General features: G+C 34.5%; 2 protein-coding genes and 1 long non-coding RNA gene across 8 annotated transcripts; 1 reads left to right on the top strand and 2 right to left on the bottom strand.

Moving 5' to 3' along the window:
- Positions 1-6560: 6560 nt before the first annotated feature.
- LOC108193457 (transcription factor UNE10) lies at positions 6561-9889 on the bottom strand. Of its 2 annotated transcripts, none has more exons than XM_017360117.2 (6): positions 9483-9889; positions 8281-8920; positions 7888-7989; positions 7657-7722; positions 6878-7258; positions 6561-6788 (listed from the first exon to the last, which is right to left on the bottom strand). In XM_017360117.2, exons 1-6 carry the CDS (start codon positions 9572-9574, stop codon positions 6711-6713), a joined length of 1359 nt encoding a protein of 452 aa, XP_017215606.1. In that variant the 5' UTR covers positions 9575-9889; the 3' UTR covers positions 6561-6710. The 2 variants fall into 2 exon arrangements, with proteins under 2 accessions (XP_017215606.1, XP_017215607.1); XM_017360118.2 differs by having other exon boundaries at positions 7888-7986; positions 9483-9711.
- A 20494-nt stretch (positions 9890-30383) lies between these two features.
- Positions 30384-50915, bottom strand: LOC108195949 (uncharacterized). 5 transcript variants are annotated; one of them, XM_017362976.2, is made up of 51 exons: positions 50674-50915; positions 49477-49774; positions 49103-49331; positions 48593-48932; positions 48378-48491; positions 47955-48083; positions 47686-47877; positions 47401-47595; positions 46257-46394; positions 46010-46129; positions 45666-45916; positions 45061-45164; positions 44759-44853; positions 44448-44681; positions 42709-42915; positions 42479-42548; positions 42301-42368; positions 41881-42026; positions 41648-41756; positions 41420-41566; positions 41271-41318; positions 41070-41198; positions 40732-40971; positions 40510-40638; positions 40343-40428; positions 40148-40253; positions 39950-40045; positions 39649-39801; positions 39269-39451; positions 38972-39186; positions 38750-38864; positions 38516-38641; positions 36891-36935; positions 36646-36723; positions 36457-36573; positions 35463-35589; positions 35280-35380; positions 35060-35185; positions 34874-34960; positions 33793-33939; positions 33559-33660; positions 33433-33480; positions 33202-33348; positions 33052-33113; positions 32681-32834; positions 32394-32585; positions 32213-32317; positions 31892-32023; positions 31068-31298; positions 30877-30978; positions 30384-30784 (listed from the first exon to the last, which is right to left on the bottom strand). In XM_017362976.2, exons 1-51 carry the CDS (start codon positions 50770-50772, stop codon positions 30641-30643), a joined length of 7158 nt encoding a protein of 2385 aa, XP_017218465.1. In that variant the 5' UTR covers positions 50773-50915; the 3' UTR covers positions 30384-30640. The 5 variants fall into 5 exon arrangements, with proteins under 5 accessions (XP_017218465.1, XP_017218467.1, XP_017218466.1 ...); XM_017362978.2 differs by having other exon boundaries at positions 40510-40617; XM_017362977.2 differs by having other exon boundaries at positions 42709-42909.
- An 11956-nt stretch (positions 50916-62871) lies between these two features.
- On the top strand, positions 62872-64545 carry LOC108194149 (uncharacterized). Its single transcript, XR_010285951.1, has 2 exons — positions 62872-63112; positions 64050-64545. It is a non-coding gene; the product is annotated as an uncharacterized LOC108194149 (long non-coding RNA).
- The last annotated feature ends 7544 nt before the right edge of the window (positions 64546-72089 follow it).

Genomic DNA, 72089 nt, shown 5'->3' with positions numbered 1-72089 from the left:
CATATATATACACACGTATATAAATTATATATATATAGGGCATTGCTCAAAACAGAACACCCTTAAAAACAGAACAAATAAGAACATTTTGGAATCGAACTTAGAATCTCATCTAAAACTTGAATTAAATTCTAACTTTAAGCCGAACTTAGAATCTCATCTAAAACTTGAATTAAATTCTAACTTTAAGCTAATTAACCATTTATTATGAATAATAATAGTATCTAGCATGTTTAACAACAATTATAGATTAAAAATAACATGATTCTATGTGATATTAATCATGTAAAGAATATGTACATGATTCTATTCTGGATTCTGTTCCGGATTCTATAATATTTCATATTAATAATTTGGATAGATTTCTGTTTTGGATTCTGTTCCGGATTCTATAATATTTCATATTAATAATTTGGATAGATTTGGATGTTAGGTTTCATATATTAAATTTAGTTAGTGCTTAACTATATAATTATAATCATAACAGATCATTTTTTATGAAAGAAAAAGTGTTATGATAGTGTTCATATATATATATATATATATATATATATATATATATATATATATATATATATATATATATATATATATATATATATATATATATATATATATATATATTTTAAACTTTTACATATTTATAATTTTTTTATTATTTTCACTCCAAGAATATTCGAATTTGATGGGAAGGTCTAATATTTTTGCAAAGAGTAGAATATGAGTTTGAAGTATAAAGTGATATATGTACCATAACATAAAAAGAAAAATAGATTTTTTTGTTTTAAAAATTTATGACCAAATAATTATTTTGTTCAGAATTCTTACTGACATTACACATGTTTGTAATTTTAGTCATTCTGTTAAATTTTATAATGAAAAATAATATTTTTTTGTCATCAAATGTTTATACTTTTAGCAAATTATCACCAATATTACATTTTGTATTTTATTACTCCCTCCGTCCCCCAGATAGTATACCGGGGACGCGGCACGGACTTTAGTGCTCCTATAAAGTATAGTTGTGTAATTTATTTTTAAAATTTCCTTTTTCTGAATTAAAGTTTAGATATTATAATTTTAATCTAGAAAAAATCTTAAAAATAAGTTACAGAAGTATATTTTATAAAAATATTGAAATACGTGTCGAGCAGTTAAAAAACGTATAGAATTAAATGGGACAGGAGTATATATATATATATTATTAAATTTTAGTTGTTGCTGTAATATAAAACACATAACTCATGTATCTTCAAACATTAATGGTAATACTTGTACACTCTAGCTTACCTATTGATTCGACGGAGCCTTGTCAATATTTTTAATCATTGAACATTTTAGTCATTCTATATGAATATGTTGATTCACACTTAAAGAAAATTCACCCTACTAATTATCCTAATAAGTTGAGTATATTTAGTTTATTAATTGATTCAAAAAAGAGAGATATCATAATACCCTCCATTCACCGTTAAATTTTGGCTCCGCACTACAAATTATACTCAACAAATGATGAGGTGCGACATCTTCTTCATTGTAGTCGACAGGCCGTAGTGGAGGAGACCCCCTGAGGATAGGAAAGAATAATAGGTAGGATAGAATCAAGCAACCAATAAACATACGGACCCTAAAGTGGGATTCGGACCATCCCAAGTTCTTCTCCTTTTCGTAAATCATATTCGTTGTAGATAGATACCATATAATTGTGGCAATGTTGTATGGTGTTATTAGTTAGGTATAAATATCATGGTCCTTACTGTCTTCTTCTCATTTTGTCTGGACACTTGGTAATTATATTATCGCACAATGCTATTTTATGTCTTGCACCTTAGTAGGTACTGGGTAGTCTTTCAGTACCGAAAACGTTAACAATTTATGCCGGTGCATTTTAGTAGATAGACCATTCCATCGAAGCTTTTCACATCATAAGCAAAGAGTTAAGATCTTGCACATGCTAGTGTAATAAAGTGAGTCTCTACGAAAAAAGGACAAGTTTGTTAGATCTGGTGTGGTCACTCTGTATTTTATCAAGAAGATAGGAAGTGTTCAGTTAGGTCTCCCTTGCCGGAATCGTATTGTATGCCAACAATGTCTAATTATTTGCATGGATTACTTTGGTGCAAAGGGATTTGAAATGACCGGTTTAGAGCAAGTCCACAAATTATTTAATATTTTGTCTTGTAGAAATTATATGTTTTAAGTTGAATGAAATATAGTGAGCGTTTGGGTGGAGTTTTTAAGCTCCGCTTCTGAAGTTATAAGTTAGAAGCACTTATTCGTACCGTTTGTGTAAAAAGTCGAGAAACACTTATAAAAAAGAATCCTAACTTTTGTTTCATAACTTCTACTTTTTTCCTAAACACTTAAATCACTTATAAGTCTTTACAAACTCCTAACTTCTACTTCACTTTTTTACTTAAAACAGGAACCACTTATTTTAAAATCAGTTTAGCCTCATAATTATATCTGTATTTGATTAATAGAGGCAAAGTCTTTTTTGTATGAAGAGTGTTTTAGTCATAATTATAATAATTATTACTATATTATGATAATTAAAATGTATTATCCAGAATGGAATGTGCTAATACTAGTTTTAAAATGATATATGCCTACTTTTGCGGACTTGAAGCTATTAAAAATACAAAAGTAAAATATAAACACTGTCAACATAAATAATGTTAAGAATTTTAATAAATAATAACAAAATATAAGTTAGTTTTTAAGTATAATCTACCTTTAAGCTTTTTATCTTCAAATCACGTTTCTATGTAGTGCATAAACTCACATTTTGAAATTAAGATAGTAAATAACCTTTAGTTTTAAAAGATATATGAATCCGAACATCTCTGGTGCGTTGCTATACTGCGAATTATGATCTCACCAATTATATAATTCAGCCCAGACCATTTCTTTTCATAGCTACCTCTGATGCGTTAAACTTGTCTGTAAAATCTATGGTACTGATATATTTTTTTCTTAATGGATTATATCATCAAATTTGAAATCGGGCCGACAACTAAAAAGATCTTTGATTAACAATAAATGGATCCAATGAATTAGAAATGCGGCCTGCCATGCAGTTTCGACAGTCTCATAAATAGACATTTATTTTTACATTCGTCACTTTGCATATGAAATTTTATCTGACATTTCGCCAATTTTTTACATCCTACTATTATATATATAATGAAATTTGGCCATATTTTAAGAATGATTTTCAAATTCATCGCCAATTTATCGGATGTTCAGTTTTTTTAATTATAATAAGTAAGTAATTGGTCGTACATTTATCATCCAACAAAACTGTAACTTTTGATGCAATTCAGAACTTTTGACAACAAATTTCAGATAGAGGTAGTCAAAAAAGCATACTTCCGACAGAATTTAGGCCAAAATGATCGTCAGTCATGCCTGAATTTTAGTACTAGTATAAGACTATATAAATCTTTTAAATTTTTTAAGTGAATTATAAGTAGTGACTTATTGGGTCCTCGATGTTCATGAAGTTGCGGGCAGGGAGTGTAACATGCCAAATTAATTACATAAAAAACCTGTATTGGGTTGTTAAAAAGGTAAAATAATTCATTATCATTCATTTCCTATATCTCATTTCTTGTTCTGTATTCCATTCCCTTTTAGTATCGGAAGAAAAAGAACAGCCCCTTGGTTAAGAGGATCAACTGATTAGGAGACTTCAACTGAGAAAGAGAACCAGCATCACCTAGATGAACTGGTTGAAGACGATTCAAATCAGGAGACATAGGCTAACCGGCGACGAGGTCGACTTTGACTATATATAATTGATAATCTTGAAACATAATGAACAATTTGATATGAGAATAAGAATTTTTTCCGAGAACTGCAACATACCTAGATTCTTTGGTTAAACGTTAACGTGGTTTCTTATATTCTTCTTCATTGAAATTTCTCTAATTTAATTACAGTATATTAGGTTCCTCTCTAATTGATGAAATCGGGCACGGGTAGATTGAGAACTTTAAAGATGAATGATCATGTGATTTTAGAAAGGAACGAAACAAAGAGAATTTTAATCGAACTTGATCAAAGCTACTTTTTTTCTCTATCTGTATTTATACGTGTAATGTTTTCGAACTGCAATGAATTTAAACTTGAGAGGACTCTTGATAAAGGATATAGCAATGGTCCTGATTCCTAATGAATAAACGAGAGAGCGCAAGAAAGGCACAACTCACAAGTTTTCTAGCTAAGTTGTTTACTGTAATAATTTGTAACAAATTTTAATAAAAATCCAAATTATTAAAAATTATTATTAATTTTACAATGAAAAAACCTTTAATTTGGTTTCTGGTTGCAAATTGTTTCACTTGATCATTACAAATACATGTAAATTACTAAATACGCAAGCATTTGATATATCCATGCGCATGGGGTACTCTACTGCAAGCTTCTGAAACTGAAAGTCATGAAATTGAATTAATTGAATATAGGCCTACAGAAAAAAAGTATGTGGTGATAACAGTGACCAAGCGTTTATCTCATTCCTCTATCATTTGCCCAACTTATTCCATCTAAAAAGTCTGCCTTTAAGCAAAGTGGCTCACAAAGAATACGACATTTCAGCTTCGGACCACTTTTCTGCACGAGGATGGTTCTTAATCATTTATTCTTTTCCTTTTTTTTGTAAAAGAAAATTACAGAGTGAATATTTCATTTAAAAAATTTATATAAAAAAGTAACCGGAAGCTCTTTAAAAGAAAGCTAGGAGACAATTTCTTTTATTCTAGTTTAAAAACCCATTTCACAGCAGTTGCTCTAAAACTCATGTCACGAGAATGCATAAAAACTGGTCATAGATGTCCTTGATAAGCAACAACTGCTTTAAATACAAGAAATCTAGCCACAGGTCCTTGATTGTACTACATGGCTCGCCGAGCACCGAACGAGTTATAGTTGATTAGAGAGTTGATCTATAATTATTCTATGTATTGTCTGATACATCAGCTCTTAATTCGTTGATTAGTATTCATGTAAGCAGATCAGCTGGATTCAAAGAATAGCAAAAGCGACGTTGATATATACCTCATTTAAGTTTGACAAACGTGTTCATCTTTTGGCATACAGATGCATGTTCAGTTGCAATACCATCATTTTCATGCTGCTCGTAGACAAAGACTTTGTTAAACTTGCTGTCCGATAAAGCCGTTTTTTACGGTTTATGCGTATCACTTCAACGGACATTCATGCATAAACCTGTATAATCGGTTCAGCTTTGACTTATTCTATAATAGAGTAAATAAGTGTATACCTTATTATGAATATGAGTCTTGTTTTGTAAATAAAAATAAGTCACTTATCACTTAAAATTATACGCAGGCATTTATTTTTTCTAAAAACAAGTGACCCGTTTGTCAAATTGGGAATAGTAAACAATGGTTAGATACTCGATTCAGTAGAAAATAGTAAACAATGCTTAAATACTCAATTCCTAAAGATACCATATAACTGTTAAAATGAATTTCCTAAAACAAATCTTCAGGGCCAGTATGATATTTAGTTAATGGTAGATCATTCTTCGGTATATAACACGACTACACGAGAATGCAATTTATCAAATTTGCTTAATGATTAAATCATTTCTCGGTCACATGATGAATGAAGTTTATTTGCTAACTAACTAAATATGTCCCGTGTCATTTGCACGGAATCACGGATTAAGATAATTTTACGCTAATATTTTGAATGTCGATATTGCAAATGTTGTTAAAAGTTAATTCTAGATGAGAAGTTATCGCCGATAACATCTAAATAGACATGAAAAAATTATAAGTATCTATATTTTGCATCCGTTAATTTTGATCATTTTTGTGATTTAGTTTAGAATTTTAAATTATAGCAAGGTACATCATATAGCTTATGAATCTCAATCACATTGCACCCTTTTGACTAATTTCTATCAAAAAATAACAGTCAATATTAAAAGGTAAAGTGTTTTATTTTTGAAATTAGCATTTTGCACCCATCAATTTTTGTCGTTTTTTCAATTTGTTCTCATATTTTTATATGTCGACAAATGCATTCTCCAACTTAAAAATTTATTAATCATTTTACAATTTTTTAACAAATTCCCATCAGATATTAAACTTTAACGTTAAATGATATAGGTAAAACCTTTTATATGTCGCTTATTAATAAAGAATAGGGATTTTGAACCTAATTATATATGTACGCTTCTGTGATATATAAATTTCGCATCAAACAAATTCCGAAAACCGACATACATTTGTAGTCATTGAGAAAGGCAGTCGCATATATCCTTGTTGCGTTGGTCTCGAACGTTTTTCACCAGCATAGCCAACAAACATCTGATCTAAGGACCGACTGCCGACGCCTACATTATAATCGACACCATTTCTCATACTATAAATTAAAGAGCATTAACTACTTCTTCATTACATTTCGTTGGTATGCTATTTTTCATTTGAATAAAACAGCATATATGAATATATCATGTAAAGGGATACCATGACATGGTGAATTTTAACATATATTACAATATGCCTGAATTATGCGATTCTAACTTCTGTTAATGAGCTGATCCTTGTAAATTAAATATATAAACACAGTATATCTATGTTCTTCATTCACAAATCAAAACCAAGAAGCTGGGAATAAAGCTCAGAAAGCAAAAACAAAAGTACATATCTACATATATGTAAGCTTATAAGTTCTTAGCTCCTTGGACCAGGATTTTGGTGCAGCTGCTGATATAACGCGGCCATCCGACTATATGCATCCATTGTCATGGGCTACAAAAAGAATCAAAAGCTTCAGAATTCATTAATTAAACGCGACACTCACATAAAATTACTAGATATTATTCAATCTTTGTATGAACCTGAGATTGACATGCAGCAAGAAATGTAGCCATAGGATCCTGCATAACAGATGCTTGTGTGTGCACCCTGTGATCTGCTCTCCCCCCTTCCCATGCATTTAAGGGGGAGATGAACGTCGACGGATGAAGAACAGCAGGCGCCACTCCAGCCATGTTGGAGCGGCAAGCCATGGCGGTGCTCAGATCCATCACATGTCCCATACCCATTCCCATTCCCATGCCCATGCCCATCATGGGGGCCATCATTTGCATTTGGAGCTGTTGTTGCATGGCAAATGGTAGCATCATAGGAGACATGTTCATTCTGTTCATCATGCTCACTTGTGCTTGAAGTTGCTTCAAGTAGTCAATGACTTCATCAAGCATTGAAGCTTTGTCTGTCTGAAATTTGTTCATGTTCACAGAAACCCTTGGTTAATTAATTTGACATGGATTAAAAGTGAAATGAATAATGTTCAAAATTTACAAACAACTAACAAGTGGGAAGTCAATAAATGTGACAGCACAGAACAAGAACATGTAGCCACAGTCTTATTGGCTTAATGTTTATGTCTGTGGACAAGCTTTTTTGGACATATTCCATAAAGGAACAGATAAATTATTTTTGGACCACACTTTCCTAAGAGATTCATTTTAGTAAGTTAACCTTACCGGCCAGTAGTGTAATCGGATATATTGTCGGCCAAACTAGTAGCGTAAATATACAAAAAGTTTAGGCTTTAGTATTAAAAATAGAATCAGGGAAGTGATGAATAGAAGAATTTTTTTGATTAGGTTACCTTACTAGAATTTGGAACAAGCTTCTGCAGTGTCTTCATTCTTTGGTTAATCCTGTCCCTTCGTTTCTAAGAAGTAACACAATAAGATATTGGATTGTTATCAGTACAGATATTATATTTTATTATTGACTGTAAGAAACATATCGAGGAGGAAGTTAAAGTTTAAATAGTACAACTACAGAAAAAACGGGTACTACTAAAGTAGGAGGATGCACAGAAGAAAACATGTACCCGTTCAGATTGATTGTGGACGGCAGCTGCTCTACTTCTTTTGGCTGAAACTGATGATTTCCCGTTTGCTTTCTTCTTTGTTTGTTCATGCACTGTGGCCTTCTGCAAACAACATTGCTGCTTTAGTCATTTACAATTTCTTATTACCTTCAATCATGTAATTAAACTATTTAACATTAATTAACTGAGGGTAATATGAATCAATATGTATCATGGTCGCAGGGAATCAGAACTAATCGGTTCACCTGCCGATTCAAGATTCAAGATTTATTGAAGATTTTTAGAATACCGAACTATAAACAAGTTAAAATTTTAACAATAATACATAACAAATCATATATGAACAAAAAATACCTAATATTATACTCATAATTATTTGCTAATATAAATCACCTGACGTTTGCTATGACAAACCGAGTCGTGGTCTTCGCCGCCAGTACACTGCTTGCCGGAGCTTGTGTTCCCCGGGGAACCGGTGGAGGTGGAGGTGAACCCTCCCGCCCCAAATTCCTTCTCCGAGGTATCCGCCGTTACCTGCCTACTATCTTTACAAAACGTGGCACTCTCCGATACACTATTATCAGGGCAGCTACTCCACTCATTTGCTACCGGCACCCTTACACGCGGTCCTCTCACCTTCTCAAACGGCACCGTCGCGCCACTGCACGACTCAACATGAGTGCCAAAACCCGAGTCCATGGCGAGCAACGAGGATCCCTCTCGCATGTTTGCGCAAGGAACCAGCGCGTCCACTACGCCAGTGGAGGCAGTGACTTTAGTGGTTGCGGTATTATTGGTACTGGCCAACATCGATTTGTGGTTGTTGAACCATGGTACCAGATCAGTGTTGGAATTTGAGAGCAGTTTGTGGTTGGGTACGAAGGTGGCTTGATCGACGATGGACTCTAGGGTTCCGCCAACGCATGTCTTGTCCCACGTGTATTTGGTCGTAGAAGGCTGTCGTGGTTGCCCTAAACCGTTCATAGATAAGTGACCATTTTCCCATGTCAGCTCGGCCACTTCGTAATCTGACCTGAGAAATTTACACCACACTTCTTAGATCACACTAAAAAAAATATGAACAATCAAGAGAATAAGACCACTGTTTATTAAGATAACAAATCTTGAATTCTAATGTGTCAGTAGAAAACTTTACTCCCTCTGTTTCTTTATTCTTTTCTCGTTTCATATGTCGGGACTGTTCATAACATGAGACAAATTACTAATTTACGTCTAATCTATAAGACTAAATATAGTCGTGAGTGATCTTGTTGGATTCGTATTCACGAGTACTTTAATACAATGAAGTTTTTATATTTAATACCAATACAAAATTAATGATATTAAAGATCAAAAGTGTGTATTGGCAAACGTGCTGAAGAGAAACAGGAAAAGTAATAAGAGACGGAGGGAATAATAAGATCAGATAACATTAGCAGTACATAGAGACATGCAACAGAGAGAGAGAGAGAGAGAGAGGGAGCGAGGGAGGGAGGGAGGGAGAGAGAGAGAGAAAGAGAGAGAGGAGACAGAGGGAGAGAGGGAGAGAGAGAGAGAGAGAGAGACGGAGGGGGAGAGAGAGAGAGAGACTTTACGTTGGAACATGAGGAGCCAAAGAGATAGAATTGGATTGAGAAGTGAGCTTGAGACCACCATCAAGATCCCAGCCAGGTACACACTGACTCATCTTCTTGATCTTACTACTGAATGCCGCAGCTCTTATTTGATTGTTCTTCTTGACTTCACCTTAAAATTAACAATAGGCACGTACTATAAGTTCGAAGGAGAGAGAGTTCGTGGAGCTAGTAGCTAGATTCTAAATAAGATTGCATTTTACATATGTGGCTATGGATGCTAGGTACAGTTGTGCATGAAAGCAGCCTTTCGCTATTTATTAGAAAGTAAGAAGTAGATAAGAAGATACAGAGGGAGGGAACAAATGGACCATGTAATCAGTGATTACAGAAAGAGAAGAGATATGGAAAAGAGGTGGTTGTAGCTGCAGGTATGTAAGTCTCTTTACGAAGTGACTTAATGAGCAAGTGGATGACTAATTGACTGTGTGAATTCTAGGCATAGCTGCGAACAAAGCTAACTAATCATGCATGTTTCTTCTCAATCATGAGATACTGTACCTCCTTTATACGTACCTTTTCCTTTTTCATATATAGCCACGCACATATATATAATACTCACTCTCTAGGATTGCATTGCATGTGAATCACTTCTTTTACCCGATGTCCAAACCGGATGTCCAAAACGAATGAACGTTTTATATATAACATTTACGATTTTTTAGTGAGTCTGTGAACACATACGCTAAGCACATTAGACAAATCCTAACATTTATCATAATCACGCATTCATATACAATTGTTCTTTAACATCCGTTATCTTATTTTTTCTGATTCAAATTGAAGTTAAACATTTATCTCTTAAAAAACATGTTAGTCAAAACAGTTCAAATAAAATGGGACAGAAGGAGTATAATGAGTTATATTCAATGGAGGCTGCCTTTACTTGAGACTTTATAAATTGTATATTTTTTGAGTAGAAAATTGTAAAATAAATTATTATACAAAATATGTCCGGCTTGTTGAACATATATAGTCTTTAATAAAATATTAGTCTTACATTTTCTATCACATATTATATATATATATATATATATATAGAGTTGGGCTCCTTGGAGTCTGGATATTTTAGAGTCCTTGGAAACCCGATCTTAGACCATTAAATCTTAATACTATGAACGACTGATGTGAGAGCATGTCACATCTTTTAAAAAAAACTGCAAGTCGTATACTTGTTCTGCAGACCGTAGTGTACTGTATATCAGTTACAATCTCGCTTTTTGCTCTAATCTAAAAGGCAGTCACTACTCATTTATTGTCCTGCAGCTTCTCACATAAATCAAAACAACAAGTCATCAAGATTATCAACGAAGAACTGGTGTTCGGTAACACCAAGAACATGAATTCGGAAGTGGATATTGGGATCTTATAGGCTCTTGGAGACCATAACTGTCCAGACAGATGTGTAGGATATATTACACGATGTAAAATTTCATGAACAACCACGATATGAAAAACACCATCTGCAGAACAGTTCTGCAGAACAACTATTCTGCACATTCACCATCTGCACAGCAGTTGTATAATCCTAACCTCGAGAGAAAACCACCAAGCAACAACTATGTAAGAAACTAGAAGGAGAAGAACATGAGAACAAATTAAGGATCAACATGATGAAGTACTCTATCCAACGGAAGAACTGTAATCCTCAAATGGCGCTGTGACTTTTTTTTTTTGGTCACAAAATGGCGCTGAGACTTAAGTATACATATACGCTACAAAAAAAGTATACACATTTTTTAAACAATAGTAACAACCGTTGGATTTGTTTTATATGAGCGGACCAGATGGAGGACTCCAATACTCCAACTAATTATGGTCTCCATATAACTTAAGCCTATACATATATATATATCCTTTCTGTACTTTAATTTTTAGTTTCGTGGTTTGTATTTGGATACATACATCATCTAACAAAGGGTCTCATTATTCAAACGGAGTTGACCAAAAATTATATGTTTGTTCTTGTTGCTAAAGTTGTTCAATGGCTAATCTAAAGGGGAAGGTATACGTTTCAACACTTCTTCAAATATGTATTTATTTTAAAATTTTAAATTAAGTTACATTGTTTTTGTAAAATAAATAAAATTTTAGATTCTAAATCTAAATACATATTTTAAAAATTATTTTAATATATATTCAGCGGTACTCAAAGATGTTCTATATGGAACAATGGCATATATACACACACACACACATACATATAGAGTTGGGCTCCTTGGAGTCTGGATATTTTAGAGTCCTTGGAAACCCGATCTTAGACCATTAAATCTTAATACTATGAACGACTGATGTGAGAGCATGTCACATCTTTTAAAAAAAACTGCAAATCGTATACTTGTTCTGCAGACCGTAGTGTACTGTATATCAGTTACAATCTCGCTTTTTGCTCTAATCTAAAAGACAGTCACTACTCATTTATTGTCCTGCAGCTTCTCACATAAATCAAAACAACAAGTCATCAAGATTATCAACGAAGAACTGGTGTTCGGTAACACCAAGAACATGAATTCGGAAGTGGATATTGGGATCTTATAGGCTCTTGGAGACCATAACTGTCCAGACAGATGTGTAGGATATATTACACGATGTAAAATTTCATGAACAACCACGATATGAAAAACACCATCTGCAGAACAACTATTCTGCACATTCACCATCTGCACAGCAGTTGTATAATCCTAACCTCGAGAGAAAACCACCAAGCAACAACTATGTAAGAAACTAGAAGGAGAAGAACATGAGAACAAATTAAGGATCAACATGATGAAGTACTCTATCCAACGGAAGAACTGTAATCCTCAAATGGCGCTGTGACTTTTTTTTTTTGGTCATAAAATGGCGCTGAGACTTAAGTATACATATACGCTACAAAATAAGTATACACATTTTTTAAACAATAGTAACAACCGTTGGATTTGTTTTATATGAGCGGACCAGATGGAGGACTCCAATACTCCAACTAATTATGGTCTCCATATAACTTAAGCCTATACATATATATATATATATCCTTTCTGTACTTTAATTTTTAGTTTCGTGGTTTGTATTTGGATACATACATCATCTAACAAAGGGTCTCATTATTCAAACGGAGTTGACCAAAAATTATATGTTTGTTCTTGTTGCTAAAGTTGTTCAATGGCTAATCTAAAGGGGAAGGCATACGTTTCAACACTTCTTCAAATATGTATTTATTTTAAAATTTTAAATTAAGTTACATTGTTTTTGTAAAATAAATAAAATTTTAGATTCTAAATCTAAATACATATTTTAAAAATTATTTTAATTTTTTTACATCGTTGTGTATGTTCGAAAATAATTTCAAGATATAATACAAACTTTGAGGGTTCACAGTGGATAAAATAGCTGTTAAGAACTAATATGTTAGGTCCTGAATAAGGCGTAAATTAAGCTAGAAGGGGGGGGGTTGAATAGCTTAATGTCCAATTTAAAAATTATAATTGCCTTTTAAAAATATTTTCCAAGTTTTAAATATTTTTACCGTGTTGTTTAGCAATTATATGTGCGGAAGTAAAGAGCAAATATCACACGGTCGATTTTATCCTGGTTCGCGATGGAGCAACCTCTAATAGATTCTCTCACCCCTAGTCCAGTCCCCGAGCTCCTCTCCGGACTCGAGATTTTTCACTATAAGAAAGATGTACTCCTTATAGCCGGCGGAGAAGCCTTTACAATCTAGACTTACAAATATTTATCTTGGTTCGTAACTACCCGTTACAACCTCACAATAAATGTAAAAACTCTACTTGACTTATCTTAGAACGTAACTCCCCGTTACTTCTTCAAAGTCGGTGTAGAGCCTTGGTGTAGTCTTTGTATTCCTAAGCTTTTGCGGGTCTTGGATCTTAGGTCTTAGATCTTGGGTCTTTTCTTTTCTTCACGGTGCGAAGACGACTAACTCCCCGTTAGTGCGTCTAGGACTTGGGTCTTAGAACAAGAATCACCTCACTTCACTTCACCTCACTGCAAAAAGTTAGAACACAATATCTACGAACAACAAACAAGTTATAAAAGATATGTTTTGAACTAGTATGTTACTGTACTAGTTCGGAGATGACAATAATATTCAAGTTAGAAATATTATAGTCAAGTATAGTATACTTTCTTTGGATCTATAATATAAGATCAAGTATACGTTTAATTACTCCAAGTATAGTTGAGTTGGGAGTAATTAATCAAGCCTTTTCTTTTAACCAAGATATGCTTAAGGCTACACAAGTATTCTTTTCTTTTGATTCAAAATGTTGATCAAAGAATACTTGGTTTACAAAACTCCGTTTTGAGATATAATGAGAGATCTCGGAGATTGTAAAATATCCTTTCTTTAACTTCTTGCACAACTTGATAAAGCCAAGATAAATAGAATGTGGGTGGCTAGCCTCTTTGAGTTGTGCTCTTTGAAGTTTAGGATGTAGAAAGCTTCCTCGAACAATAGTTCGGAATATTCGATATTTTCCCGAGATAATAAAGTTAAGTTAGTGCGGGATCGAATATGCTTTCTCTAGCTTCTCAAAGTTTAGCCAAGATAATAACAACAAATAAGTTGCTAAACTTTGCTTTTGAAGCTATAGTGATTAAAAGCTCTTTTGTCGTAAATCTTTCTTCCACACAACACTAAGGTGATAGATGGAAGGACGACGATGCTTTTATCACAAATCTCTTGTAGAGATTAAGTACTCTTGAAACTATGTTCAAATCTTTGTCTCTTTGAAGAGATCGAGTACTTCCTCGGATGTTCTTTCTTTGTTCTCTTTAAAAGAGAGAGATATATATATCTTTTATATCTTGAACAAATCCGGATCTTTTGGTCTCTTTTAGAGAACCTTGTTGAAGAACTTGTAAGATGAAGAGAGTTTAAGTACAAAGTCCTGAAACAAAATGGTCGGTTAAGACACAAATAAGAAGCTAAGAAGAAACCACTTACGGGAGATGACCGGAAAAGTTCGCCGGAAAAATTCGCCGGAGGTTCGGCCGGATTTTGGGCACTTGGACGAACTTGGGCAGCCCCTACGGAGGCTTGGAAGTGGTTGTGGGTGAGCTAACTTGGTGGGTTAGAGCTTGAGAATCAAAACCTTGTATATATGAATATATATTTAGGAAAGAGAAGGTTTTGGAGATGAAGTATTAAAGAGAGAGAGTATAAACTTGAAAATCTTGAACACTCCAAAAAATCTCAGCACTTTCTTGGCTCTTAGCTTAAGAGAATTTGGTGTGTGGGAGGTGGGTATTTATAGAGGGAAGTGGGTGGAGTGAATGGTTGAGATGAAAGGAAAATAAAGGGTGGAGATTGAAAAGGTGTGGATTGTGGTTTTGTTGTGTTTGTTTGCCACTTGCATAATAAGACAAACAACTTTATGGGAGAAATCTCAGCTGAGTTGTGTCACTAAAAGACAAGCACGCTTCCCGAGAATTTGATTAATAACGTAACTTTGTATCGTTATTAAATGCGACGATTTTTCGAAACCTCCAATAAATTACACCAAAAATATGATAAATCATAGAATATTGGAAAATGGTGATCTGGAAATTTTGGTCAATTTTGGTCAATGTTGACTTGGTCAAACGTCCAGTCAAAGATCCCAGTCAGCCCCTAAAAATAGCGTCCGGACCAAACTTCTCAGAAAATTACGAAAATTTTACTATGCACCAAAAACATTATTCAAATGATCCATCTCAAGTTTCAAGTCATTCTAGCAAGTAGAAGTATTTTATTTGGATTTAAAACGATAAAAACCAGTCTCCGGGTTTGAATAAAATACGATTAGCCATTTGCGAGTTTGAACAGAACTTTGGCTAATATTTTGACTTGAGTAAACACTTTGAAATATATTTCCTTGAAGATAAAATATTTTGAATTTTGAAGGAAATATTTTGAGAGTTTAAAATAATTTATTCCGTAAAATAATAAATTGAATAATTGGGAATAAATTACTTTAGAATAAAAAGACTTGAGTAATTAATTTTTGTCTTTTTAAATAAATGTCAAAAGAGTGTTCTAAAGAATATAATGAATGTATATTCCTTGTTCAAGCTTCTTTTGCATTTCGCTTTTGCAATTGTAAAACAAGAAGATACCATTAATCGATATTTCTCGTCCGATAAATTGCGATGTAAAAACTTTGAATACTCCTTAGAAAAAATATTGAAAATTTTTTTATAAACAAGGAGTATTATTTATATTTATATAATATAAATATAATTTTGGAAATTCTTTTTGAGCTAGTTTGACCATTTGACTTTTGACGGAATCAATTAAATAAAGATGTCCTATTGGAGAGGATTCTAAGTGAATTTAAATTTTATGTAAGTTATGCAAATATCAAAATAATCTTTTTATCGAAGATGTCCTTTCAATCTTCCCCTTTTTGGTATTTGCCAAACAAACATAAAATTTAAATTTTTAAGTGTGTACTTCCCCTACGTGTATGCATGGGTTTTTGAAAAAATATTTTTGCACATAAAATTAAGAGCACACTAGCTATATCCTCTTGATTGATTCCTGCACAAGGCAATTTTAATTTGTCAGTATGGGCTCAAAAGAATATAATTAATGAAGAAATTTAAAATTTATAAAATTGGAGTCCAATTTCTTCTTCCCCTTTTGTTTGGAAAAATGCCAAAAAGTCGTAAATAACTCATAGCATGGATATACGGCACAAAAATATTATGACAATATTTCTTTGTAAGACATGGCATTATAATATTATAGCTCATTTCATATGTCTCGAACAAAATATTTCTTGTTAATATTTTGAAACCAGATGAGTCCAAGAAATCATGGCATATGGGCAAAGTTATTTAGTCATGGTAACAAATAATGCCGAGAGATAATTCCAAGGTAAATATGAAATAATGATAGTCGAACTATTTTCTTGAAATGAATTATAGGCCATTTTGTCAACGTAGAGAAAATACTTTTAAGCATATTGACAAAGATGCCTACACTGAGTACATAACTATGTAGATGATCAATCATCATAAACAGATCATGGCAATTAGGCATGACAAAAAAAATAGTGCCAACATGAATACTCCTGTAAATACTGCCAACTAATCAGTTTACTAAACAAGCAGTATTTTATAACTTTGTCTCCACGAGCCCTGCAAGTACATGAGTCGAGTTTGGAGAAGTCTGCAATATATATCATAGATATTGAAGAAATACTAAGACATAAAGGATGACAATATCTATGAATAGGCTCTTAAGTGATCAACAGAGTTACTGACTTTTAATATTATATCAGACTATTCAAAAGAATGCAGTTAGTACAACGCATCTTTAATCAGTGAGCATAATCTGGTCAGCTCTGTGCACAGATGACGTCAAGGATCAGGCGTACATAGACTATAGCATGTTATTGGAACAAGAAAATTCAAGCTAATCAATGGTCTTATGTAACAGTTATGAAGACTCTAACTACTAAAATAACACGATAGAAATCATCATTGTATTCCTGCAAGTCACACAAGATTTTACCAAAAAAAATTATTATACTATAGATACTTTAATTTAATAGGCATTTAGCTATCATATATCGCAAAAGGGTAAGCATATTGAAGGTCCCCTGTAGGTTCTAACAAAGACAGAGGTGATCACATTTAATCCAAAACTCAAGCAATGTACAGAATGCTATGCTCAGTTAATTCACAAGAATTGATCAAGCATACTTAGATTTCAGCATCTCATTTAGGTACATCTAGTTGATAGAACTGTTAAAGCAAGTATTACCACAAGTTTTTCAGTTAAACAAATTATAGAATATTACAAAGTGTAAGCATTTGGACAGTAATAATCATACTAGTATAATTAATCTATAATTACAAGCAGCTACAGGCTAGAAAACTATAACAAAATTAGTCCAACAGATTCACAGGACAGTTCAGACTTTAAGTGAGGTACTGACTTACACAAAAATTAAGGAGTTTAAATAGAATACACCTGAGTAATTTTGAGGTCCAAGGAGCTGCAAGAGTTCTACAGATCAATCTCTGCCCAGAATAGCAGCATCCAGAGGAGTGTTCTTTATCCTGCAATCTCAAACAGCAGGCTATATTTCTAGAGCACAGATGCACATATACATTTAAAAGAGGCAGGGAAAATATATTACACACCAAAAGAGTTCATAATAATCAGTGATGAGCACTGATTATGTTGAACTAAGTCTTATCCCTGTTTAGGTTACAGACAAAAGTGTTCAAGCACTTCAAAATGCAAAGACAGATAAAGTTAAACATTACACAGATTCAAACAAACATACATCACTTGAGTTAAACACTCAAGGATCAAAAGCATCAGTCCAAGCACACGTCACACAAGCAGTACATCAAGTCATAGCATCCTCCAAAGCTGCAGTGAAGCTACCAAATTGTGTACCAAATTCAATTAGATCATCCGATCCCTGTCCTCCGATTCCTACCCCAACCGCCTCAATGGAATGAAACATGTCAATATCTTGTATAGCATTACCCTCATTAAGCATTGGAACTTGATACATAGGGTCTATTTCCATGCCCCTTTGGCTAGACTCTCCTAAAGTACCCGCAGCAACACTCTCCAAGTAGCTCAACCTACCCAAGATGCTCACATTTTCTTCCTTAAACCTCCTAATCTCAGATTTAAGTTCACTCACCAACAACCTAACCGAACCATTGTTAGCCAAGGTGATGTCTTCTTCATCTAGTTTGGGTGATAACCTACCATTTTTAACCTCTTGAGGCTCACATTCATCTAAAGGCACTTGAGTACGAATGTTTGAACTAGAAATTTGAGAAGTGGCTTTAGTTTCAAGTGAGGAAGGCATGGAAAGGTGATAAATATTAAAAACGGAGGTCAACAAGAAACCATAAGGCATGTAATCAACTAAGTTGGCATTGATCATGTTAAGCAAAATGATGTAAGATATGCTAAAATCAATTTTGTTAGTCACAAGCATAAACATCATTTTCAAATCAAAGAAATCAAAGAACTTGTCTTGATTTGGTTTAGGGAGAATGTTTGACCTTACAATCAAAGCAACAAGTTGAAAAGTAGGAGTGAAATGCTTGTAGTGAATGCCATAGTTTGAAACACACAATCCGGGAGGCACATCCGAATCACAAAAGAAACCAACATACAATTCAAACTCATTTTTGTTAAACACATAGGTGGAGTAAATATCAATGCAAGGCAAGTTAGTGAGTGGATGTGGCAAGTGTAGTGCCTTGTTAAGAGTTTTGACATCTACTAGCATGGGTTTACCTCCAACTATAGTGGTGAAGTGCAAGATACCCTCCAAACCCCTAATGGCCTTAAGATTGCAATAAAACTCCCCCATTAAATGAGTAAAGTACCTTGATCCTACCCCATAAACCAAATTTTGGAGTTGAGCATTGACTACAATTTCCTCCACTTCCCCTTTAACCTCAACATTTGTTCCCGGTTGGATGTTCTTGTACATCTCTAGTAATTTCTTAGAATCCGAAGGGTTTATGAGTTTAGGGATGGGAGGGGTGATTGTGATATGGTTAGGGTGGATTTGGTTAACATAGTTCCTCCTATGATAGGTGATTGGTTTTTGTATCTTGTATCTAGGGCTTTGGTAGAATGGAATGCCATAGCTTGCATTACCATATCTTGGCTTCCTAGTGAGGTTGGATCTTGGTTTGTGAGTGTATTGGTGGAAGGATGAAGCATGAGAGTGTTTGAATTGGTTTCTTTCCATGTTGGTGAGAAGAAAAGGAAATTCAGATGGATTTCTAGTGTAATTGGCTTTGAGAGGCTTGTATTCCATATATAGAGAGGCTGTGTTGTGTAAGGAGTGCTGGTGCAATGCATGCATATATACAGATTTGAACAATTGTTAAAAATCTGCATATATCTCCCCCCTTTTTTTTTAAAATATACAATGTGTACACTGCTCAAGACACTATGTGATTTCTGCAGAAAATGCAGAGAGTGTAGGTGTAATAGGTGTTTTAGGCATACATATAATATTTATACACAGAATTTTCAAACAGGAATAGGGCTGCATGAGATATCAGAAATCAGTTTATTCATGCTTACAGGAGTGTGTGCACAGGAAATATAGCTGAGTATAGGTGCAAAAATAATAAGCATGAAAACTGAATGCACATGTTGCAGAAAAGTACAAGAAGGGCCACCTAGTTTCTCTAACGTCTGCTAATGAACAGAGTGGATAGTGTAAATGATTTTTATATGAATGTCTGTGCACATATAGAACTCAGATAATTAAATATATTAATTATAGGTGCTGAGTAGTTTAGTTGTGGTGATTGTGTAAAACAGAAGGGTGTGTATGTGAATAGTACAGAGAGGTGTGCAGGATGCAGCTAGAAAGGACATTATGTGTCCCAAGAGTCCAATCTGAACAGTACCTATAGTACAGGTAAGGACAAGATCAAGCAGTCTTTTAATCTGACATTTTCTTATCAAGGCAGTGCAATTGATATAGTTAGTACATTGAGATTTTACCACATTTATGACTATCAGCAAGTACAGGAATAAAAGAATGTATTTATATCTATGCTTCATGCTTTCTACAGGTCTGATTTGATGGAGAATTATATATATATATATATAACTCCAATGTTCAGCTGGCATCCAAACTGGATCAAACAACACTGTAAAGCCTCATAATGGAGTAATACATACACAAACATGCTGATTATTGCAGCAAAATGCAGTTTATTTTTCTTGTAAGAAATAACCACATAATCAAATGAGATTTGTATGTTAGAAGTTACTGACTTATACAAATAAGAAGGCAAAGGTTGTGAAATTGTGCCAAAATAATATTCTTAAGTATGTACTAGTACAAGCAGTTCTCAAAGATGCATTTTATATCCTGGCCAGTTTATATAGTGAACTGCAGCCAAATCAAAGTATCACAAGCATGCTTCAAAAAGTCTACAATACAAGTACATCAGGTACATATTTAGTTTCACCAGACTAGCTGAACTAAGTTGACAGATCTGTGCAAGGCAAGTCAGTGGCTATTTATTAAGGTACATTTGCTTACTAACCACAAAGCACAACAGGATATTTTTATCCTTCTTTGCAACATGATTTTAGCAGATATGAGTTTACACACAAACAGAACTTAGCTGGCATTAATTTAAATATACACAAGGGCAGATGGCAAGAAGAAGAATGCAGTGCATACAGCAAGAGTTGAAAAAAATGCAGATAGACTTCTGAAGGACAGTAGACATCAACGTATCAAGTACAATTAGTACATTGTTTGGTGCACTACTTGGCTAAGTCGAGTATGACGGAACAGATCATATCAAAATAGTTGGCACAACAGAGTTTATAATCATTTTAAGTTACAGAGTTCACAGAATATAAAAGAATATAACTATGAGTATGTAACTAGCTTTAGCAGGTGTATCATTACCAGGAAATCACACACTGCATTATTAATACTGTAGACATTTGTATTATATAGCAAAGCCATTCATTTTTATCAATCTTATTCAATAAAACCGGTTCATATGCAGTAAGCTCAAGTATTTCATGTAGCATAGACTAAATATGCATTTTAAGCAGAGTAAGTATCAAGTAATATTAATATAACAGATCAAAGTACAATCTCCTCTTATGAGAACACCTAGTTCAAATTCTCAGAGACAATTTATCAGGCATCTCAAGCACGATAAATACCCAGATCATCAGACCATGTTAATTGCACATTAATCATACATTCAACTTGATTAGAATCTTTTAATCAGGATTTTGAATACTTACCTTGTCCTGTGGTGTCAATCCACACAGAACCTACCATTTTAGCTGTTATGGGTAAGTCGGCTATTCAGCTTTTACAGTGCCAGCACGTCTCTGTCATCTTCTATAGCTCTGGAATAGCTGAGAAACGCTTTCTCTCCATGTCCAATCCCGTGAGACCTGCAGATTTCTTGAGTATGCAGTTAGGGATTGTACTGTGGTCAGAAAACAAATCAAATAATGCAGATATATCTGTGAACAAGAAGCCTGTGTGAATCATATAAGCGCACAAAAAGAGTGTGCGATTGTTGATTTCGAATTGAACCCCTAAATCCATTGATAGAGATTTAGGGTAAGTGATTGTTCGAAATCTGTTGATGTAACCAACCCAGCATAGATTCCACCGATTGACTGAAAAATCGATGAAAGGTAGTGAGCAATCTCCGTCGACAACTCTTGAAAATTATACATTTAGAGATAGACCTGTGAAGATCTCAAGGAAGTCGAGAAATGGAGAAGAAAGAATACAGCTAACTCACCCAAATTTTTTTTAATTAATTGAGATAAATCAGTATATATATTTTTAGAAATATAAGGCTCGGATTGAATCATCCAATTGATCCAACGGTGAAAAAAATGGGTCGAATAGTTGCTCAGCTGGGTTTGGTAACACACGCAAAATATACATATATTACCAAATTATATATTAATTAATATATGTAAATTAAAATCTTTATGGAAATAATTAACTGAATAATTATTAATAAAGATGTAATCAATAAATATATATAAGATATATATGGAGAAGTATAAAATAACCTCAAATTACCGAGTAGTTTAGTAAAACCCGATTGATAAAATTTCGTTTATCAACAAATCCGAGTTTTAGAATTTCCTCGAAAATTTGTGAATATGTAAATATATATATATATATCAGAGATAATAAGCATTGAGAAATATTTAACCAATATTGGGAAAATAAAGTGCATAATTTTAGTATCTTAGAGATATTGAATGATACCCGCTCGAGCAAACAATTTGATCGATTACTTCGAATTTCTCGAATACCTCATAAAATCCGATTGACAAATTTCTTCATCAATGAATCTGAATTTTTGAGATATTGAAACGTTCGATCGAAAAGTTTATTTGCTCGTAAGATAACTAAATATTATGTAAATTATCTTAACCCAAAATGAATATATATATATAAATATACGCAAACCTGCACACTAAATTATTTAGTGTATTCCAGCATTCCGAGATCCAAGCGCAATTTGGCATATCTTTCCGAGTGTAGTGGCTTGGTGAAAATGTCAGCAACATTGTTCTCCGTATCAATGTGAGTCATTTTTATGTCTCCCTTGTTCACATGATCACGTAGAAAATGATGTCTCACGTCGATGTGTTTTGATCTTGAGTGTAACACGGGATTTTTGCTCAAATCAATAGCACTTGTGTTATCACACAATATGGAGACCACATCGAATTTCTCATTATAGTCAGCCAATGTTTGCTTCATCCACAGAATTTGAGCACAACATTTTGCGGCTGCTATATACTCAGCTTCCGTAGTGGATATCGATACGGAATTCTGTTTCTTTGAAAACCACGAAACAAGACATCCACCGAGAAACTGACACGTACCACTAGTGCTTTTTCTGTCGACTAGATGCCCAGCATAGTCAGAATCAGAAAAACACACTAAGTCGAATGATAGCCCTTTAGGATACCATAGACCAAGATCAGTGGTTCCTTTCAAATATCTCAGTATCCTTTTGACAGCGGATAAATGAGATTCCTTTGGTGCTACTTGAAATCGTGCGCACTTACAAACACTGTATTGGATGTTGGGCCTACTTGCAGTGATGTAGAGCAAGCTTCCAATCATTCCCCGATATTTCTTTATGTCTACAGGAATCCCCTTTGGATCTTCCGTTAATTTGTTGGATGTAGACATAGGAGTAGAGATGGGTCTGGCATCATCCATTTCAAATTTCTTTAACATCTCTTTACAGTACTTCGATTGAGAGATGTGGATGCCTTCGTCAGATTGCCTTATTTGCAATCCCAAGAAAAAGTTCAATTCTCCCATCATACTCATCTCGAATTCTTTGCTCATGCTATCCGAGAATTCTTTACACAATGTACCATTTGTAGAGCCAAATATGATGTCGTCTACATATATTTGCACAAGCAGAATATCATCTTTTTCTTGTCGTGTAAACAAGGTTTTATCAGCAGTTCCCATTTTGAAGTTGTTGTCGAACAGGAACTTGCTTAACCTTTCATACCAAGCTCTTGGAGCTTGTTTTAATCCGTATAGAGCTTTGTGCAACTTATACACATGCTCCGGATGTGTTGCATCTTCAAAACCGGGAGGTTGTTTGACATAAACTTCTTCCTCGAGTATCCCGTTTAAGAATGCAGATTTCACATCCATTTGGTACACTTTGAAGTCTTTATGACACGCGTAAGCTAATAGCATTCGAATAGATTCAATTCGAGCTACGGGTGCATAAGTTTCATCAAAGTCAATACCCTCCATTTGAGTGTATCCTTGAGCAACTAACCTTGCTTTGTTTCGAACAACCGTTCCGTTTTCATCAAGTTTGTTGCGAAACACCCACTTTGTTCCAATGATAGAAGTATCCTCAGGTTTTGGAACAAGTTCCCAAACTTTACTTCGAGTGAATTGGAGCAATTCATCTTGCATTGCAGAGATCCAATCCTCGTCTAGTAATGCATCTTTAGCAGTTTTGGGCTCAATTTGAGATAGAAAACTGAGATGATTAACAACGTTCTGAACTTGTGAGCGCGTTTGAACTCCTTTGTTTAAGTCACCCAAAACGTTGTCCAGGGGATGACTTCGAACAATAGGAATTTCCTTCGGGAGATCATCTTCAACATTAGCTAATTCCAATGGATTATTTGGTGTAGATGTACCAAAATCCATATTCTCAAATTGACGAATAACTTCTTCCACATTATCTTGTCCATCATCATCTTTATCGACAAGATCAATGTATTTAGAAGATGGCTTCGACTCATCAAATGCCACATTCATCGACTCTTCCACCACAAGAGTTTTGAGATTGAATACTCGATAAGATTTGCTGTTTTTCGAATAACCAAGAAAGATGCCTTCACTTGACTTTGGATCGAACTTTGTGAGATAATCCTTGGTATTCAAAATATAGCATTTGCTTCCGAATACTTTGAAGTAGCTCAGCTTCGGAGTTTTGCCAAAATAAAGCTCGTAAGGAGTTTGCAGCTTTATTGGTCGGAGTAACACCCGATTTAGAATATGGCAAGCAGTTGACATAGCTTCGGCCCAAAAGTACTTAGGCCGACGATACTCATTTAGCATTGTATTCGCCATTTCTTGTAGCGTCCGATTCTTCCTTTCGACAACTCCATTTGATTGAGGAGTATAGGGAGCCGAAAAGTTATGAGTGATTCCATTTTCATCACAGAAAGTTTTGAAGCTAGAATTCTCAAATTCCTTACCATGGTCCGTCCGTATATAGACGATGGTATTCTTTTGTTGATTTTGAATCTTTTTGCATAGAGCGGAGAAAGATTCAAAAGCATCACTTTTAGCTTTGAGAAATTCCGTCCACGTATATCTTGAATAATCATCAACTATCACCAGCGTATAAGAATTCCCTCCGAGACTTTGAACCGGAACGGGTCCAACTAAGTCCATGTGTAGAAGCTCGAGAGGCCTTGAAGTAGATATCATAGATTTTACTTTGTGAGTCGCCCGAATTTGCTTTCCAATCTCACAAGCATCACAGATGTGATCTTTTTGATAGTTTAGCTTTGGTATCCCTCGAACATGATCTTTTGCGGAAAGATTCTTAATCAGCTTCATGTTTGCATGCCCCAATCTTCGATGCCATAGCCATGGATCATCATTTGTAGTGATTAGGCACACATTCTTGATTTTGCCCATGTCACAAGTGTAGACATTTTTGTTGCGAGGGCAAGTAAGAACCAACTTTCCATCCTTGTTCAAAATAGAACAGTGAGTAGGATAGAAGATTACTTTGTATTCATTGTCACAAAGTTGACTGATTGAAAGAAGATTGTATTTCAGCCCGGTGACTAGTTGAACATTTGATATTTTGACTCGATCATTTCCAATGTCCCCAATTCCAATGATGCGACCTTTGCTACTATCTCCAAATGTGACATCTCCAGCAGCAACCTTTTTAATGTTGTTTAAGAGTGACTTGTTTCCAGTCATATGCCTTGAACAACCACTATCAAGGTACCACATGTCTGTTTTAGCAGCAAGGCACACCTCTTGGTTCGCAGTGGAATCTTCCGTAGAAGTAGATGCATCATCCGAAGCCATTAAGCATAGATTGACCATTTCTTCACTAGCTTCGGAGGCTTCTTCATCCTCACTTAGATCCCAACCGTTTTCTGCTACGAGAATACGTCCTTTGGCTAGCTTAGGACATTCCCTTTTGTAGTGACCCGGTTGTTTGCATTCAAAACAAACATCTTGTGTCTCCTCTTTAACAGGCTCTTTCGGCTTTGGAGGAGTATAGTTGTTGTTGTTGTTGATGTTGTTGTTGTTTGCATTGTTGTAGGAATTCGAATTTGAATTTTGAATTCCTTTGCCTTTGTTGTAGCCCGAAGCAGGAAAATTACTCTTGTAGTTAGGAGCGTAATTTTGAGAGTAATTAGGCCTTCCGTTAGAGTTGAAAACTCTTTGTTGATTGTTTGATTTGAGGAAGCCTTTTCCGTATCTTTGAGCTTTGCTTTGGAGCACACGACGAAGTTGTCTTGTTAATAAAGCGATTTCGCCTTCATCGAGATTTTTGAGTTCCTCGTTTAGCTCTTCGTCGTTATCATCATCATCGATTAATATGGCCTTGAGTGCCATATTTTTCTTCTTTTCTTCTACTTTAGGAACGACGATATCCGGAACATTGTCTTCCTCGTAAGCACGAAGATTTCCGAAGAGATTGTCAATGTGATAATCATTGAGATTGTGCATCTCTTTGATTGTTGTAACTTTGACTTTCCAACTCGGAGGAAGAGATTTAAGAACTCGCCGATTCTTTTCATTTTGCGTGTAGTTCTTCCCGAGTTGAGCTAGTTCATCGACTATACGAGTGAATCTCGTTTCCATGTCGATGATATTCTCTCCTTCTTGGAGTTTGAAGTTCTCGTACTCCATGATTAGAGTATCCATTCGAGAATCTTTGATATCGGTGGTTCCTTCGTAGGTGACCACAAGTTTATTCCACATTTCTTGTGCCGACTTGCAATTGTTCACACGCTTGTATTCTTTTTCAGCAAGTGCACTTGTGAGAACCATTTCAGCTTTGGCAGCGATGTTCATCCTATCCTCCTCTTCATGAGTATATTCACTCACTTTCTTCTCGTAGATGACATCATCAATAATTTTGGTTGGAATGATAATGCCATCTTCTATAGCCATCCAAACTTTGACGCCTTGAGATCTAGCATAGATGCGAAATCTCGTTTTCCATGTTGCAAAGTTGGTGCCATCGAATAGAGGTGGTCGAGAGCTAGATAGACCTTCACCGCAGCCAATGGTATTCAAATACGCCATTTAGGATCACTGCTTGTTGTGCCTGTAGATCTGAAAATCACTTGACAAACACGTTAAGCAGCCTGGCTCTGATACCAATTGTTAGGTCCTGAATAAGGCGTAAATTAAGCTAGAAGGGGGGGGTTGAATAGCTTAATGTCCAATTTAAAAATTATAATTGCCTTTTAAAAATATTTTCCAAGTTTTAAATATTTTTACCGTGTTGTTTAGCAATTATATGTGCGGAAGTAAAGAGCAAATATCACACGGTCGATTTTATCCTGGTTCGCGATGGAGCAACCTCTAATAGATTCTCTCACCCCTAGTCCAGTCCCCGAGCTCCTCTCCGGACTCGAGATTTTTCACTATAAGAAAGATGTACTCCTTATAGCCGGCGGAGAAGCCTTTACAATCTAGACTTACAAATATTTATCTTGGTTCGTAACTACCCGTTACAACCTCACAATAAATGTAAAAACTCTACTTGACTTATCTTAGAACGTAACTCCCCGTTACTTCTTCAAAGTCGGTGTAGAGCCTTGGTGTAGTCTTTGTATTCCTAAGCTTTTGCGGGTCTTGGATCTTAGGTCTTAGATCTTGGGTCTTTTCTTTTCTTCACGGTGCGAAGACGACTAACTCCCCGTTAGTGCGTCTAGGACTTGGGTCTTAGAACAAGAATCACCTCACTTCACTTCACCTCACTGCAAAAAGTTAGAACACAATATCTACGAACAACAAACAAGTTATAAAAGATATGTTTTGAACTAGTATGTTACTGTACTAGTTCGGAGATGACAATAATATTCAAGTTAGAAATATTATAGTCAAGTATAGTATACTTTCTTTGGATCTATAATATAAGATCAAGTATACGTTTAATTACTCCAAGTATAGTTGAGTTGGGAGTAATTAATCAAGCCTTTTCTTTTAACCAAGATATGCTTAAGGCTACACAAGTATTCTTTTCTTTTGATTCAAAATGTTGATCAAAGAATACTTGGTTTACAAAACTCCGTTTTGAGATATAATGAGAGATCTCGGAGATTGTAAAATATCCTTTCTTTAACTTCTTGCACAACTTGATAAAGCCAAGATAAATAGAATGTGGGTGGCTAGCCTCTTTGAGTTGTGCTCTTTGAAGTTTAGGATGTAGAAAGCTTCCTCGAACAATAGTTCGGAATATTCGATATTTTCCCGAGATAATAAAGTTAAGTTAGTGCGGGATCGAATATGCTTTCTCTAGCTTCTCAAAGTTTAGCCAAGATAATAACAACAAATAAGTTGCTAAACTTTGCTTTTGAAGCTATAGTGATTAAAAGCTCTTTTGTCGTAAATCTTTCTTCCACACAACACTAAGGTGATAGATGGAAGGACGACGATGCTTTTATCACAAATCTCTTGTAGAGATTAAGTACTCTTGAAACTATGTTCAAATCTTTGTCTCTTTGAAGAGATCGAGTACTTCCTCGGATGTTCTTTCTTTGTTCTCTTTAAAAGAGAGAGATATATATATCTTTTATATCTTGAACAAATCCGGATCTTTTGGTCTCTTTTAGAGAACCTTGTTGAAGAACTTGTAAGATGAAGAGAGTTTAAGTACAAAGTCCTGAAACAAAATGGTCGGTTAAGACACAAATAAGAAGCTAAGAAGAAACCACTTACGGGAGATGACCGGAAAAGTTCGCCGGAAAAATTCGCCGGAGGTTCGGCCGGATTTTGGGCACTTGGACGAACTTGGGCAGCCCCTACGGAGGCTTGGAAGTGGTTGTGGGTGAGCTAACTTGGTGGGTTAGAGCTTGAGAATCAAAACCTTGTATATATGAATATATATTTAGGAAAGAGAAGGTTTTGGAGATGAAGTATTAAAGAGAGAGAGTATAAACTTGAAAATCTTGAACACTCCAAAAAATCTCAGCACTTTCTTGGCTCTTAGCTTAAGAGAATTTGGTGTGTGGGAGGTGGGTATTTATAGAGGGAAGTGGGTGGAGTGAATGGTTGAGATGAAAGGAAAATAAAGGGTGGAGATTGAAAAGGTGTGGATTGTGGTTTTGTTGTGTTTGTTTGCCACTTGCATAATAAGACAAACAACTTTATGGGAGAAATCTCAGCTGAGTTGTGTCACTAAAAGACAAGCACGCTTCCCGAGAATTTGATTAATAACGTAACTTTGTATCGTTATTAAATGCGACGATTTTTCGAAACCTCCAATAAATTACACCAAAAATATGATAAATCATAGAATATTGGAAAATGGTGATCTGGAAATTTTGGTCAATTTTGGTCAATGTTGACTTGGTCAAACGTCCAGTCAAAGATCCCAGTCAGCCCCTAAAAATAGCGTCCGGACCAAACTTCTCAGAAAATTACGAAAATTTTACTATGCACCAAAAACATTATTCAAATGATCCATCTCAAGTTTCAAGTCATTCTAGCAAGTAGAAGTATTTTATTTGGATTTAAAACGATAAAAACCAGTCTCCGGGTTTGAATAAAATACGATTAGCCATTTGCGAGTTTGAACAGAACTTTGGCTAATATTTTGACTTGAGTAAACACTTTGAAATATATTTCCTTGAAGATAAAATATTTTGAATTTTGAAGGAAATATTTTGAGAGTTTAAAATAATTTATTCCGTAAAATAATAAATTGAATAATTGGGAATAAATTACTTTAGAATAAAAAGACTTGAGTAATTAATTTTTGTCTTTTTAAATAAATGTCAAAAGAGTGTTCTAAAGAATATAATGAATGTATATTCCTTGTTCAAGCTTCTTTTGCATTTCGCTTTTGCAATTGTAAAACAAGAAGATACCATTAATCGATATTTCTCGTCCGATAAATTGCGATGTAAAAACTTTGAATACTCCTTAGAAAAAATATTGAAAATTTTTTTATAAACAAGGAGTATTATTTATATTTATATAATATAAATATAATTTTGGAAATTCTTTTTGAGCTAGTTTGACCATTTGACTTTTGACGGAATCAATTAAATAAAGATGTCCTATTGGAGAGGATTCTAAGTGAATTTAAATTTTATGTAAGTTATGCAAATATCAAAATAATCTTTTTATCGAAGATGTCCTTTCATAATATACACATTATCACCTCTCAAACAGTTAAATTTAACCTAGTTTTTAACGGTGTGTGAGCCAGGGTTACAAACTAAAAGCTAATTGAAACTTAGGGTTACAAACTATCACGTTAATTGAAACTTAGGGTTACAAACTATCACGTTTCAAAATGTAGAGTCTGATTTGCTAATGAGCCAAAGTCTAGAGTTACAAAGTGCAATATACTCAAAATAAAACTAAGCAATCTGCATTGCATAGTTTAAGGGAGTTTGATAAGATTGATTTGTTGGTTTTAGAATTTTTTGTTAATAAAGCTTACCTATTCAGGTAATGCAGTTATCTATTGACTTCTATCAGTAAAGTAGTAGTTTGCAGAAACATTCGTCCATTTAACACAACAAATATATATAACAAAAACCCTAAAATGTTTATTTTGAATAATCCAGTTAATTTTTCATGCAATGCATTTAAGCAAAAAAAATTATTTACTATGAAATACTTGAAATAGCCAAAATCACTTGCAAATCGAAAAATACTCTGCTAAGTTAACAGATTGCACCATCCTAGTTCTAATATCTGCTAAATCACTATTATCTTGTATTTACAAGGCCTGTCATAATAAAGCACTTAATGATTGTATGTTTGCAAGAATGAGGGACGCCAATACTGTCATCATCTAATTGTCTTGACATAGCACAACAGTGACAGATGAACAGAGAATATCTAGAGCATGTCAGACAACCCACCGGAAACCACACCTTCCACAGGTTTTGAACGCCCACACAAACTCGAGACCGAATCAAAAAGCTTTTCAATCTCAGGCGCACACCTGGTAAAAGACCGTTTCCAGAAGTTGTACCTCGGATTCTGCTTCATTAAAAGGATAGAATCAATTCATATCCTGAACCCATAAACATATGAAAACTTGCAGTTGGAGCCCGTCAGAATAAATTATATACCTTAATAAGCTCAATGAATGTGATTAACAGCCCCCAAGGATGTGGTCTACTAACAATAAGGCGCTCCACTAACACTCTAGTAATCTGCTCCTGGATAACTTCCTGCTACGTGAACTTGGGTTATATTTTTTAGAAAAACATATACTAAAAGTCATGTACAGCACTTTTTCATGCAAATGCTGAATGCGTACCTGGTTTGATTCTGCAAACAAGTAAAGTAGGATGAACGAGAAGTAATGTGTGTGATTATTTGGATAACGTAGTTGGTTAGCAACTGCATTCAAAAAGAGATACCGGCCTTCTGTGTCTAGCTCTGTGATTAATAACTGAAAGACATCTAAAGCAGGACCGACATGAAATGCAGCCAATGAACCACTTCCAAGTGCATGAGAGGGGGTTCTCGCCTGCAGCTGTTGTATGGCCTAAATACACCACACATCATGTTTGAGATTAAAAAGATAAATACCAGTAACAATGTGTTTATTATAACAATACAAGGGATGCGGGATACAAGACGCAAGAAACTTCGCACCTTACCAATGGTTTGTGGTATTTACTTTGCAATGAGCTAGTAACAGCTCAACAAGCAGAGTAAAACTAAACAGGGTAGATGAAACAGAACAGCAAGATGAAACTTAAAACGATGTATTTTTGTAGAATAGCTAGATGTATAAACAATGTATTTTTCTAGAATAGCTAGATAAAACAACAATGTATTTTTCTTATACGTATCCAATAGTTTCTTTACTGAGAAAGCAAGACATTCAAGTTCTAGTGGTTGGAAGTCATTCCTCGACCACCCAATAAGTGTACTTAACCAACTCCCCCCCATATCAATCTTTAAATTGATTTCTCCATGGTTTCAATTTTACTTTATTTACTTACGTTCTCTGACGTCTGCAATAATAGTTCAAGTGGTATGATGATATCTTTAGTTTCCGCAAAAGATCTCACTGACCTTGAGAAACCATAAATGACTACAATGCATGTAAACTAAAAATGGAATGTGTTATACCTGCACGCCAACATAAAGTACAAGGGAGTTCATTAGAGGTACATTGTACCGAGTCCCAGCTTGAGCAGCATCAACTGGAGGAAGGAGCAGTTTTTTCTTTAGCTCAGAAAGGAAAGACCCATGTTGCTTTGTCTACAAAAATACAAAGCATAGCACAATAATATGAGGTTTTCACAGAGCAAGCTAATAGTCGTATCAAAACAGTACTATTTCAAATATTTTCATCCAAGACAGTTTCTGCATGCTAATCAGTTTGGAATTTATGTTTTTTCCTATGTGAAAAACTAAAATTATTGACTACTTAGTTAATAATTCGTATACCTTCAGATATTCATCAACATCACTCTTCATCTGCTTCGCTCTAAGAGCTGTGTCAACCTCCGAGAGTATACACGGAGCCTGAGTAATCTCCACCAACAGATCAATCTATACATGAAAAGTATATTTTAGTTGTAATCCTGCAAACCAGATTGCATGTAATCATATATGACAATTTAGACACCTTTAAATTAGGAGTTGAAGGATCTGGTAGCCTCATGTTCCGAGGAAATGCGCTGAGAATAATATTTCGCATTTGTATGCAACTTGAGGGAATGACATCACAGAAGCTAAAATGATAGTCACAGAGGAATTCTGGGAAATCGTGAAGGAGCACCAGCAACACCCTAAGTGAACCTTTATATAGAAAATGAACCTGAAGAACAAAAGATGAAGAGTGCAAGGCATTATTTAACCTCCATATGCAACAGAATCATATATTAAGTGCAGCAGTATATATAAGAGGCCAACCGGCTCCCCCAGTTTAGTGTTCCTCAAGAATGGCTCCAAGAACTGAAACAAGTCAACTAGTAAGCGCTGGAAACAGGGCCAACCCTTCTGAGGGTTCCCACTAAGCAACTTTGGCATGAAATTTCTGTGGCTCACCAACTCCAGCCAGGCATAGCTAAGAAACAAGTAACACAATCAGAGATACTTAAATTGTTTAACAAAATAAAATTCTCAGGCACTAGAAAAGGAAAGGAGTTAATATAGATCTGTCAGTATTGGAGCATAACACAACCAATCACTAATTGTAACATCTAAGATAACTTTGACATCATACTAGGAAGGAAGGGGATCATGAGAAAATACAATAGGCATGTCTCATTGACCATACTAACCTGAATGCGGGTATTTTAAGTGGCTGCAGTGCATGAAATGCATTTGCCAGTGCTATCAAAACCTAAGCACAACAAACTTATTCAGTATTTAGGGCCAGAGTAACAATATTGAAGAGACAAGGAAGGCACAAAAAATGCTATACATCTCACCTGTAAATTTGCACCTTCAGACACCGGTTCCAAGGTAGCCAGGTCAAACAGCCAGTTAATGAACAGCCTGAAATATGGCCTTGAATTGAAAGATGCTTTTTTCCCTTCTGCGTCTTTATATATAATTCTCACAGCAACCGCCAAAACCTAAAGGTAAAACAGAGTTCAGTGTACAAAAAACGTCTCAAACAGGGAAAAACATGTTAACAAACTAATGGTTCTGAATCAAACCTTGGACAACAGAGATAGTTTACTTGACCCATGGTCCACGGGACAAAACTACAAACATAAGAAGAAAGTTGAGACGCATGTAACTGAAATTTTCATAGCAAGACCACCAAACATATCACTTATTACCTTAAGTATTGAAAAGACCAGTGCAGCATATATGTCTATAGCAAGGAAAGATAACGGCTGTGTTTGTTGATGTGATTGTAGACAGTGAGACACAGAGAGTTCCTGAGATAGAAATACAGTTTAGTTCCAAACTCTAGGTATGCTCTGCAGATTCTCGAGAGAAAGAGAAGAGACCTGATGGAAAACCCGCATAAAAAAAAATTATGAGTCAGATGAAAAGGGAAGAGGAAGAACCATGAGAAGGCGGAAAAATCTGTCTGACATATCATCCCCATTCAGCAGTCCACTTTGCATCAATTGTACGACATAGCGAGCAGAAGCTGAATCCTTTGGCCCAGGAAGTTCACATATCCTATACCATTCTGCAAACAGCATCGAGACCTACATAGTACAAAATCAACCAAAAACAGATGCTCATCTTAATTGAAATATATATTACAAACACTTATCAGTTAAGCAGTGCCAACTACTCACAACTTTTCCAACAGGAACATCACAAAGTATATAATCCACTGCCACATATTCCAGTTTATCTAATTTCTTAACAGTAACCACCTTAAAGAATTCCATGTTTTCTCTTTGTAAAGGAGAGATTTTATAAACTAGCAATCAAGAATTGGTACAATTACTTGATATGGTTAAGTTATACAGGAACAAATATATTATGGTTCACTTTTAATTAATCAACACTAGTATGTGTATGAATACACACACACACACACACACACACACACACACACAGAGGCTAGTGTTCAAATACAAAGCACTAAATACAAACCAAGATAAACAAGTCCTACATGACATCACCAACGCCTGGATGTCATCACCCACCCCCTACATGACATCACCCACCCAGGACCCACCCCCCAACCCCACTCAATCTGACGCCACTCAATCCACCTCAGGCGCAGTAGAGCCTCACTAATGCTCCGGACAGGTCCCAAAAGGGACCCAAACAAGCTCAATAGCCAATACTTGACCCCACCCCCGTCCCACTAGGCCCCCACCTAGACCTTGCCAACGCCCAGCTCAGGGTCCATCCTCGATGCCCACAAACCTCCCCATTCTCTTAAAAGCATTAATTTGTATTTTAGTTTCTATTTAGTAGTTTGTATTAGAGTAAGACTCTCTCTCTATATATATATATAATAAACCAATCAGACAACCGAGTATCTTAACAGGACCATGTCTTAACCCTACTGTAACATTATTTCACATTTTAAAAATTATAATAGGTAGCAGAAGCATTATACAACTTTATAGTCTTATATGAATTTTGTTTAATGCACAACCTTCATGCTCAGACGGTGCATACCTGATCACGAAATCCAACTGGATCTGGTTCTACAGAACCCAGAAGATTGAACTCTTCCCGGCTTGCTGCAGAGTGACCACTTGCTTGCTGCAGAAACAAGAAAATTTAAACCTCCTTGGCAAAGAACCTATAATATTAATCATTACTTGGTACCCAAGCAATGGTAGAAATGGCAATTCTAGGCACCTTTCTGTCCCTAGAATGTCTCACGTTATCCTCTTTCCCAACAGTAAGATCAGATAAAGCAGAAGGATTCCTAGCAATCTCAACCAGATGTTGCAAAGACTCTGGAGATCCAGGCCTTGCTGCAAGCTGTGTATCAGGATTCAGGTACTAACAGTCATTAGAATCCAGATGATTGCAACATCAATTCAGATTCTTAAAGAACATAATAAATTCAAAGAACCTTAGCTAGAGCATCAACAAGATGATGTAATTCGGATATGACTTTTGGATTGTTCCTCGCTAATGTTTTAATGAGAGAAATTGAGAAGTCTGTGGCAGGCTCTGCAATCATATGCATCCAGCCATTGTTGTCAATCACTATCAACAACAGATAACAAAGACATGCCTGTGACAAAACACTTACTATTCCTTCCTGCATCAAGAAGTTTTGCCATATGGACATTATAATCTGCAACATTAAGCAAGTCGCTTTGAATAAGACCGACAGTAATATCTGTGTTGAATTTCCGGTCCGCTTCAGAGTAGATTACCTATTTAGAGAAGATTTGTGTTCAGTAATCAGTACATGACGAATGCCAAATACATGAATTTGTCGCTTTTCGTCATAAAGTAAAGGGAAGTTACAGATAGGACCAACTCTTAAAGCTAGTAACTTAATAAAATCAACTAGAACAAATTTTTGACCAAAAGTACAAGACAATTTTTATCAAGGCCGAAGTCATTTGATAAGTAGGAATAAAAGGCCTTAAAGCTATGATATACTATATATATATTATACGCAAGGAAAAAATACGTAGATTAACCTGATCCACTTTGACAGAATATCCAAATACAAAACCATACTTCCCTTAGCAGATGCAGACCTTTGATCAGTTTGTGTAAATAAGTTCAAGAATATATTTTTTATAATCTCACTTACACTTAACGAAGTGTTTCTCCAGTTAAGTTAGGATAAATAACTAACAAAACAAGTCATACAGTTCTTAGACAACATATACTGATAGATATTCAAAATAGTCACTCGTTTTGATCTATTTCAGCACACTCCTCTGGTCACATTCTAGGCCCGGTATCGAATTTCTTGACAGTAATAAAATATACTTCAACAAAAATGTGCTACTTGATCAGGCTCGAATTCTGTTTCTTGCTGGATCACACAGTTGAGCACTTACAAGTAATTTAAAATCCAGTATAGATAATGAAATATAGATGTATAATATCCTGGCCATGGAACACACAAGTTACATAGTATTTTCATGCAACTGGCCATTATATCTAAACTTAAAAAAAAGGAAACCAGTTTACTTTGTAGAGAAGTACAGCCAGCTGGATGAAAAACTATCAAAAGGCACCACAGATTTAATCAGTAAAATATCAAAGCAATAATGATATCATACCCAACTAGTAAGCTCCTTCACAAGAAACTTGCTAACATCACGAATGGCAGCCAAAATTGCAAGATGAGCACCTACATGTGCTATGTTTGAATCGTTCTCATATAGCCCTTTAAAAACCTGTAATGTTGCACATTGATAATATGGTAATGTATAATTTCAGAAATATCTGACTTTTGAATGCAGCCAAACCTTTTGAGCTACTGCTAATGCTGCCTCATCTCGACTTATGCACCCAAGGATAATTTCAGGTACCTCAGCAACAAGTGCCTGTACATGTATATAACAAATGATTATGTTGCACGGCATACCTCCCAAGACTAGGACATACAACAATACATTAGATAACTCGTTTTTGACTGATCTGACCAATACAGGACCCAAATAGAGGTTTAGACTAATAATGTTGAGATACACTTCAGAGAAAAAAGCTCCACCTGAATATCCGCTTCTGTACAGTCAGCCGTCATCAGATTCTCAAGCTGCACAACCAGAAACAACTTTATCAGGTTGTTTAAACCAATAATGAAGCAAATATCAAATTTGGATTTTTGCTCATGCATAATAGCACTTCTTGCAGAGGAAAGTTCACTTAAAAGACACATACAGCATAAAGACACACTCAGTGTAGATGTCGAACAAACAAGTTTTACCAAATAAATATACAAGAAAATAAAACCAGGCGGCTATAAACTTCAGAGTTTGTCTACTTCCACTTGTGAGCACAAAGTATTACACGAATAATAGGCCATATTAGAAAAGGATGCATGAGCACTATTCCAAGCACAGGTTTCAAAAATAATCCTTTGGCTTGTTCAGGATCTACAAAATCCTAAAACCCTTATGTAAAGGGCTACATATTAACCATATGCACAATCTAAGGCAAAGAATAAATCACAATTTGCAGTTCTATTTGTTGTAGATGATTAAATGGTAGAAATGGCTGATATACAGAGGCTTACTGGGTCAGAAGCCATATTGTAAATTCACCTAAAACTGAATCTTTTTCACGAGTTATCTCAGTCTGAAAATCTAGAAAGTCTACCAAAATAAGATTAACTTCCAACTAAGGAGCTTGATCATATATATTAAGATAAGAACAGGGAGGCCACCAAGATAAGAGCAGAGAGAAAAACGTGCTTTGAAAGAAATGTGATCTACATATAAGGATATTAATGTAAATAGGGAAATGATATATAAAATCAACCATTTACTAATTATGCTCTAACACACTACATCATGTGCATGATGTAGTACATTTTGAGATACATTGTACAACATTATATGCATGATGTACTATCACCAGATGAACAAATGGAGTTTTTAAAATTGGAGCTTATTATCAAATTTCCTACATATAAACATATAGTAACACAATTCAATAGAAGTAACAGTATCTAGGACAAAAAAGTTCAAGTTTTAATTTGTAATCAACAACTCGTAACTTGTAATTATGATAATAAACAAAGATCAGCTCATAATGACATCAAATTCTGTTTATCTTAAAGAAGTATTAGTTGATATATTCTAATCTAGGTCAATTCAAATTGTCTTTAACAACGAAGAAAGAATAAAATACCTATGTGTAGCCCCTACTCATACATCTCCTTTATAATAAGATGTGAATTAAGGTACACAATCTAGCCAATTTAGAGTCAACGAACACTTGGTTATTACTTCTACGAGTTTAAAAGCATGAAGGGCAAAATCTTCTCTTCCCTGTATCCCCAGCTACCCAGCTGAAATGAAACTAGCCAAGTTTTTAATAAAGAAAAAAAGAATTTCGAGCCACACTGCAATTACATACTCAATGAACAGATTTCAATGTTCGTGTATTAATAAGTAGCAGGAAGTACGATTCTTGAACTCGATCACTCCAAGCTTGGCTTGTTTATTAATCCATAGTTTAGAATAAAACAAGCATGACTTGAAATAAAGAAGCATAACTACTTTAAGCAGATAGCTAAGCTCATGTTGGGGCAACACTATCAAAGTGAAGAGTGATGAACTTCAAGCATCTCGTGAAAACAGAATAAACACAAAGAGCGGACAGGCTAATAACCTTCTCTGAAACAAGCTGGTACTTGTCTAGCGCATCGCCTGTAGTTAATGACTGTTCTAAGATGCTGCTTCCAAATTTCTCAGTTGTGGACGTAGAAGATAACAACTGTGCATGCTCTCCTGATTCCTGCAATTTATAATTAACATGAAAATATCTTTAATTGTAAAGCCTCCACATGTGTGTGCTTTCTGATTCTCTGTATGTGTGTGCTTTCTGAGTGTGTGTTCTACTAACTTTTACAGCATTCGTATGTACAGCAGGCACTTCACACGTCGAAATAGGGATAACACCACTTCCAAAGTTGTGTTGATCTACACATTCAGCCAACCCAGAATGCACAGTGGAAGAACTGGTATATAAAGCATGAAAAATAAGATTAAAAAAAATGGAACAATACTAGATTAGTAACGCAAGTAAAACATTCAAAAGAGCAAGGGTAACAAATTGAAACAGCACTTGAGTTGTTTTGCTGAACCAGCATCCAGATCTTCAGGGCCCAAACCACTAGAATCTGCCACAGCACCCATTCCTGTGGTCCCAATAGTTGGGTAGAGACTAGATGCTGAACTATATCCCTCTGAGAAGCCAACACTTGCAGTACTTGAAGGACCAACTAAAGAAGGATTTGAGGTTTGTCCAGACTGATTTTGCCAAGGTAAGCGGACAAAATCCTGCAAGATATAATGGCATACCATTTTATCATCCGGCTCAAGGTCACACCTCTTTAAGGCTGGAAAAAGCAAGGGGTTATACCTCATAAACTCGCTGTTGTGAGTGTGAGAGACGCCCAGGTTTAGGTCGGAGAGCCTCCGGTAAAACACCCATGTGACCTTGATTATACAGGCTCGTATCGAAATATGCAGGTCTAACAGCCTCCCTCTGCTTCCGTCTTACTGAGAGTTGCTGAGTTATTTCCCCATCAATAGTCTGTACAGCCTGCAAATAAGCATACGAAGTCTGGTGAAATGACAGCAAAAATACTAAGACGAAATAATTTTACGATCGTTGAGAAGAAATTTTTCAGTAATAGAGAATATGCACAATAAAATGACGTTTGTATTGTTAAACCCGTATTATTGTATTTGGATAAGTGATTTGCTTTTGAAGCACAAACCAGAAGACTTTTGCCTAACCTTCTCTGTCGCAGCTTGTTCAATCAGAGCACATCCAAGATCAAGGTTATCATTAGTGGCAAGCTGAACAGCTTGTTCAAGGAGCTCATTTGCAAGCGTCAAACCCTGAACTGAAGTCCTCAAGTTACTTATGATTGAAGCGCGAAGAGGTTCCTAACAGAAATATACTACATTTGTAAGTACTACTTCAGTTGAAGTAAGCTAAGTAGCAAAATCAACTGTTTCTGAAATTATAGAACTTCTGGATCTTGACTACTGTTTGAAATAAAGGTACAGTATTGACTTGATATCCATATAAAACCTTGCATGTCACATGGGCCAGGCTCCCAGACAAACTTGCCACCATTAAGTGTGCTGCATTACGTATTCGAGTCTCATCTGACTCCATAGCATAGTCCTATGTATTTGTATAGTTGTACAAAAAAAGGTATCATCAATACATGATTTAGTGGCAAGGCAGACCCATAGTCCAGTAATAAGAGGAATTGAAAAAGCTAACCTTCAAAACTAGTTCCTTTGTTGTTTGAGTTGCAATAGAAACGCTGCGCTGGACAATACCAGACACAATCTCTTTCATGGACCGATCCATGATTGGAGGAAGTACACTGAAACAGAAAGAGTAAAGAAATAATGCTTCCATGACAGAAATATATTAACTTCCAACAGCGAAAAGGTTGGAATGATCACAGCAAACCTCTGGAAATGCCGTTGTAGTCCTAGACTATGCAGCTTGGGATTGACAACCACTTGTTGTTCAATACTAGATGCTGGTGCAGGCAGCTAAAGTAGAAGAAGTTTGTCAGAACAGATGGTTACTATTAACCACTATAAAGTAACTTTTAGTAGGGTGTGCCACTAGACCTGGCTAACAGGGAAAGAAGATTGCACTTGAAGAAGAGCCTGATCAGAAGGAAGCTGATCAGATATGACGAAAGGTGCCACTTTCTCATCCTCCGACTTTGACATAGACTGAGGGACAGGAGCAGCATACTAATACAGTAGATTTGTGAAGACTGTAAATACCAGTATTTACGACCAAGCAAGCGTTCTCAGTTCTTGGGTAATAATAGAAGCAGAGCGAACCTGAGATAATACATGAGAAGGGACCGTAGGATGGGAAGGAATAGCAACATCATGTGGTAGCTCCACTTGATTAAGATTTGACACTATGCCTGGTTTCACGTCACCTACAATTGATGCCTGGGATGGTGCAACATCTTTGTTGGAAAAATCAGGATTTCCTTCTATTTCTTTTGCTCTGTCCTTGAGAAGAGAACTAGGACTGACATCTTTCATATCCACAGATAGGTTCTTGAATAAAACCTGGGATGCAGAAAAACATGATAAAGATATAGTGGTGTGTGTATTGTAATAAATGTTCTGTAACTTCAAAAAATGAAATTATTCAAGTAAATATGTACCTCGATGTCAAACTTAAGATTCATTTTCAAATTTGGCATTGCGTAAATTTCAGTTAGTATTGCAAGAATACCCATAGTCCAAGGATTAGGTGGTTGATATGCAAGACTGTTTTGACAACTTTCCAGTATCTGCAAACAAAAAAAATACAGTGACTGCCAGAAAGCACATCCTGCAATATGCACAAACAATCAAAAACATACCCTCGATGTAAATGGAACGACTCCGATCATCAAACCTTTCTCGTAAGCCTGGAAGACACAGGTGGGAAAAAATTATAACACAATTTTTTCAGTAAACCTATTTATACAGAAAAATAACAGCTTAAAAGAACTTCTTGGTCAAATATAACCTCAATAATCAATGACTTAGGATCAATCTCTCTAGCCCGCAAGACATGGTTCCTACCAATCGTAATCTTCCCAAGCCAGCTGCCCAAATTCTTCAAGAGAGACCGCTCCTCAGAATGTGTTTTTATAAGATCAGATCCTAGCAAAACCTGTGATAAATATGATTAAACAGGAACTAGAATACGTCGCAGGATGCTTATAAACACGCAAAGACACTCAAAACCACAAACCTTGCAGTTTTCATAACTAGCTTGCACGATCTCTTTGTTCAATGGTTTTGAATTCACTTTGTCCAAGAACTTCAAGTACAAATCATGAAAATTTGGCTCAATGCTAGCTCTGCAAAGATAACAGATTGAATATAAGACAGCAGATCCATAAAAAAGTGCTCAGCAGCAACATCAAAAGTAATCAGTTAATTAGTATAAGTAAATGTTAATAATGGAGCTTTTGAACAATAAACCTTCTCATCACCAAATATTGAGCAAACCAAGGATAATATTGCTCTTTAAGGAACTCCGAAAATTCTTTTGCTTTAGCTTCCACATTAGCTGGTGACAAGTTATTAATGATGAATGATATCTTATCCTGGATCTCAGATGCTGGGGCCTGTAAACAGAAGGTAAAGATATAAGATGCATTACAGCACAAGCTTCAAATATAAAGCTCTTAGGTAACATTTTAGGTAAAAATAAGATTTCATGTCATCCACAAATTGTTTCCAAATTTCACAATAAAATAAAACATACTAATATGAATAATGAGCTAATATAGTGATGAACTCCATCTCAAGAAGCATGACAAAGAGAACTATCCTACTGTGGAACCTTATGATTATAGATATATTAGACCCCCGCCAACCCTTAACATGAGTTCAGTATACCTGTATTAGATTTTCCCTTCGTTCTGCGGCAGCAAGAAGTGTTTCGATACTAAGAGCAGAGCCAAACCCTGTTCTCACAAACATAAAAAAATACAAAAGAACATAACATTTCCCCAGGAAAACTACTGAGTGATGCCCATCTAGTATTAACAATATATGCAAATCTGACTTGACTTACGTGTTGCAGGAGCTGCACGTGAAGGACGGACAAGATTATTGGATGAAGACAATGCAGCTGAAACTGTACTCTGTAACCAATAGTGCATCGAAGGACAAAGACAATAAATACAGTAACCAATAGAACATCAAAAGGACAAAGACAACACTAAAAACCCAGACCGCAAGCAAATGATACCCAAGCAATCTACATTCAAACTATATGCAACTGAATACGAATCCTCAACATGCCTTCAGGGTACTTGACGCATCACTAGTAGAAACTGAAGGATTCATTGCAGGTGGTGAAGTCAGCTTCATGTAGCTGGATGCTGGTAGAGAAGCTTTACGTTCCTCCTCTAACAAACTCTGCTGCCTCTGTTGAAGCTGGACAGAAGAAGCTTGGGCTGCTATTCGCATGGTAGTAGATCCAATAATAGGAAACGCCGACACCTGTGTCTGATTGAAGAAAGAGACTGACTATATATAACTGGTAATTAGAAAATGTTAATACACTAGTTCAAGAGAACTATCCTTATCCAATTCTGTCAGGGTCTAGGGTTTAGAAATGCGGAAATGAAGGTAGTTTTGGGGTTTTTAGGTTTTATATGCCAATATAAGGCAGAAAGCACAGAGAAACGGAGATTCAGAGAGAGATATACACCACAGAGATAGAGAACTCGGAGAGAAATGAAAACAAAAGGCACCAAAATCAGTTAAAATGAGAGAAAGTAAAACAAAAATCTAGAGAGCGAGTATTGGTAGAAATGAATTCCAGTTTCTGACAATTCTTTCAACATAAAAGAATTACAAACTACGTTTGGTAATTATACTGCTAACTAGTCTTGTCAAAAGACTGCACTACCTTAATGAGACTAGCTACTGCTATGCTTATTACTATTCTTATATATCCTGCCATAATGATGTCATGACGAATTCCAAACCCATACTTTAGCCTACCCACAATAATGTACAATCAGATAAGTAACTACAGCAATCAGAAGCCACGTCTTATATGCACAAGATAGTTATAAAACACTAATTTCATTTAAAACGTAATTAGCCAAGTAGGAAGGGTTGTCTATATTTCCACATCATCAGTGGCGGATCCGGAAATAACTTGGGGGGTTAAAAAAAACAAATTGAACCTTATCTGTTACTCAGGAGTAACCAAAAAAAATCTAATTAATATTGTTTTTGATTTAAAATCGAGCTCAGGCCAATAATTTAAAAATCATGTTTCAAGAACCAGAACCTCATTGGTTTACGCTACAAAGCACATATGTATAATAAATGTCTAAACCACAGTAGTGGGCAAAGCCCACATCACCTCAGCCTCTGGATCCGCCAGTAGAACTTTATGTACTACAGCACAGAGCTTGCAAACGGGTGTGAATATCAGCACATGTAGAGTCTAAGGAGGAACTAATCCAGCAGATCAGAGTAAACCACAGATATGTTGTATTATTGTACATGGCAACTGCACTTCGAGCAGGAAATGAGTCTACTATTAGAAAACCAAACAATATCATCTCTATGTTCAGCCCAGTCACACTAAGAGCAACTGTGCAATCTTATATCATATATGTTATATGACATTTATCCGTAAGAGTGGTAATGGATTTAGTTATGGAGGACAACTAGTTAAATTCTCTCCATTCATGTCTTATGTTCTGTTACTGATTACAGCAAACGAAATATCGGTTTCAGTCCGTCAATAATTTTGAAGAGCTAGCAATTGAATTTAGTAGGCAGATCAATCAGGACGAAATTGATAACGAGAAATGATGATCTTTCAAATATATGTACTTCAAGCAGTGATTCACTTGTCCCCTTGTCCATAGGGACCGGCAGGTAATGTTATTTGCTGATATTTTATTCAGACATATATTAACTAGAATATATGATCCCATCATGACTCCAGTCAATATCATTAAGTGCAAATTCTTATATAATATTTTAAGAACTAAGTAATATAATTGAAGTTTCACCTCCATGTTTGCTGCAGGGATAGATTTTTGGTGTTGGTCAACAGCAGGAACAGGGCCTACGTCTAGCTCTGAACGACTTGGTGAAATTTTGACAAGTGCACGCTCTATACATGCAACAAGTTCTGAATGAGTACCCCGTAAATGAGATATTTGCAAAATATGATTGCAGTACTGTGGCCACTCAATTACGCGTTCAACAAACTGTTCCAGAGCTTTGGTACCAAATATAAACATCTGCAACGAAAAGGAGAGTCTAATAATGTTACAGAGAACACCTGGAAAGAATAACAGTTCCAAAAGGTAAGACCTACTTTAGAATCCACAGGTTTGCGTAGTGCATCCAATACCGCACGCAAAGCAATGCCAAGTGTAAGATGAGTGACAAGTTGATGTTGGATAAGTGATCCTGTAAACAGAAGTTCAGGTATGCTACACAATATTACACCATATTTACCAATTGCGCTTAGCGACAGTAAGAACATAGGAACAAAAATAAGCAGAAAATGAGCTACTTAAATCCACAAATAATTAAAAAAAACTTCAGTGTGTTAACTACACACATATTGAAAGATAACAACCAATGGAGAAAAATAAAAGAATATAATTTACTCACCAAACAGATAAGCGGCAATATTGAGCTGCCTGTCAGGGTACTTGGAGAAAAATTTGTATTCTTCAAACAGATTTGCAATCATGCACTCAAATATAGATTGTTCCCTGTACATCCAAATAGAGTTCGCAAATTAAAAGGACAAGAACGAAATATCAAAACATATTTTTGATCTTCTTCATTACTATCAATAGCAATCCAATATTATACCATACACTTGGATCTATGTCTTTAGAGAGAACAAAAGTAGCCAAAAACATAAAACATGAGATAGTTCAGAGTTCAGGTTTTTCCTGTGATTATCTCTCAAGATAATACATTAAATTAAATTCTCCACTTCCACAGGTTTAAAGGGATTAATTTTGTTCCATTCCTACCAAATCATCTCACTTCTAACTCCCGATAGAAAACAACCAAAGAAATTTTGGTTTATATTCTTCAAATTAATATAATGAAACCAAGATCAAAGATGGGAACAACTCAGACCCCAATTCTTTTCAAATTACAACTCAATAGCAAAGTTGATACAAAATATCTTTCAAATTTTACCAATAAAGGAAAATCCATACATTAAGAAAAATTTGAAAGGACAAAAATAGAGGGCATACCTCTTTTCAGATGACTCTTTGTATTGATCCAGCATTTGAATCATTGCATCAACTGCCAATTGGCCAGAAAACAATTGATGAAATAATGAGTTGATTTCTGTCTCAACATCATTGGCATATCCATCAGCAGTCGACTCAGTACCACTAGGATTCTTCACTCTCACATTTGATTGCATAACTGTCATATTCTGCTTCTCTATTTCCTCCAAAAGATCGCTAGAAGAAATTAAGCTGGCGTTAGCCTGGAGGACCTACACAGAAGGAAAAAATGAAACAAATCCTAAATAAGATCGAGGAACAGAGAGGTAGGCACAGTAAAAAAAAAAAGACATGCAAACCCAAACCTTCAAGAATGTAGATATTGTCTCCGAGTAGATATTCCGAAGAGAACTACATTGGTTAAAACAAGCAGATGACTGCTCTTGAGTGCTATTTTGAATCTCCTTTATGAACTTGAGGCACTCCTGGAAGTTTTAATTGTTTTATCAGTATAAATCTTAAAGCATTCATTGATATAGAAACTAGCAGTATGCAAATTTGACAAGCCAAAATACCAGAACAAAAAAAGCTAGGAAGATCCAGACATAGTACCTCACAGAGAGTATCTTTATATATAACTAAGTTAATACTCAGCCACGTTTCCAGGTCTATGAGTTCTTTCTGAGAACCAAGGGCAGCCATCCTAAGACCGAACGAAAATGGAACCATATCCAATACCTTTGATAAAATCTACAAGTAGAGATGCAAAAATTAGAGAAAGTGAACCAAAATTATATAACGGAGGAGAAAAAACATGATAATTATATAACGGAGGAGAAAAAACATGATTTTTTATCCAATCTCACTCTCAAGGTAAACCATTATAACATGTGTGTCATATTTCATATCAAATATCCTCATATAGCCATATATAGACATGTATATATATACACACATATATTTATATATATGTATATATATACACATATATCTATGTATATATAAACACACACATATATATACACACACATAAATATGTATATATACACACATATAGATGTATATATATGGAACAATGGCCTATATATGTAGATGTGTGTGTGTATATGTTAGTCATAATAAACTGCTACAAATGATACCAAAAACCTTGAACATATTAAGAGCCTGTTTGGGCTTAATTTTAGTATGTTTTTACATTGAAGTACATAATAAGCTGATATATGTGTGTCTGGCTTTGGGCTAATCGACTTCTAAGCACAATTAAAGTAAAAAAGCACGAGCAAAGCGAAAGTAGCCCTGAACTACTCTTTTTTTTTATTAATCCAACTGTGTCCTGCAAGCATGCATATCATTGGAAATTTCATAAGTAAAGTTTTCCAAACTAAATACTCTATAAGTGAAAATTTGCTATTACTTGAAATAAATTATAAAAAAAAATTTTAAGTAACTTTATTTAAGATCAGAGAAACACGCTCTCAAATATCCAGCGCAACAAAATCAGCAGGAGAAAAGTGTTGACGGCCGATACATGTAGATCAAATCTCTTTGAAATCAGCAGAACTTATCGAAAGTATATTTAAAATATGTTAACTGACAGAGCATATCAGATCCAGCTCTGTTCGGCCTTTAAAACAAAAGATAAACAATGCAGATGACCAAATTAAAAATACTCATTAGTCTTTATCAGGTTGGGGCATATCTTCCAGTAGTTCTAATATAATAAATGTCAAAAAAAACTCATCATGTATACGCATACCTTTAACTCATGGCACAAGTCCAAAACTTTAATTATGTTTTCCGGGTCTATGCTGAATGCATCTAGGAAGCCACGCAACAGAAGGCTATTGTTGACATGCCAAAGATGAAGAAAAACACTAGTCCCAGTAGTATTTTTCAGCAACCCAGGGAAGACGGAAGAATAAATCTCGTATTGCAGAAGATTATATGTTGTCTAAAAAATACAAACAAAAAAATTTAAGCAACTGTAGATACAAGACGGCCACAAAACATTCTGAAAACTCATTAGTTCGAAGAGTAGTACTGTGATGCTTGCCACCCCTAGCAACAAGATTTCTGGGCAGTGCTTGCGAGGAAACTCGAGTACTGGTCGAATAGAACCTGCATGACCTCTCTCAGCTAGCTGGCACAATACTTCCAGAAGGTCAAGACATAGCCATGCATGATTTGAATGTCCCAGATGAAACTTGTCACCTTCCACAGCATCTGTGTACGCCTGCAAAAGGTTTGTACATTAGTTACTATGTACAACATCCAACTATAATAAAATAAATATTGGATGGAGCTTCATACCAGTTGCCTCGCAGAATTTGCAAAGCTAAATACTTCAGGTGATACTGAGACAGCATGCTTAATAAAAGATATCTGACCCTCAGCATTCTTCCATACTGAGCCGCAAACAGCATGAAGCGGAAATGGTTCCTAAAGCAGCATGTAAACTATTCATGTATCTAATTATCAACGTAGTCGATTTAATCACTCATATCAATTATTCCTGCTGCTTCACAAATGAAATTATTTGAAAGTGTGAAACTATTTTGACCAGTTAGTCAATTGTACTATATCATGACACAGTTTTAAAGTTTGATACCACATTTCACAGTCATGCTACTATTTTTACTACGCATCTATTAGGAGGTCAGCTGAAAGATAGACAATTGTATTAGGTAGACATTTAGAAAATGTTTTGTGGTTTAGAGACATGTTAATACATACCTGACATGTACGTCTGTAAATTGACATCAATAAAGTGAAAGAAGCCTCGTTCGGAATGTAAAAACCCTCATAATCCAAGTTCTCAAAGACGTTTATCCAGTTAATTCCTGGAGCCTGTGATCAACCTAATGTTAGTACTGAAAATACTTACAGTTTTCATAATAACTATATATTCTAATATGATGCGAAATAATTGAACACAACGTAAAACATACAAGTTGTGTGATGGATTCGATGAGCACATCAACACTCCAAGAATCTAAGTGTGGCAGATCTGATAAGCTGCTGCCACTGATAGCTGAACAAAATGTCGAGTAGGTATTCTGGTATCTATCAAGTTCAGAATTCGTGTGGACAACAGAACCAAATATTCTAGCAACAGTAACTTCAGTCAACGGTAAGAATAGAGCTAACATATCCTTGCATTGTGTGACATTCACAGTACAACCGTAACCAAATTCTTTCATCAGATCAGCCATACATAACTCTTTTTCCATTTCAGCCAAGATAATATCGAACTCATTTTCAGAGTTCTCATTGAACATATCCAAATTGCTGCAACATAAAACATATATATATAATGTCATAAATTAACAATCTTTGTTGCATCAAATAAGCATGAAGAGTGCCATGTCCACAGCACACAAATCTTGTTTCCACAGACAGGTGAGCCAATCACTGAATAAACAGCGATGAGAACTTTGGAATGTGTATCACAAAATTACCTGAAAAAGTTGACTTCACGCAATTCATTTGTAAGCAACGGAGCCAAGATAAACTCAGAATTTCCTTTCAAATGAACCAGCGATAGTATTTCAATAAATGAATCCACATGGTTGCAAAGCCCTTTCGATTGAGTAAGAAAAATAAGAATGTTCTGAATTTGCTCAGCAGAACCCAATGATTCATGACTGGAACAAAGTTGTGCAATCTGAGATATGCAAAAACTCTTACCTGAATAGCGAGCCCATAAAAATTATTTATTTATTAAACAAGCAAAAAACATTGAAGCTGAAAAGAATGCTGGAAGAGTTAAAAACAGTATCAGCATTGTACAACATATCACGCTTTTTATATATAGATATCAAATGCGACATACCACACATTCTGACATCAGCATTTTCGGATTCAGACAAAGCAAGACCTAATACAATTCTTTCAGATGCTGCAAGTTGCATTGCCTTGCAGAGACTGTCCAAGAGATCTTCATTAACAGACAGACTTTTTATTGACTGACACAATAGTGTACTGAAATTTGGCCGGTTTAAGATGTTTCTAAAAATTGATACGAATATAGGTTCCAACTGGATATTCTTATAGTCTTTCCACTGAAAATTTAATTGATCAAAGCAGGTCTGAAGCACCAATATGCTTTCTTCAGTTCCATATCCAATGAACTGCAAAACAGAACAAAATATCAGCAAAAATCAGAAGCAGTTGAGATGAGGAAAATTATACACCATATCGAAAAGACTTCATCAACACTTCTAAACATCTGAAAGTTAATCCATTACAAGTTTGTAAAGTTCTCAAACGAGGTTCCTAGGAGCCTGTGTACCCATTCAAGACCCTTAACATGATTTTGATTGAAAGAAGGTAACATTTCAAATGACAAACACATAAACTCACTGATTTGTAGTATATCCCAGCTAGTGCAAAGTATCGACAGTATATCTTACATAAAGAAACTGAATATGAATTTTATATCTATACAAATGCGAATTGAACTTCAGTTCCAGTTCCACTTACATATGCCTCCCTGCAGCCTTACAATAATCATTTAGAATTATATGAACAATAAATTCTATGCGTAACAGATATTCTAAAATTTCGTGAGGCAGTACATAAGGTATTAGATAATAAATAACAAGTTCACAAGCTACATAACAGGTGTCTAGTCTCGCAAGTCGTAACTTAAATAAGTGAGAACATACACAACAAGCTTCTACATTAACATGTTCTTAGCAACAATTATTATCGACACAAACCTCACCATGGTGTTTTTCCCTCGCACAGTTACTAATTTATCGACCTGGCTTTCGTAAACCCTCTGGAGAAATCTATATCACAACCTAACACTATAACTCCATAATCATACACTCGTTCTGATCAAAAAGTTAATATCAATACCGGTTAATTCGATAAACGAAACGGACATCTAAAATCACGGCACGCATAAAATATCCAAGAACTTTAGGGCTTCTACACATTAATAGTTATTATATGTATCGTAAAAACGCAAAATACATGACATTATAAGATTATATATGTGTGAATATAAAATGTGGTATAGTACCTCGGAGAGCTGTTGATAAACGGAGTCGAAGTTAGCGGCGGTGACGTTGTTGAGGAGATGCCGGATTTGTGAAGCAGCGGTGACGGAAAAAGGAAGCATGACGGAGGAGTGGGGGTAATTAGGGTTTTGGAGTTTGGAGTGATAGTTGCGTAAATTAACCAAAGATTATTTGGGGGGATTTGAGAGAGACAGGGAGACTGTGTGCGGGGAGTGAGAGAGAATCAAGTGGGGTAAGGCTCCGTTTGTGTTTGAGAGGGAGATATATATAGGACCATTTATTTTATACGGGGGGCAGTTTGGCTTCCGCTTAGAGCATTCCCATCCCATTCCCCAAACCCAACCCCAACCCTATAATTTAAAGAAATCTACTAACTTTTGCAAAAATGTACTCTACATCCGGAACCCCAAAATAGGGTTTGGTTTTGGGGATTAGATATAAATCCCCATATTTAGGGTTACACTATTCATCCTCCCTACACTATTCATCTTCCATTTCATTAACATTTCATTATTATTTTATTAATTTCATGTGCTATCTTATACTTTTATGGGGAATAAGGATTGAATATGGGGAATGGGATGGAAGAAATTTTTAAAAGTTTGTAAAAAAATTTGAGGAATTACTATTTTTAGTAAGTTTTTGGGGTTGGGGATTGGGGACCGGCTGTGAATGCTCTTACACAATCTACTTCTGTACTGTTAAAATCGAAATATTAAAAGTTTGGTCGGTCGGTAGTTAGGTTAAAATACGGGCCTATCTATATAATCAATTATTCTGGAGCTATTTCTATGAACAATTATTTTTTAATTTGGGCAAAAATACGGGCCTATCTATATAACCAATTAATAATCATTTTAAAGCCGCAACATTAACTAATCTCTCTGCCTATTACGTTAAGCTCCTCCCTCCTCTCTTCCTCCTCCATTAGGGTTTATCCTCTTTCAAGTAAATCGAGGGGCTTCCACTGGTTTTCTCCGGTGGAAAGCCCCAACCCCTTCATTATCTATCTTTTACTCTCGTTAATTTCTTTTCAATAAAACTCAATCTTTTGGGTGTTTGTGTGTCTCTCCTCTTGGAGTATGTGGTTTGTCTCTTCTTTTGGAGTGTTTGTTATGTTTTTGTTTAATCATGATTGGGTTTATTTCGTGTTGGATCTGTTGAAAACGAGTTTATTGATATTTTTGGTGATCTACAAAAACTGTATCGAATCTGGGACGGTGGTGATTATTGCAAGAGCTCACCTTTCACAATCAAAGATTGTTCATCATTCATGGATTTACACTTTCGGCATGTCTATAGCTGGTATCCGGCATGTAGATAGCTGGGGTGCCGTCGGCAGGTCTATAGTTGGTATTCGGCATGTAGATAGCTGTGGTGCCACTTCTCCAATCTCGATTTATGCGATTGGTGTTTCTGAACATTGAGCTAACAATAGTTTTTATGTGATATGGTCAATTGCGATGTTACTGTTTCTAGAGATTTTGACGCAATTTGGATCGCTTGGGATGTCTTTGATTTCGTTTTTTGCTTCAAGATTTTTTGAATTCTATGTGTTAAACGATCGGGAAACAAATCATCTAATTGTTTTTAGCATGTTATTTGTTTTACCACCTAGTTGTATCGACAGTTGGGGGTTTGTCCCGACTGTATTATATTCAAGTTAATGAAATCTTCTTGCATTTGTCAAAAAAAAAAGCCGCAACATTAAAAGTTTGGTAAGACAGTACCTGGACCAAAATACGGGCCTATCTATATAACTAATTATTCTTGGCCTATAATTCGTTTAGTTTTATTTAATCCCCCTATTCTCCCGTTCTCCCCAAACTCCCCAAAAGTACCACGCCAATTTCTTCAATTCTAACAAAATTTTCAAAAGAGCTTCACTAGAGACTTCATCTCACTCTCCTCTCCATCCAAGACTTGCTCCCATCTCTTTCAAGGTAATATGCGAGTTTTTTTTTTGGGTATTTCTTTGTACTATTTTTGGGGCAGGCCTTAAGACAAACGTTATTTTGTCTTGAGAATTTTGGCAATACTTGTTATTGCAACTCTGTTTTTCAGGTATCTCTTCGTTTTTTGGTTTGTTACTTTCATTTTCTGATTTATTTGAGTGGAATTGTGAAAAGGTGTTTGGAATTAATCTTGTTTGTTTGTGGGTATTTGTTTGTCTGTTTAATCCTTGTGTTTTGTTTGGTTTTTGGTGTTTTTGGCGATTTTTCGTGTTACAAATGAGACGCTTCGTTGTTCGCTTTGCATACGACGAGGCAACTTGACCGATAGCATAGCGGTGGTGGCCGATGGTCGCGGTGACGGCGGTCTCTGGACGGGATCCGGTTTCAGAAAGAAAAGCGCTAATTGTGCCTTAATTGAGGGCGTAAATTGTGCCTCTTGGGCGTAAATTGTGCCTCTTTATTGAGGGCGTTAATTGTGCCTTATTTGAGGGCCTTAATTGTGTCTTAATTAAGGACATTAATATTTTATTATTATGCCTTAATTAAGAGCTTAATTGTCTCAATCATGAGTTATCATGATTGTGGGAATATTTTGATATAATTTGTTAAATATATCGATTTATTCTTGTTTCTCTTGTTTTATTTTCAGGATTCTTGGAAGAAGACCGGTTTTTCTTTTCGGACATTAAAGTTTTACTGTCTAAATTTCCCCGGTCATCTTGCATGTTCGACGGTTAGATAATAAGCTTTCTTGAATGAAAGAATTATCACGGTGAATTGCCGATTCTCGTTGAGATTTATTCTCATTTTAAAAAAAAAAAATTTGGGCCTATCTATATAAACAATTATTCTTTTTAATTTGGTTCAAAGTACGGGCCTATCTATATAACCAGTTAATCCTTTTAATTGAAATATATTACCTTTTTTTATATTTCTGACAAAAAAACTCAATCTTCTAAAATAACATTGTGAAACATGGTAATTACTTTTTTAACTAAAATATATTATCTTTTTTTAAGTTTTCCAACTAAAAAATTAATCTTGTACAATTAATACAGACATGGGTGACATATTTATACGTAAAGATGTGTGCCAAAAGTTCGTAAAGATGTGCGCCAAAAGTCTAAACGTCAAATAATAAAAAATAGAGGAAGTATTATTATATTGGTCGGGCGGTCGGTACCTGGGCCGAAGTACGGGCCTATCTATATATATAACTAATTATTCTTTTTAACTAAAATAAATTATCTTTTATATATTTTTTAGCTAAAAAACTCAATATTCTAAAATAAAATCGAGCAATATAATAATTGCCTTTTTAATCAAAACGCATTATCTTTTTTAGATTTTCAAACTAAAAAAACCGAGTTTTTACAGTTAACACGGGCGCCATATATATAAAAATATAATATCATTAAATATAATTATTAATAAATAACATGTGATATTATTCAACCAAAATACACTAATAACATTATTTTTAAATACCGGAATGATCTTACATTAAAAGAAATATTACAAATATATCATATACATAATATATTATTACACTATTTAAACCGAAAATAAAAAGTTCAATTGGTTGATCAGTTAGTTGAGTTTGGTGAATCGGTTTCTATTCGACCCACGGAGTTCTTGAATTTATAACATGTTATAGTATATTTTTTTATTATCTATTAAACCAAAACATTAAATTTAGGTTAGCATGATAGGTCGGTATTTGGTTTCATGCGTCGCTTTAAATTTTAATATGTTTTATACCATATTATTAATTAATAATAACGAAATATCAAAAGGTTGATTGGTTAGTTTATATCTGAGTTTATAGGCCTCCTTAAATTATAACATGTAAAAGAAAATATTTTAACATTCTCATTAAAATATATATATATATATTCGACCTAATTTTTAATTAGCCATATGACGGAATTAACTATGAAGAATTTATCCAAACATTTATTAAACCACATTATTTTAGGGAATTGATAAATAAGCTCCATATTTTACTATTTAAGCTCCAATTTTAAAATTTATACCATAATTACCATACTTTCTCCACATGTTTCAATCATATTGTAGGTGATAATGCATGAAAAAAGTAGAATTGGAGCTTAAATAGTAAAATTTGGAGCTTATTTATCAATTCCCTTATTTTATCATAATTTTATTTTTATAATAAAATTAGGTAAATTTAAAATATATACAATAAAATAACAAATATGTTAACCGCCCGTGCATTGCACGGGCTATAAGCTAGTAAATATATATTGTGTAAAAAGATTATGTGTGTGTGTTTCGGAATACAGCTTCTGGGCTAAGAAGCTCAGAAGCTTGTTTTCTCTTTTTTGTGGTCCGTTTGGCAAAAGTCTTGAAGTGCTTATTCCAACCAAAAAAAACCCAGCCAAAAAAGTTTGATTTCCTAGCTTTTCTTCCTACCCAGCCTTTAACGTGTTTCGGAATACAGCTTCTGGGCTTAAAAGCTCAAAAGCCTGTTTTCTCTTTTTTGTGGTCCGTTTGGCAAAAGTCTTGAAGTGCTTATTCCAGCCAAAAAAGCTTGATTTCTTAGCTTTTCTTCCTAACCAGCTTCTAACTTCTTTCTGGACCAAGTCAATAGATCTCTCTCGCTGCAAACAAGAAGCTAGTAATTGGTTGCATTATATTCTGTTTCATGCTAGATTGCTGTCGTTTTTTACCAGTAATTTTCTTATTTTTTGTTCTTGCTAAACTATTTCATGTATTAATAATAAAAGGTATCTTTTTACTTGTATTAAATAAATATAAGTATTAAATAAATGATGTATCTTTTTATTTGTATTACCTGCCGCGCGTTATTACTTTTTTCTTTTAATGCAAAGTTTAATATTTTGCACTTGTAAAATATTTCATGTATTAATAATAAAAGGTCTTATATTATAATAATTTATTTTTTAAAAGAAACAAATTATTATATTATAAAATTACGAAATTATACCAACTTATAAGTTAAGTTATCCAAACACTTGAAAAACTTATAAGACACGTTATCCAAACACTTTTAATAGCTTATAAGTCCATACCAACTTCTCACTTCTAATCCACTTCTTTACTTTAAGCAATAAGTCACTTTTTTTAAGTCCAGCCAAACGGCCTCTATAAGTTAATTTCTTACTTAGGTCTAAAAAGTTGAAAATATTTATTTTGTTAATCACTTGTTTTTATTTTTAAAATTGTACTTTATAAAAAAGTGAAAAATCCAGCTGTAACTATATTATAAATTTACATTCTTTCGTCAGTACCATTTTTTTTTAAGACTTTACACTCATAAATCCACTCGATGAACTCTGATGAAAGACCATTACATAACATTATGCCATGCTCATGTATAGTATTTCACTACTAGTAATAACTCTTATTTCATAGTTATCCTTATTTATTGTATATATCTACAATCAAACGTTACAAAAGGTATCTGTCAAAAAAAAAACGTTACAAAAGATATATAAAATACGGGGCATGTAAAATGGGACCTTCCAAGGATAGTCATTAATACATGTGCAACAATCTTAAATGTCTAATAAATCAAAATAGAGTGAGTACATTCTTTTACAAGGAAACTTCAACTTTTTTCCAGAAATGTATTTCATTTGTAATAAATCTTTTGACCTCCTTCACATATTTATCATTCTAGTTGGCAGCGTTGCTCATTATTTTTCCTTCAATATCCATTAAGCACAAATCCAAAATGCATATCTCATATACATTGGAGTAAGTGACAAAAAAAATCAAGAAACATTTATGATACATGGAGCACACAAAAATGTTGGAGTATTGGAGTACAAAATTGGATAAAAATATAATCTAGTCATCGAAATTTTATTTTATTTATTTAACAATATTGTAGACATCCGACAACCTGCGAATTATGTTCTTACAACATAAACATTGTGATCAAAAGGTAAAACAATTATTTTTATAAATAGTAGAACACTATGTTCTACAATATAACTCATAAACTAAACAATAATCTTAATACTTGTTAAAGTTAAAGGATATTGATGATTAATTGATAATTATGTTTAATATTACTAAGAAATGATAAATTATATATATTTGGATAATCATTAATAATAATCAAAGATATCATTTAAATTCACTAATTTTGTTTGACCGTCTTTGTAATATTTGAATATTTTATTTATTCATTTTTAATTGCTACATTTGAATTCATTAATTTTATTTGACCGTAATAAATTGATATTATGGTGAGATATTACATAAAGTAGTGATAGAATCCTTTAAATTGAATTGATTGATGTCATAAATTTTTTAAATGATTTAAATGTTAATTGTGCCTCGATTAAGGCGAATTGTACCATTCATGGGTGGCCATAATTGATGGCGTATATTTTGGCTTGTGAGAAGCAATCAAATATTTTTTTAATTATTTTAGTGTCTAACCAAAGATCCTTCTTTGGTTAGACTTTATTTTATTTTTCAACTTCAGAAATATAGACATGTACTTCTAAAAGTACTTTATTATTGGATATATTATCCTTTATAATTTTTTTTATTTATATAATTTTGTATATGAACATATGTTCTTCTTTTTTCGTGTGTGTTTTGCAGGATCCTTGGAAAGTGTTAAAGGGGTATTTTCCTATCAGACATTAAAGTATTATTATTTAAACGTCCGGAGATATCTTTGCATGTCTTTCGGTTAGATGATAATCTTTTTTGAATGAATGAAATCCCTTGTAGCGGCTTATTGTATCTTGAGATACAACTTATCTGCGAGTATGTAGACTCTGACAAAAAAAAGTAATAAAATTATGACATGTACTCCAATGCTCCAATGTTTGTGTGTACTCCATAGAAATTGACCCGAAGAGGTCCTAAATTTTTACAGAGTCACAAGAAGCCCAGTGGAATACTAATTTCTACCTCTTTCTAAATATAAAGTAAAGAACTTGTTTGAAAAACCCATTGAAGATGCTCTAACAACCCCGTACTAACGCAATATTTCCACAAAATTAATAATATATGTATGATTAACTAACACCAACTTCCTAATAAGTAATTATATATTTTTGATAAACAAACACAAAAGCCTTATGGAATTAATAACAAATTTTCAATAAAAAAAACACAAAAGCTTCACAGATTTAATAATATATTTATGACGAGCTAACAAAAAATCCCCACAAATTAAAAATACAATTCACTGAAAAATATAACAAGAATCATAAATTTGAGTATAATTACCTTAAGAAAATAGAGTTTAAATCGTCAATGGGTTAATACTCTATTTCATCACAATTTTCGATCACAACTTTCAAATGGCCTACCAAATGAAAAAAACTTAAATAATTAAGTATCTAATTAAAAACTTACAATTACGAGATTAAGTTTATAAAAACTTCTAGTACTGTTAAGTAATGTTTAACTTTAACAGTAAATGTTGACTATTAGATTGTGTTTGCCACGTTGCCCCCATGTCCGATTGATTTTCAACTCGTCCTAGTATTAACCCAACCCATTCACATATTACCCGTTCCCAACATACCCTAATTACTAATTTATAACCCGCAATTACAACAAATTTTCTATGCTCGGACAAAATCAAGCAAGTGTTTTCCCATCGAGTTCTTATGCAGGTCAAGGACTTCATCTTGTCTTTGCAATGTACTGTTGAAAACACTAAGAGCTAGTTTAGCAAGAGAAGGGTCTGATTCTTCTCCAAGAAATATTGATAGATCAAACAAGCATTGGAGTATGAAAATTAATTCTCCAGTCAAATAAGATCCAGTATAAAGAACGAGTGCACCCAAAACATTGAAATCAACGAATCATTAGGCTCGAATGGATATAAATCTCCAATCTTCAGTCGGTAGGAAAACTATGCTCGAGTACAGTTATGAAATTGAACACCCAATTTTCAATTAGTGGCTTAACATACGGATGTACTAAATATGAGTTTAAGAGGAAGAACCCAAAAATATAAAATCAATAAAAGCCCAAAGTAAAATATAAATAAATGCATAATAAAGAAGCACAAAGCCAATACGATTGAGCGATAACATGAATAGCTTAATGATTGATCACAATCATTTACAAATCATCCAAATATAAACATATCTATTAATTCTTACTCGCATTATGGTCAATTTCAGATACATAAATGGTGCAACGAATACTTTCGTCTCTTTGAGGCTTAAAAAGTTTTTTCACTTATCCGCTTACTTCCCCGGTTGAAGTTAGTTCTTCTCTGTTGAAATATTCCAAAACTAAGATATAAATCATATTGACATTGTAAAAATAAAGCTTATGGATGTATAATTTGTTATTCACTGTAGTTTTTTTGGACATCAGAAACGGGGGCATTGACCAAAAAGAGAAAGCACAAACTCACAAAATTACAGCATATGACAACCTCACATAGAATTTCTATTCATATACCTGTTAAAGATTACAACCATCTGCCAAATGTAGTGTAACGGCCTAGATAATTAGGTATTTGTGTCATGTTTACCACTAATTCACACAATTAGCTTGTGACTTTATGTAAAACATGAAGTTTGTCCGGAACAAAAAACACAACAAGAAAATTAAGGCAAAAAAATAACACCAAAAAAAATACCTCATCCAGAAGTTGCAGATGATATCTATTTATATGAAGGTCAAATAACAATATAAAGTAACCATCTAATCCTAGATACTTTGTTATTGCAGCGTCACTCTCCCATGATTCACTCTCGAAACCAAACATGGAGTTAAACCAACCCGAAGGAATCTTTCGAGGAACAGAGCATTTCTGGTTCATAAACTCCGACATCTACAATAAACAAATTTGCACAACAGAATCATAAGCCTCTACCACTCTTACAAAAGTCAAATGGCCTAATAAAAAGAGAAGGATTTACCTGATTAAAATCAAGAATATGTGACTGATATCGAGTTCGATCTCCTTTGCCACATTTGATGTCAGTTGAGACATCATCAAACTGTCTGAAACCTGGTACTGACAAATGCCTGGTCTGGTCTTGATTCAGACAGACTAAACTAGCTTTACCTTTGCATTATTTGAGTCGAAAGTCTGAGGTTAAATCAAAACCTTTGCCAAGTCTTTAGATGCATGAAACGAATACAAAGAAACTATCAACAATTGTGTTTACTAATGTATGATCAAAGATCCTAAGTCGAATTATAGACCAAGCTAAAAGGCAGATATCACAAAAATAAGACAAACTTTACCAATAACAATAATATTAAACTGGATAACTCTACTAAAACGATTCTTACCAATAACAATAATACTAAGTGTCTAAATCACTTGCATTATAAGTTTTACATAGAAATGAATTTAAAATAATTTTAATATAGATCTAGTTAGTAGTCAATGGATTGTGTAAGATAAGCTGAAAGGCTACGGCAATGCAATTGGCTTCTAACAATAACGGTATACAGAGTGTAAACAACACTCTTATACATAATCATAAAAAAGAAGTTATAAGAAGATTTCATATCATTTACACTATATTCAATTGATATATTCTATTTATTATAATCTAAAATATTAATGACCTACTATTTTTAAAATATAACCAACATATAATTAATAAAAGTCGAATATCTTGTTTAGAGGAGATCAATCTTATAGCAACTTATCTAATATATAGCTTCCTTAATGGTTCAGAAAATATAATAGTTTGAAATATAGGATAGATCCATGTAGTTCCTGAACATAGATATTGCATCACTGAACATGCATACATATATAAGACGATTGGTGCAGTTATTAAGAACACCGAGATGAATCTACAGTGTAGATAATGTCATAGAGCAGTAAAATATATAGCAGCTACGGATTGGATAATAACATTACAGTTAGACAATAGCAGCAGTGTCTTTTGTACTTTCGTTTCTAATGTGAAATTTTTATTAGAAATGGGTCCATATCTTTGTAGAATAAGTGGAGCCTGTCTTTTAATTTAAGTGCCTTGTGGAAAGTTAATGTGGTAGGTCAATATTGGAAATTCCCCTGCATTTTTCTTGTCATAACTGCCTTCTGCATTCTAAATATGATGATTATACATGTCAAATCCAAGACATAGGAACAGAGTATTTAATCAACAAAACCTTTTATGTATTTGCAAATAAGCAGGGGAAGAGTTTGTTGCTAAGGCCTTATTTAGGATTAGTAGCTTTTAACAACATAACAAGACTGTCATTTGCTATGAAAAAAGGCTTACCCGTCTCATCTGCCTTCAACTCATGCTTCTTTTGTGACTGCTGAGTTTTGTATTTTTCAAGAATGGCTTGTCTCCGCCTTCTACTCTCCTCTTTAATCCTGCTAAGATCTTCTTCTTCCTGTTGAGCAAGTTGCATAAAAATTGTTTCTTTATAATCTTCTTCTTCAACATCATCTCTGCAGTAAAAAATAATATTATATACTATCCTCGTGAAGTTTCCACCTCCAAAATGACTATCACTAAGCTTTTAAGAAATATAACCTGTGTAATTTTTGAGTGCTCCTCTCTAAGTAATCAGTCTCATAGCTTTGAATTGGCTCATTTTCTGCATTATTCCTTACTCTGTCCATGTACTCCTTATCATCTGACCTCTGGCGCCTGTGATCATTATGCCTTTCTTGATCGCCAATGTTATCAGCATCATAATATTTATGGTAGCTGATATCTTGATCATACTCTTTCTCCCTATCTCTATTTCTTTCTTTGTCCCTTCTTTCTCCCTCTCTCCTCCTCCTATCTCTATCTCTCTCCCTAATCCTTTCTCCCTCTCCCTCTCCCTCTCATTACTCATGTCCCTCCTCCGCTTCCTCTCCCTCTCCTTATTCCTGTCCCTTTTCCGCTCCCTCTCTCTGTACCTCTCAGTCTCCCTCTCTCTATTTTTTTTCCCTGCTTCTCTCCCTCTCTCTGTTTTTTTCCATCTCCCTACTTCTCACCCTCTCTCTGTTCTTTTCCATCTCCCTGCTTCTCTCCCTCTCTCTCTTATCCTCCCTCTTCCTCTCTCTATTTCAACTTATCAGAAAAACGTATTGAATAACAAACAGAAAATGAGAGTGATTCGATCATTGGAGAAGAATAAACCTAGTCCGTTTTCTGCAGTATTTGCTTTAGTTTGCAAAACCAATATCCAGCCGTAGATAGAATTCTAACGGGAGCCGTTTTTTAAGTAATAGTCCAGTGACCAAAAAAAAAAGACCAAACCAAAAAACGTGAACAAAAAGTAGGATTACAAATTATACCCTTGTTGGCTTATTATACTATACTATATATATATATATTATGGATATGTGAAAGAGCGGTCGTAAGAGAAGTAGAAAGCTGAGTTCTACTACCAAGAACCCTAATTTCACTCCGAAAGATGAGTGCAAATAGAGACACCAAGTTAAAAATATTTGATACTAATTACACACGTGGAACTAAAAGATCTCGCCCTCCAAATATCAAACATCGCACCTAAATGATGCCACATCTACTTGATTGTGATAATGTCGAGAAGTAATTATTTCACAGCAATGTTTTCTTTTGTTTTTTTCTTTTTTGGAAAATAATAGTAACATTTTCTTGTAACGCGTTTGAAAATATTATGATAAACTAACCATTTTGTTTTTGTTTCATGCGACAGAAATGGAATATTATACTATTACTTGTCTCAAATTCGTTTTTTATGAACTTTTTTCATATTCGGGCTTGATCTCAAGTTCAATAAGCCATCAAATTCACAAATTATTAACATATGTTCTTTAACTTATGAACGAGCAGCTCTCAATTCGAAACAAACCGTCAAATCCACGAATTGTTAACAAACCGATATTTAACTTAATCGCGAATAACTCTCGATTTATATACTCCTATTATTATTATTTTTTTGTAAAGAAGAAGAGTAGTGTCTATAGATCTTGATCGGCACGAAATGATGCTGGAGTAGTGGTCCGTTTTATGTGATTCAGGAATAAAAAGTTGAAAAGTACTTTAAATGAGCGTGACCCTTGTGGTTGGATTCTTCTTCTCTTAAAAGGAAACGCGCAGCCCAGAAGAATATCCAGAAGATGACAAACGCTGAAAGAAATCAAAATATTTGCGATTTCCAACACTTAATTACTTAAAAATTTAAAGAAACAATACCGAAACATGCATGTATATATCCTAAATTTCCCCACTGAAAGGGACCGCACGTACGCGTTATGGTCTGCTTGTTCTCTCTATTCAATTATAAATCCCTTTCCTACACGTATATAAACACACACCGACTCGTAAAGTTTCTTTCACCACTCGGCCCTCTACGCCATACAGATACTTATCTCTTAAGTCTCTCTCTCCCCCCCTCTCTCTCTCTCTCCAGCAGTGTATATATATTGCTAATATACCGGAGATTGAAGAGAAATGGATGAAGTTAACACAACTGTGTGCTGTATGTGCGGCGACGTAGGCTTCTCCGTGGAGCTCTTCCGCTGCAACAGCTGCCTCTACCGCTTCCAACACTCGTATGATCGCTATCTCATCTCTTCTATACATATATTTTTAGGGTAGTTTAATTATCGGTATTTGCTCGGGTCTGTCAAAGGAAGCTACAGTCTTTTTGTTGTTTCTTGAATTAACTGATTCGTAACTGCTTCTCTGATCTGTTTGTAATCGACGTGGGTCAACTCTGATTATGCCTCTGTGTATGCTTTGTTAGAGATTGAATTCTTCATGACTTGTAGTTCCGTTCTGCATTAGTAGAGTAATGATAGCCGTATACTACGGCATTTACATCAAAAATTTAGAATTAATCCGTTTCATCGATAATATGCTGGAATATTTAAACGTTAGGACCATATCTTTAAAAGAGATCATATATATAGAATTCTTAGTGACTTGTCTCGTGCAATATATATGGTATATATGAAGTATAGACGTGTGTATTTGACTATGTAGCTAGGGAATCTGAATCTGAGAAACCACACTGTGTGACCGAAACAAAAGCCTGAAACTTTCTGTTCAATCAAATACAACTTTTTCTATAAGATTTCAACTTTAAGTACACGAGCACACCTTTGATTCCGCTTTCGAAACTTATTCCACCTTTATTGTTAGTCACGAAAGATTCTTGTTATAAATGTATTCAGGAAGACTCAGTTTTAAATGTATAGATTATCATATAATACAATGTAAACGATGTACTTTTTATCTAGTACTATCATATACTTACGTGTTTGGCGCCATATGTACATGAAAAAACATCATAACATGCGAACAGCAACCGTGCTCCATTACAATTAGGCTGTCTAACTCATCATTCGCTATATCTTTTATTCAATCCAGATTCTGGTAATTCGTACTATTATATTAATAGTGTAGAATTATTTATGTAATTCATGTGCATCTGTTCTAATTTCTTGTTGATGTGCATATAAGGACTTCTTTTTTTTTGATTAATAGGTATTGTAGCAACAACTACGTGAAATCATCGGAGCCGACTGAGATTTGCGATTGGTGTTTAAGTGAGCAGAAAAGTTCTCCGTGCAGCGCGGCCTCGAGCAAAGCCAGTTCCCGGGATGTTGGCAGCATGATCATCACCTCCAAGCCGTCGGAGTATTCGGGTGACAGTAGTCCGACCAAGGGGCACAGCGGCTCCAGCCACATGAGAAAGAATATAATTGTTAGTGGAGTGCCTTCCCCAAGGACTGTTGCTCGCAGGTACAAGCTTCTTAAGGATGTTAAGTGTTAAATTCGAATGATACTGTACCTAAGTTTCTACCTTAGGTTGTTACTCCAAATGATCGGCGCTGCAATAAAATGAGTCTGATCGGTGGTTCTCATGTTTTCTAATATGCGAAACAATTTATGTAAAGAAGTCGTACATGTATCATGTAACTAATTAAGACCTAAGCAAAATATTTACAATCTAGTGATGTGATACTGTGCATTTAAATAATTAGAATCTGACCGCAAACTCGGTAATAATAATATTGTACATCCAATAAATAGTCTGGTCGGTAGTGTGTAAATCACCGATTTTCTAATATATGAATAATTTAGGTATAGAGTCCTGCATGTATCATGTAACCAAAGACCAAAGCAACGTCATGTAACAAATGATCTAGACAAAACATGATATAGTACATGCAACTTTATTTAGATCTTGGAGGCATGTGCTTGAAAAATGGCTACTTGAAAGGATGATATTAAATTGTGGTAGTGCATGAATCACATTTTATCTCGTTTGATTGGAGTTTTTCCTCTAGTAGACGAGTACGTATGCACGTGGTACTCAAGTCCAAGTTTCCTTAGTAGTCGGCAAATTAATGCTCGCAGCTGCTGTCTCGAAATTAGGAGTCTCGTGTTTGAAATTTTTGTGGTCTTGGGTAACAATATATAGTACTTTTTCTGCACAATACAATTCGTGAACATTTTTTAAATAATACCTTGCATCTTGTAAATTAAAATGTTCCTGGTCTTCACTCTTCATGCTGTACATATAGAACATACAGAATCCATGCACAGATAGAGAATGAATTACATAATGAGGGTGTTTCGCCGGGGTTTGAAAGCCCACTTTCTCGTTTTATAAGTTTTAAGCATTTATTTGTACCGTGTAGAAAATCAAGAAGTACGTATAAAAAAATTGAGAATACTAGTTTTTGTTTCATGATTTCTACTTTTTTCCAAACATTTTAATCACTTATAAGTTTTAATTTGTTTCCAACTTCCATTTCGCCTTTTTACTTTAAACAAGAAACACTTAATTTTATATTTCACCCAAAAAGCCCCATTGCCCCCGGTCTTTATAATCAAATCGTTTGATTTTTAATACATAATTCTGATCATATGATTAATATATATCATTATATTTTATAAAAATCATGAATTTTAAAATATTATTTACATATTTTTATTTTATTAAAATAAGGTTAAAATGTAATAAGTTAAATTATGCCTTCAAAATTTTTAGAAGTGTGTTAATAGATATAATAAATTTGATTAAAAATGAGTAAATATAAGAAAATGTAAGAAGTATATGATATTGGGGACGGATGTGGATGAACTTCATGCATGACTGCCCTGTCTAAACACCCGGGTCTACCAAGAGTAGTGCTACATGCACAAAATTGGGTACATAATTTTACACAAAATGACATGGCAATCTAGGTGGGGAGTTTTAATTGGTGCTATTAATGCATGTGCAGCGGGGCCATTCCAATCACAAGTTAACACATACTCATTCTGTGAATATTTCTGTACCCAATTCTGTGCATGTAGCATTTTCCGTCTACCAAATACTCCCTTCATCCCATTTTAAGTGTTCTGTTTTGACTTTCAACAGTCAAACTGACCAAATTTTGACCAAGTATAAAAAACAAAATTGTTATTATTTTTAAAAAATAAAAATTACATTTTATAGTATATTGTATGTACTTTATAATGATATAATTTTTTTATTTTTCAAAATTATATTATATGTGTGAATCTCAATCAAAATTTGATCAATTTGACCATTCAAAAGTCAAACAGGACACTTAAAATGGGATGGAGGGAGTAAAAAACATTTGGGATACTTTTTACACACACATAGGGATTACTTCTTACCAATATAGTCTAGTCTCGTTTTTTTTTAAATCGCTTGTGTCACTCCGATGGCATCAGATCATGTCAATGCAGAGGAAATGATTGCATTTCCATACTATTCAATTCTACATAAGTGAGCTAAGACACCATAATAAAGATTATGGTTTTCTTTGGTTCACTTATTCTAATGGTTTCAATGCACGAAATCTTCTAAAATAAGTGATCCTGTCGATTAGAACCTATAGAGAGAGAACTCCTATGATGAACTGAGGTGGTGTTGAGACTCATCACCGGGAGGTCTCTGTTGCTATTCTTCGTTTTTTTCCCCGATCAATCGATCTCTACATTTCCAAATTACAAATATAATGGTTTGAGGTCCTTTCAAAGTTTAAATAAACAGAATACCTACGCATCCCGGGTCTAACTAATATGTTGGCGGTGCAACGGAATCTCCAACATATCTTAGTTTGTTTATGCGAAATTTTATTATTTTAAAATTTTAGTTGATTTTTGCAAATTTTCTAGTTTGATATATGAAATTAATATGTATTTATCTTTCATTGTTTACTATGATAAGGCTCAAATGAGAACTAGCATGCCATATCTCACATTTACATGTTATATAAATATTTATTATTATTATTGTTTCATTTATGTAAAATAATCACATAATCTTGAATTTTAAATATACATTATATAGAGTATTTATCCAAATTGTAGCTACACGAAATGATCTTATAATCGTCAGCACCCATCAAAGCACGATGTTCTTCGACTCATCATAACTATTGTAGATGGTGAAGATGTTATTAACTGTGAAACAATATTGGGTTATTTATATAAAGAGATGGAAAAAATTGCGGAAAACTGAACAATTATACAATATTTATCTCATGTAACGCGTTGGGATTATTTAGCTACTATGTCCACATAAGCAATATGTAAATGTCCTATAGCATCTAGGTAATATTCAAGTGCGTAAAAGGGCCAGTTATATCACAGTTATTATGTTAGAGTTAAATCATACGGAGTATTATTTGTTATGACTGACCCTTTTATCAGGATTTTGAATCTTAAATTTTCCACTCGTGTTAAGTCCTTAGCTTAAACTATGCTTTCAAATCAGTTTAATTGATGATGCAAACATCCAATTATTTCTGTGCATTTTTAAATTTAAGAATATAATACACTTAACTTGATATTGATAATAGTCCTTTCTTCAGTAGGAACTACACATAATTGATTTTAAAACGTAGTAACAAATAATATCTAAAATATTTTTGACAAACTAAAATATAAGAAAAATTCGATTCATATACTGAAAATAAATATATTTTCAGTGAACTGCCGTGGACATTTCAAAATATGCAACAAAAACTAAGCAACACCGAAGAAATTTCACCATACGGACTGGTAAAATGAAAGTTGAAAAGTACTTTAAATGAGCGTGACCCTTGACGTTGGATTGTTCTTCTTAAAAGGAAAAGACGCAGCCCATGACAAACGCCAGGAAAGTAATCGAAATAATTTGATTTTCCACACTTTTCTGTTGAATTACTCATAAACAACAATAATCTAACATGCATGTATATCTCCTAAATTCAGCAACTGAAAAGGACTGCACGTACGCGTTACGGTCTGCTAGCTTGTTCTCCAAATTCAATTATATATCCCTTTCCCCCACACACCTATGCACTCGGCCAGCACGCCATACATATACTTATCTCTTAAGTCTCTCCCTTTCTCTTTCTTCTATACAAATCTCGCTGCTCCTAATTTATGTTATATAAATCTGATTGATGTGCTTCAAGGTTGAAGAAAAATGGAAGATGGCAAGCCCAGTGTGTGTTGTATGTGTGGTGACGTAGGCTTTTCCGTCGAGCTCTTCCGTTGCAGCAGCTGCCTCTATCGCTTCCAGCACTCGTATGCGCTTTCTCATATCTTTTCTTCGCATATATCATGTATACATATTTTTTTGTGATAGTTTGTCGAATCGTCGGTTATGAATAGTCTACGATGATCCGTAACTAATTGTAAATTTCCTAAGTAGTCCGGAGGACTTAGCCGTTTTTCTCGTAATGATTGCAGTTATTTTTTTTTTGTGAACTTATTCTCCCCGGTTAGAGTTTAAGGATGAAATATATTGTCGGAAAACAAAAGTATATTATAAACCCGCGTATCTGAGTATATATACGGGAGCATGAGAAACGACTGTAAGTTTATAGAGGACAATAGCTCGAAAACTTCTGTTTACTCATTTAATCCAACGCAATTCAAGCCATTGTGCATATGATCAGAAATCTAAGCGTCAAAAATTTAAATATTCACGCACACGTTGATTCCTTTCTCAAATCTCTCTCCTTTATTTTCAGGATGAATTCTTGCTATATATGCTTAGATATACGTATAGAATAACATTCAGTAGTTGATTGACGCATTAGCTTTTTGTCTCAAATCTCTCTCCTTAATTGTCAGGACAAATTCTTGCCACATCTATAGAATGATATTCGATAGTTGACTATCACACATTAACTTCTTCTCTCGAACCTTCCTCCTTAATTGTCAGGACGAATTCTTGCTATATATGTATAGTATGACATTCGGTGGTTTACTCTATGTACTAAGTGTAGTACACGTGAAAAAACATCTAACATGCGAACGGCTTCCGTGCTTGATTCGTTAAATAGGAAAATCTAGGCTGCCCAACTCATCCTTAACTGCATTATCGTTAGCTATATATTTGATTTTTTCTTCTATATCTTACATGTTAGTTTATGTTAAGTCGTCCTATTACTTTAGCGTAGAACTATGTAATCCATGTGCATCTGTCCTTTCTTGATTAAGTTTATTTCGACACATGTATATAATATGCGTATCGAGATCTTGGCATCCGTAAATATATAAATATGTTATTACAATTGCTAATAGGTATTGTAGCAACAACTACATGAAATCATCGAAGCCGATCGAAATATGTGATTGGTGTCAAAGTGAGCAAAAGAGTTCCCCATGCAGCACGGCATCCAGCAAAGCCAGTTCACGGAATGTTGGCAGCATAATCATTACCTCCAAGCCGTCTGAGTATTCCGGTGATAGTAGTCCAACCAAGGGCCATGGCGGATCCAGCTCCGAACAAATGAGAAAGAATCTAAGCATAAGCGGAGCGCCTTCCCCGAGGACTGCTGCTCGCAGGTACAAGCTTCTCAAGGATGTTAACTAAGTTTTTGGCTCCGTTCAATCCGTTAATAGCTGCCGTCAAAAAAAGCAGGATGTGTTGGAGTGATGAGCTTGTTTTTATAAGGAAATTTTGCATAATTATGTGTCCACCATCGATTTTCTAAGACGAAACAATCTTTTGTAAAGGAGTAATAATATATATGTGATACATACGACTTTAAGATGTTGGAGATATGTGGCTAGACATACTGCCTCATAAATGGATGACACTAAGATGTGGTAATGCATGAAACACCTTTAACTATTCGAATTTCCTGTGTGCTAGACGCTTGGTACAAAGCGTCAGTTTTTGTGTAGTGGGCAACTGAAGATCAACTTCAAGGCTGGCTTATCCAAACACTTGGGTCTACCCATCCATTGATTATGTTTCCAAATTGCAAATATATCAGATCAAACGAGCAAAAGACTACCCCCGTTGAGCATAACAAATTTTGCACCAACAAATTTACTTTTGAGTTCGTTATAGTATCTGTAGACTATTTGAGTTGGTTCGTGGAAAATTATAAAAATTTTATTACTTATATGTGCAGAGTTAATTCTAAGTAAAAGTAACTTTTAATATATGTGTTTGTATATAATTTTTGATATTTACAATTTACGGGGATACAAATAATTAATATAATGATAAAATATTATAAATTACCTTTTAAAGTGGCCTTATATATTTTCGTAAAACCAGGTTCAAAAATAAAAATAAATCACTAAAAAAATTAAAATTTTCAACTTCTCGGATTCTGATTTATAAGTCTGGATAGAGATTGACTTATAAATTTTTTGCACAAACAACACAAATAAACTGTTTTTGACTTATAACTACAAAAATTCATTATATCAATAATAGAATATATACACATGATCTGCCGTACTGCAGCTTATAAGCTACTTCCTCCATTTCTTTTTTCTTTTCCTGTTTGTAATGTCGAACTGTCGCTAATTTACATTTAATCTATAAAACTAAATATAGTCATGAGTGATCTTGTTGAATTCATATTCACGAGTACTTTAATACGGTAAAGTTTTTATACTTAATGCTAATACAAAATGAAAGATATTAACGATCAAAAGTGTGTGTTGGCAAACGTGAAAATATAAATAGGAAAAGTATTTAGAGACGGAGGGAGTATATAAAAAAAAGTTTGGTTAAACAGACCCTTAATAATAAATTTTAATTTTGATTCCATTGAAAAATTTACTGTGACAAATTTACTTGTACATTTACAAATTTAACATTATTTCTTTAATTGTATACTTTTTCGATATTCATTCTCTTTTACTTTAATAAGTTAATATGAATCCGGTGGTAGTATATAACTTCAACAAGGATCTTAATTTTTTTCTAAACAACAGTTGACAGAATATATTATCCGGATCGTATTATAAGACATTTGACCGAGAAGAATTATGATCTGGGCGACACAGGTGTTGGCCACAAACAGCAATACGGGTGGCTGATAATTGAGTGGCATGTGGGGCTGAATTTTAAATAATGAACGAGAGCTTGTTCGGTTTTAAAATAATGAAATTAAGGTAATGGCTTGGTGTACGGTTGGCATGATGGTAACTAGCAACAGTTATTTATTTGTGTGGATGATAAAAACACCCACCATTTCCACTGTTTTAAGTGCATTAGGATGAACAAGAAACTGACACAGATTTATAGTTTCCGGAGTTTGATTTAATGAAATATTTAAATGCATTAGGATGTGGAAGGAATGAACAAATAATTTCTAACACGTAAGATTTAATTTGAAGAATTTATATATTTTGTATATTTATATGCTCAAGTGACGAGATTAAGTTTAGAGTACATATTATATAATGGTTTGACCATTTTTTTATTGATATTTAGATAGCAATTTATGATATAATCGGGTTTTTTTTTTAAATCTCTTTAAGTTGGATGTTGTCGGGAATTTTGTTAAAAGAGTTGCGACTCTTTCGATTGGTGCCAGAGTTCGCCAAGAAATGAAATGACTAAAAAATCTTACACGGAACTAAATAGTTTTTCATTGCCATCTGAAAAAAGGTTTAAAGCTGCTTGAATTTAATTAATTTGTTAAGTTTGCGATGTCATTAATATAAACTACATCAAAGGCAGAGGAGTCGTTAAATAAATCGTTCATGAGAGTAGTGCTACATGCACAAAAATTGAATACATGCATAAAATTGAATACAGAATTTTACACAAATGATATGACAATCTAGGCGGGAAGTTTTAATTGGTGCTGTTAATGCATATAAGGGGTCCATTCCAATCACAAGTTAACACATACTCATTTTGTGAATATTTTCGTACCCAATTTTGTGCATGTAGCATTTTCCTTCTTAAAAGTACATTCCATTCGTATTGTCTAAACGGGACTGTAAATCAGTTTTGCAGCTTTCTTTTCGCTAAATCTGAATTTGTTAAAATCCAGATCTTAAATTAAATCTGAAAATTTTAATGAAGTTCGTAGTTACCGGATTCTATTTCAACACAAATCACTAAAATATAAATTAAATACAAATTAATAGAAAGAAAAGGGTTTGATGTCAAGATAGACCTAGATGAAATCTGGATGAAGGAGGGTGGAATTATGGTGGGACCAAATTTTGGTTTCTAAAATTATTTGGAACATGTCGAGAGCCTTGACGAGGCTCTACTCAGCCCGGAATAGATCAAACCGAGGTTAGTTA

This window comes from Daucus carota, chromosome 7, assembly GCF_001625215.2.
Source record: "Daucus carota subsp. sativus chromosome 7, DH1 v3.0, whole genome shotgun sequence".
Classification (NCBI taxonomy): domain Eukaryota; kingdom Viridiplantae; phylum Streptophyta; class Magnoliopsida; order Apiales; family Apiaceae; genus Daucus; species Daucus carota.
Note: the sequence above shows the minus strand (reverse complement) of the source record. Positions and strands in the feature narration are given on the sequence as shown.

Excerpts from the sequence above, each read along its gene's own strand:
- LOC108193457 (XM_017360117.2), bottom strand. The coding sequence starts at position 9,574 with ATGAGTCAGTGTGTACCTGGCTGGGATCTTGATGGTGGTCTCAAGCTC. Across the intron at positions 8,921-9,482 it reads TTGGCTCCTCATGTTCCAAC|GTCAGATTACGAAGTGGCCG; the intron begins GTAAAGTCTCTC and ends TAAATTTCTCAG. Across the intron at positions 6,789-6,877 it reads TTGCTGCATGTCAATCTCAG|CCCATGACAATGGATGCATA; the intron begins GTTCATACAAAG and ends TTCTTTTTGTAG.
- LOC108195949 (XM_017362976.2), bottom strand. The coding sequence starts at position 50,772 with ATGCTTCCTTTTTCCGTCACCGCTGCTTCACAAATCCGGCATCTCCTC. Across the intron at positions 44,682-44,758 it reads GCAAACCTGTGGATTCTAAA|ATGTTTATATTTGGTACCAA; the intron begins GTAGGTCTTACC and ends TTTTCGTTGCAG. Across the intron at positions 40,254-40,342 it reads CTACAACGGCATTTCCAGAG|TGTACTTCCTCCAATCATGG; the intron begins GTTTGCTGTGAT and ends TTTCTGTTTCAG.